Source organism: Amblyraja radiata, chromosome 17, assembly GCF_010909765.2.
Source record: "Amblyraja radiata isolate CabotCenter1 chromosome 17, sAmbRad1.1.pri, whole genome shotgun sequence".
Taxonomy (NCBI): Eukaryota; Metazoa; Chordata; class Chondrichthyes; order Rajiformes; family Rajidae; genus Amblyraja; species Amblyraja radiata.
Window position 1 is genome coordinate 24346693 of NC_045972.1, and position 72089 is coordinate 24418781.

A 72089-nucleotide genomic window follows, 5' to 3' on the forward strand; every position below is an offset into this window, starting at 1 on the left:
ATTATCCTAAGTGTGTAGAACAGTGTTAGTGTATGGGGTGACCATTGGTCGTCGCCGACTCGGTTGGCCAAAGGGCCTGTTTCTGTTCCTTTTTTAGTTTTAGAAATGCAGATTTTAGAGATAGGTCCATCGGCCCATCAAGTCCATGCCAACCATTAATTGCCCATTCACACTAGTTCCATGTTATCCCACTTTTGCATTCACTCCCTACACATTAGGGGAATTGTACAGAGGCCAATTAACCTACAAACCCACATGTCTTTGGGATGTGGGAGGAAACTGGAGCACCTGGAGGAAACCACACATGGTCACATGGAGAACGTGCAATACACATCCACACATGTCAATACATACTGTATACAGCATCCGCAATCAGGATCTGACAAGAGGCTCATGGATAAGAAAATCTTAGAGAGTTTAGGGTCAAGTGCGGGCAAATAGGAATAGCTTAGATTGTGTATCTTGGTTGGCGTTGCCAAGTTGGACCGAAGGGCATGTTTCCGTGCTCTATGACCCTGTTAGATTCATAAGTTGTAGAAGCAGAAGTAGGCTATTTCGCCATCAAGTTAATTCTGCCATTCAATCATGGCTGATCTATTTTTCTCTCTTAACCCCATTCTCCTGCCGTATCCCCATAACCCAGACACCCTCACTGATCAAGAATCTATCAATCTCTGCCTTTAAAATATCAATTCACTTAGCCTGCACACCCATCTGCTGATTTATGATAACTGGTGTCTGTTATATTTAGTTTAGTTTAGAGATACAGCGTGGCAACAGGCCCTTTGGCCCACCGAGTCCGCACCGACCAGTGATCCCCGCATACCAACACTATCGTACACACACGAGGGACAATTTACATTTTAAACCAAGCCAATTAACCTCCAAACCTGTACGTCTTTGGAGTGTGGAAGATCAATGGAAGTCCTCGGAGAAATCCCTCGTTGGTTCCTCGTAGACCAACGTCACTGAGTGAACGTTCAAGTATGCGTTTATTGTCACATGCATCAATTAAGGTACAGTGAAATTTGAGTTCAACATACAAACTCCATACAGGGAGCAGCTATAGTTAGGATCAAACCCAGGTCCCTGGCGCTGTAAGGCAGCAACTCTACTGCTGTGCCACCGTGCCGCCCTGCATTCCATATATAAATTCAGTATCCATAAAGTGGAATGGGACATCCCGTAAAAGTAAACAACATTACTCAAGGAAAGTGAGATGCTTTTACCAAACATAACAGTAGTATGATTTAAACCAAATCATCATCATCATCATCGGCGGTCACTCGAAACGAGTATGACTGTCCTCTCCTTTCTATAGGGTTGCCTACTTGTGGGGCTGCAGATGTCTGTAGAGGCCAATCCATGATCCACACACCTTGGTGCAAAGTAGGCAGTGGAGACTGGCGGTGGTTGGTAGTCGTCGAGCCCCCTTCTCTCTCTCCTTACGGTGCTGTTGCTTTGTCTCTGTGACACGGCGTAGTTCCATTTCGTGATGTCAACTCCTTCCTGCACGGATTTCCTCCAGGAGCGACTGTCCAGTGCAATGTGCTCTGAGTTGTGGAATTTCTTCAGACTGTTCTTGATGTTGACCTTGAAGTGTTTCTTTGGCCCGCCGAGGGCTCGCCGACCTTCCTTCACTTGTGAGTACAGGATTTGTTTAGGGAGACGTGTGTTGGACATGCAGATGACATGGCCAGTCCATCGAAGTTGGTGCTGCATTATTGTGGTGGTGATGCTGGTCATGTTGGCTGTAGATCAGTGCATGCTCCTTTAACATAGTGACCTCACCACTACTAACCACTCCCCATTGTCTCTTGTATAATTGTAGCTTCCCCACCTCCAGCTCGCTCTCTAGCTCCTGTGATGACCACGGACAGCTAGTGCATAGTGTGTGTAGTGCTTATAATAAAGTTATCTAGTAAAAGACTTTGTGTGACAAGCAAGTCATTTTACATGGTGTCACAGCGGTAGACTCGCGTCTCCTGTTCATCGGCTTTATTTTTATTATTTGCTTTCTCCCAGTTGTGTCCCCATCCCCCTGTTTCTATTATGTCCAACTCTTGTCGTCGTCCCGACACGCTTGTTTTTGACACGGATATCGTCCACTGCTGGACTGTCTTCCAGCTCGACTATGAACACTATATTGCAATCGCTCATCCTGATGCCACTCCTGCTGTACAGGCTCACCTGCTCCTCAACCTGGCTGGCCCGGAGGTCATGGAACATTATGCCTCGTTCGAGTTCGCCCCTGGTGAAGACCGTCGCGACCCGGTATGTATCATGGCTAAATTCACTGCCCTCTGCGATATCCCTACCAATAACATTATCGAGCGCTTTAAGTTCTTCCAAAGGCGTGAGATTCCCGGTGAGCATATAGACGCTTTCATTGCCTCTTTGCGTCATATGGCTCGGCGGTGCCCCCTTGAAACGATAATCCCGGACGAAATGATCAGGGATGTCCTGGTCAATGGTCTCCTGAACTCTAAGCTGCGTGACGAGCTCCTGACGAAGCCTGATCTAACGCTAAGGGAAGTTTTGCATGCCGCTCGCATGGCCACTGCTGTTGGCTCCGTATCTCAACCGGTGTCCCAGGACATCAACTTCACCGGTGCTGCTGGCCGCCGGCGGAACAATGGCCCGCCACGCCAGGGCACCGCCGCTGCGCCCGTTAAGGTCACCCCTCGTCGCTGCCCTAATTGCAATTTCTCTTCCCACCAATTCAACGTGTGCCCAGCGCAGGGTAAAACTTGTAATTCCTGCGGGAAGCTGAACCACTTTTCTGCGGCATGTCGATCGCGTGGGAAGCCGGTTCCTGCTCCAAGAAGGTGTCTAAACAACCTTGTGGACTCTGATAGCGCGCCTGGTTTCCAGTACCAGTCGGATGAACTCCTTGACTCTGATACGAGCTCCTCCCATGGTGATTCAACTGTGTTTTTGCTTTTGGGTGCACCTGCATTGATAACAGATCCCTCTGTATATGTTACTGTGAATGGCCACTCCTTCCCTGCGAAGGTCGATACTGGTGCTTTTGCCAATGTTATGTCTGTTCGCCTCTTCAAGCAGATAAGGTCTGGGGAGAGGGTTACTCCCGATGACTCCCGCCTTCATGCCTATGGGGGAGGTGTTCTGGTCCCTGTGGGGAAGGCCACGCTTATCTGTACAGTTCTTGAGACCTCTCGGCCCCTCACTTTTCTCCTGCTGGATTCTGAAAACGTCACCCTGCTGGGCGCCCGTGCATGCCAGGACTTTGGCTTGGTCTCTTTCCACCGCGACATCCACCTGGTGCAGGCCCCCATGGACCCCCTGAGCGAGTACCCCGACCGTTTTGATGACGTTCTGGGCAAATTGCCCTGTGCTTACAAAATCGTTGTTGACCCGGGTGTTAACCTGGTGATTAAACCGGCCCACCGCATTTCTTTTGCCATGAAGGGCCACGTGGAGTCCACACTGCGTGACATGGTGGTGACAAAACGCTGATGTTGGTGCCTTTGTCCTCCCAGCTGATGCTCAGAATCTTTCGTAAGGATCTCTGATGGTATTGTTACCAGGGCTCTCAGGTGCCTGCTGTAGGTGGTCCATGACTCTGCTTCATACAACAGGGTGGAGAGGACAACGGCTCTGTAGACCAGCAGTTTTGTTTGAGCCTTTATGTCTTGGTCTTCAAAGACTCTTTTCGTGAGTCTGGCGTAGGTTCCGCTGGCACAACTCGGGTGATGATTGACCTCAGAGTCAATACCAAACATAACAATAGTATGATTGAAACCAAATACAGTATCAACTAACTCAGAGATGACAGGTGAATCAAATCTGCCCAGCATGATTGAAGGGACGACCATATTATTGCCTCCCCAAAACTCCAGTGAAGCTGATGTAAATAATAAGATGAAGAACTATTAATTACACGGCATAAAATATTAATTCAGTAAAAATGCTGCCCGGTAATATCCACCTTGCATTTCCACAGTCAAAATAAGGTGAACTGTGGTCACTTGGTAAAGAATCTGTCTTTTCAGAGAGCATTTTATTTTTAATCCTGCGTTGAATACTGTGCTCTTAGGATGAGCATGTCAGTCAAAGAAAGAAAAGGAGACAAAAAAACGTATTAAAAATTGACGGCTTTTGTGCAGTGGAAAAGAGAATCTGCTAGCCTGCAGCTCTGTGGTAGAATGCACTTAAAGCTCAATCCAAACATCAAAAGTCAAGACTAGGAGAGAATTCATTTATTAATTCAGTAAACGTCCTTTCATGTGGAGAGGAGAGGGTTGATTAGCTGCCCCGGCTCAGCTGAAAGGATACTTTGCACAAAAAAAAAATCCTATGACTGTGCAATGAGTTAGTCATTCATCCTTGAAGAGCTGATGATGACTGTACAATGGTGGATGTTTTAGAGATATCTGGCAGGATCCATGGTCATACGATTCATGATTCATACCGAGGTCTTTCAATCGCAGGTCTGTAACGTTGAAGCTCAGTCGCAAAGAGATGGTGGGGGTGAAATGAAATGCTACCGTTGAGAGACTGTGTTTGAAAGAAGAACGTTATAAAGTATGTTTATTCCATGACGTCTTAAGCTCTGATGTAACCCCTTTGCAGGGTGCATAGGCTTATAACCGTAGCTTAAAGCTACAGCGTGGAAGGAGGCCCTTTGTCTCAACTTATCCATGCAAAATTTCCCATCAATACTAGTTCTACTTGCCCCTGTTTGACCCACATCTCTCAAACCTTGGCATAGTGGCGCAACGGTAGAGTTGCTGAATCACTTCGCCAGAGGCCCGGGTTCAAATCCAGCAATGGATGCTTTCTATACGGCGTTTGTACATTCTCCCTGAGACTGAGTGGGTTTTCTCCAAGATTTTCGGTTTCCTCCCACACTCCAAAGCCGTACAGGTTCGTGGGTTATAGAGTCATAGAGTCATAGAATAATACAGCATGGAAACAGGCCATTCAGCCCAACTTGCCCACACCAGCCAACATGTCCCAGCTTCACTAGTATCACCTGCCTACGTTTGGCCCATATCCTTCCAAACCTGTCCGATCCATATACCTGTCTAATTGTTTAGTAAATGTTGGGATAGTCCCTGCTGCAATACCTCCTCTGGCAGCTTGTTCCATACTCCTACCACCCTTTGTGTGAAAAATTTACCCTTCAGGTTCCGTTTAAATCTTTTCCCCAACACGTTAAACCTATGCCCTCTTGTCCTTGATTCACCTACACTGGGCAAGAGATTCTGTACAACTCCCCCATTTATTCCTCTCATGATTTTATACACCTCTATATGATCACCCCTCATCCTCCTATGCTCCAAGGAGTAGAATCCCAGACCACTCAACCACCTCCCCCCCCCCCTATAGCTCAGACCCTCTAGTCCTGGTAAAATCTTTGTAAATCTTCTCTGAATCCTTTCCAGCTTGACAACATCTTTCCTATAATATGGTGTCCAGAACTAAACACAATACTCTAAATAAGACCTCACCAATGTCTTATACAACTGCAATATGACCTTCCAGCTCCTATACTCAATACTCTGACTGATGAGACCCAATGTGCCAAAAGCCTTTTCGACTGCCCTATCTACCTGCGACTCCACGTCCACCTTCAGCACCTGCACTCCTAGATCCCTCTGCTCTACAACACTTCCCAGAGCCCTTCCATTCACTGTGTAGGTACTGCCAATGTTAGACTTCCCAAAATGTAACACCTTAAGTTTCTCTGTATTAAATTCCATAAACCATTACTCAGCACACATGGCCAATCAATCAAGATCATGCTGCAATGCACAACCATCTTCACTTCAGCAAAACCACCCACTTTGGTATTGTCTGCAAACTTGTTAATCTTGCCAAGTAAGTTATTATCCAAATTATTGGTATAGATGACAAATAGTAACGAGCACAGCACCGAACCCTGAGGCACACCACTAGTCACAGACCTCTGACCGATAAGCAAGCTTCCACCATCACCCTCTGCTTCCTTCCACAAAACTAATTTTCTATCCATTCATCCATCTTATAACAAATGTAAAGCACTTTGGCCAACGAGAGTTGTTTTTTTAAATGTGGTATATAAATAAATGTGACTTGACTTGATATCTCCTTGGATCCCATGCAATCTAACCTTCCAGTGCAGCCTACCATATGAAACTTTGTTGAATGCTTTGCTGAAGGTTAATTGGCTTGGTATACATGTAAAATTTTCCCTACTGTGTGTAGGAAAGTGTTAATGTGAAAAACAGTGCGGAAACAGGCCCTTTGCCCCACCGATCACCTGTACACGTTCTATCCTACACTCTAGGGACAATTTATGAAGCCAATTAACCTACAAATCTGCATATGTTTTAGATGTAGGAGGAAACCGGAGCACCCAGAGAAAACCGGGACTGGAAAGGAAAATATTAATCTGAAATGCTGGAGTCTGAAGAAGGGCTCCGACCAGAAACGTTGCCTATTCCTTTCTCCAGAGATACTGCCAGACCTGCTGAGTTTCTCCATAGAATACCTTATTTTCCATTTGGAGATGATTTGGAAAACTCGCAAAGTCTTGTCAAACATGTACTGTATCTCCAAATTAGGAAGCCTATCAAATATGGCCTGTGGAGGCTTGATTTGAGCAAATTGGCTGCTGTATTTTTCATTTTGCTGAGGTACAGTGAAAAGCTCTTATTGCATGTGAACCAGTCAATGGGAAGATTATACATGATTAGAATCAAGCCATCCACAGTGTACAATACATGATATCGGGAATAACGTTTAGTGCAAGATAAAGTCCAGTAAAGTCCGATTAAAGATAGTCCAAGGGTCTCCAATGCAATAGGAAACCAGAGCGCTCGGAGGAAACATATGCATTCACGTAGAAAACATGCAAACTCCGCACATACAGTACCCAAGGTCAGGATCGAACCCAGGTCACCGGAGTTGTGAGGCAGCAGCTCTACCAGTGAGAGAGTGACATGGCATAGCACTGCTGGGCGAGAACACCACAGGCAGAATGGCCTTTTGAGGTATGAGTGATTAAATGTCTCTCTTTATTTACCATCCTTCACACTAATTTGTTTTGGTGAATAAACAAAGGCAACATCTAACCCATAAGATGAAAAGGAAAATATTAACCTGAAAATTCTCTCATGCCTTCCTCAAAGTCTACAGAATTAAACATTCTCAGAAATTCATTGTGTAGTTGTCATAACAATTATCAAATATAATTATAGACACTCAAAGATATGTAGCTTTGATTTAATCATACGTTACAATACTGCAGTTGTATCATTGTGATGTGAGCCTTGAATGCTCCCCTGTCTTCAAAGGATTTAGCTGTCAATTTGAGCTGGAACTATGTTCAGTTGAAACAGTCAGTAATTAAATGGAGGAACAGTATGAAGAGGCTAAGTGGCTTATTGTTGGTTTAATGTTCTTATGGATTTCAACAATCCAGGAAGATAATGATAATAAATGTAAAATGCATCCTCTTCCTAACTTAATGGGGCAGAAATTCTTCATGGGTACAATTGCTTTTGGAGAACGTACGATGGAATTCAGATTTTTGCACGACCCCTTAACCTTAATTAGTTAACCACAATTGCTTCACATTGCAATCTGAAGAGAAAAAAAATCACATATAATTAATAAGAAGCTATGACTAAAGAGTAGCTTAAAGAGTTATGTTATAAAGAATATATTAAAGAGTAGTGAGTTGGTAAGGGTTGAGGAGGGGTTTCCAGGAGTAAGTACAGGGACAGTGTTTGATAGAATAGCAGTGAAATGGTAGATGTATCTCAGTCTATCACACAGACCAGACTTCCCACCATTGACTCCATCCACACTACATGCTACTTCGGAAAAACGGCCAACATAATCAAAGACTTGTCCCACCCCGGTCGTTCCTTCTTCTCCCTACTCCCATCAGGCAGAGGATACAGAAGCTTAAAAACGCGCACCACCAGTCTCAGGAACAGCTCCTTCCCTCTGTTATCAGACTCTTTCATAAGCTAGAATACTGTTCAAATCACTTCTATCCCATTGTGTATTGAACTTTGTCTATAGAACTAATTTGCTACAAAGTGCTACATTGCAGAGAACTATATTCTGCACTCTGTATCTTCCCCTTTGTTTAGTTTAGCTTTGAGATACAGTGTGGAAACAGGCCATTCGGCCCACCGAGTCCACGCCAACTATGCAGTCACAGGGAGAACGTACAAAATCCATACAGACAGCACCCGCGCTCAGGATCAAACCCAGGTCCGTGACCATGTGGGTTTTCTCTGAGTGCTCCGGTTTCCACCCACACTCCAAAGACGTACAGGTTTGTAAGTTAATTGGCGTTGGTAAATTTGTAAATTGTCCTTAATGTGTAGGATAGTGCTGGTATGCGGGGATTGCTGGTTGGCGCTGACACGGTGGGCTGAAGGGCCTGTTTCCATGCTGTATCTCTAAACTAAACTAAAGAACGCGAGAAAGGAAAAAGTAAGGGAGAAGGGTTTGGATGAAAATTGAAGGTCGGAATTAAATATCAAAGACACAAGGGCTATTTTTAGCTTTAGGAAACCCCCCCCCCCCCCCTGCATCTTTGTGTTAAGGCCTCAGAGAATTTTATTTTATTGAGATCAGCCTTCATCATGAAATTGGGCAATCACTAGAGCCATAATTTTAGTTGATGATTGTAATACCTCTCAATATAATCAATGGGAAGACTATGTAAGGAGAGATGGCATATTTAGTCTTAGCCGTTTTACACTGCCACTCAAAGTTAATGTTATCCCTTTTGACAGAAAGAAAAGCTTGACAATTTATTGTGGTAATTGGTCGCTGTCATTGAATGGCTGAATTTTATTGGTTCAAATTCCAAAGCAATAAAGCTGGCTCACACCTCGAGTTTATTTACTGTAAACATTATTCTATTGATCACTTGCATTTTGTGTAACCACAAGTTGATTCATTTTGACTTCCATTTCATCAAAATTGATGTTTACAGTGCTAATTTGTTTCCTGCTCTGGGACATCGTCCCCAAAGAAGACCTCGGACTCCATAACTGCAGTCATTGGATTATTTGTGAGCATGATTATGTTGTCAAAACGTGGTGCTTATTTGTGTTCTTTGCTCCCCATTGGATAATCTTTTATGTCTGGCTGCACACAGTATGCTTTGTGTTGGTGACTGGAAGCATGTGACAAACAGCAGCACTATCTCTTGCAGGTATAAAGAGAGTTCACCTTTAACTGAATTGAACGCTAATTCTGAAATCCTTTCATGAAACAGGCACCTGTCCCTATACCTCCTCCCTCGACTCTGTCCAGGGACCCCAACAGTCCATTTAGGTGAGGCAGAGGTTCTCTTGCACCTCCTCCAACCCTAATTTACTGTATTCGCTGTTCTAGGTGTGAACTCCTATATATAGGCTTGCCCCAGTGCATATTGGGTGATTGTTTCGCACAGTCCGCCTTGGCCTATGCAGTTTCCCAGCTCTGGCCAAGATTACAACAAATCTCAGCAAAGTGTGGATGTAGCCCTGTCCATCACACTAGCCAGCCTCCTTCCCCATCAACTCCATCTACACTTCATGTTGCTTCAGGTAAGCAGCTAATAAAATCAAGGACCAATATAATCCATCACCCTGGTCATTTCCTCTTTTCCCTTCTCCCGTCGGGCAGAAGATACAAAAGCTTGAAAGCGCGTACCAGCATTTTCAGGAACAGCTTCTTCCCCACTGTAAGCCTACCACGGAATGTAGTGTGGTCCCGCTCTTCCAACCAACCTCATCACGAACCTTGCACTTACCTCTATAACTGTAATTGTATAACACTGTAACAATATATTCTGAACTGTTTTTTTTCTTTGCAGTACCTGTTGAACTTGTGTATCACTTGATTGAACACATGTACAGGAAGGAACTGCAGATGCTGGTTTACACTGAAGATAGACACAAAGGAATAGGTGACGTTTCATAGAGAGATGAAGAAGGGTCTTGACTCAAAATGTCACCAATTCCTTTTCCCCAGAGATGCTGCCTGTCCTGCTGAGTTACTCCAGCATTTTGGGTCTGTACTCATGCATTGTATGGTTTGACTAGACAGTACTTAAACAAAACTTGTCACAATATGTTGGTACACGTGGCATTAATAAACAATGCAAAATAGAGATCATGCCAGCATTACTGCACTATCCCCATGTGTTCTCAGGTAAATGAATAGGTCCTCTTTTCCCTTTTCCCTCATATAATAGTCCAAAGTCTTAAAAGCATCCATATTGTTCTTTTCAATACCCCCAGGAGCTTCACTCTCTCTGTCCCATGGGTAAATGGTTTTCTTCTGAACCACTGTTGGATTTTTCTTTGGAGATTGCCTTTACTGAAGGCCTCTAGTTTTGCTTATCCCCACAAGCAGAAGCATTTTGTCTGCATCCACTCCAACAAAGCTCTGCTTGATCGAAAGAGTTCTAATGGGTCATCTCTCGCCTTCTTTCCTCTAGAGAAAACCTGTTTATTTATATTTTTTAATATGAATAATCTTGCATGCCTGATATAATCCTTATACATCTTCACTTCACCCTCTCCCATGGTAGTGCATCCTCCTTTATAATTGTGGACATAGCCCAGTCACCACACAAACCAGCTGCTTCTCCCACCATACGGCGGTTTGCAGGGTCACCAAAATGGAGGTGAAGTCTGCAATGAGCCATTGTGGTCAGCTGCAGCTGGGACTATAAAATGGAGCCAAAATGGTGACTCTTGCACAGAGACTCAGTGGGCTGCTCCGTACATTCTGTACTAACCAGGGGATTGTGCTTATGTATGGTGCTGGTCTTGTTGATCTGTATGCAAAAAGAGGAATTTCACTGCACCTTGGTACTCATGGTAATAAAGAAACCATTGAACCCATGGAACCATATTACTCTCTCTACACTTAACGCTGCCTCACACCATGGTCTGTCACTCTTCTCCCCTCTCCTGGTGGACAGAAGGTACAAAGGCTTGAAAGCACATACTACCAGTTTCAAGACTTTAGACTTTAATGTCACTGCGTGGAAACAGGTCATTCGGCCCATCAAGTCCACGCTGACCAGTGATCATTCTGTACACTAGCACCATCCTACACAGGAGGTACAATTTATAATTTTCAACTAAGCCAATTAACCTACAAACCTGTACATGTTTGGAGTGTGGGATGAAACCGGAGCATCCAGGGAAAACCCACACGAACAAGGGGAGAATGTACATACTCCATACGGCCAGCACCCATGGTCAGGATCAAACCCAGGTGTCTGGCACTGCAAGGCACCAACTCTACCGCTGCGCCACTGTGCCACTCTTCTCCTCTCTCCACTCAGAGAGTAAATACAAAACCTTGAAAGCACATACTGACAGATCCAAGATTTCCCCTTTTGTTGCGAATGAAAAGGTAAGTAAGAGACCCAACATGGTGGTGTAGCGAGGAGAGTGGATTCTTTAAACTTTCCAGTAAATACGACAAACTGCTTTAAGAGGGAGTCAGAGTGTCACAGCTGGTAGTGCTGCTGACTCACAATGTCAGGGACCCGGGTTCCACCCTAATTTTGTGTGTTGTCTGTGTGGAATTTGAACGTTCTCCCTGTGATCGCGTGGGTTTCCTCCGGGTGATCCGGTTTCCTCCCATAACCCAAAATGCGTGGATTTGTAATTTAGTTGGCCTCTGTAAATTACCCTCAGTGTGTAAAGTGGGATATCATAGAACTAGTGTGAACAGGTGATCAATGGTCGGCATGGGCTTGGTGGGCTGAATGACCTGCTTCAATGCTGTAAACTAAACCAAACTAAACTAAAGTTCCCAAATCATCCCAAACCAATTACTTTTTCTTTCCCCTTCTAAGTCAGCAGAGATTCAGCCTCAATCTATCTTAAGTATATTCTTATAGCCTTTAGAAGAAATAGGCTTTAGATGATTCTCATCAAACTCTTCAGAGTGAATTCTAACAGTCGAGTAGCTGTCAATAAACAGTGTCATTTTATATTCTGAGCCTGCGGGAAACTTGACGCGACAAATCTTGAAATTAATCGCAATCGTTTGGTCCACTGCGTCTGTGTGACATTTCCATTTCCCACACCAGCTATCATTACAATTTATCTGAGTGTGGCAGCCATTTTATTGTAATCAGTGACGAATTGTGGGTTGCTTTAAGCTGCTGATCTATCCCACTGTGAAATAACTTCATGCTGCCCCAGGTTCATTTCGTTTTGGGGCAGAGAATGGAACGCTTCTGCCATTTGGATGTGAATTTGAATTTAGTTTGGGCTTTAACCCCGTAGGTATCATTAGTGAAAGCAAGAATGAGCCAAACTTTGACCTATCAATTAAAAGGGAAATGCTGGAAGTGCTCAGCCACTGGTCCAAGGGGCAGTAGTCAGCACAGTAGTCAGCACACAAAGGCGTGGCACAGTGGCGCAGCGGTAGAGCTGCTGCCTTACAGCGCCTTAGATCTGGGTTCAATTGTCAGCACGGGTGCTTTCTGTACGGAGATTGTACATTCTCTGTGTGACTGTGTGGGGTTTCACCCGGAGGAAACCCACGTGATCACAGGGAGGACATTCAAACTCCACACAGACAACACCCAAGATTAGGTTCGAACACGGGTCTCTGACATTGTGAGTCAACAGCACTCTCAGCTGCGCCACTCTGCTGCCGTCTTCAAGCAGTTTGACCGTGTGCTCCGGTTTCCTCCCACGCTCCAAAGACTCGAGGGTTTGTAGGTTAATTGGCTGTGGTAAAATGATAAATTGACCCTAGTGTGTAAGTTATTGTACGGGGTAGAGCGTTGGCCAGCATGGAGTCGATGGGCTGTAGGGCCTGTTGCCACGGTGTATATCTAAAGTCTAAAATCTAAAGACTCGATGGATCCTGTGGCGTGGATCCCTGAGCAGATTGCCCAGCATGCCTGGTGAAATGCCTATTTGCCAGAACACACAAAAAAGCACCAAGATCCTGCTTGGCTGGTGGTGAGATGGGCCCTCCTTTATATGCCATTGAATTTTGCCAGGATGGAAGCTGCCATCTGGCAAGCTGCTCGTGAAAAACAAAAGGAGATTAGTGGGCAAAATCTCCTATTAGTGGGCCCATATAGGAGATTAGTGGGCACAATTAGGGCACATGGTATTGGGGATAGAGTGCTGACATGGATAGAAAATTGGTTGGCAGACAGGAAACAAAGAGAAGGGATTAACGGCTCCCTTTCAGAATGGCAGGCAGTGACAAGTGGGGTACCACAAGGCTCGGTGCTGGGACCGCAGCTATTTACAATATACATCAATGATTTGGATGAAGGGATTCAAAGTAACATCAGCAAATTTGCAGATGACACAATGCTGGGTGGCAGTGTGAACTGTGAGGAGGATGCTATGAGAATGCCGGGTGACTTGGACAGGTTGGGTGAGTGGGAATTTGCATGACAGATGCAGTTTATTGTGGATAAATGTGAGGTTATTCACTTTGGTAGCAAAAACAGGAAGGCAGATTATTATCTAAATGGTATCAAGTTGGTAAAAGGGGAAGGACAACAGGATCTGGGGGGTCCTTGTTCATCAGCCAATGAAAGTAAGCATGCAGGTACAGCAGGCAGTGAAGAAAGCGAATGGCATGTTGGCCTTCATAACAAGAGGAGTTGAATACAGGAGCAAAGAGGTCCTTCTGCAGTTATACAGGGCCCTAGTTAGACCACACCTGTTGTGTGCAGTTTTGATCCCCTAATTTGAGGAAGGACATTCTTGCTATTGAGGGAGTGCAGCGTAGGTTACATTTCCGGGATGGTGGGATTGTCATATGCTGAGAGAATGGAGCGGCTGGACTGGTATACTCTGGAATTTAGAAAGATGAGAGGGGATCTTATTGAAACAAAAAAGATTATTAAGGGTTTTGACATGTTATAGGCAGGAAACATGTTCCAGATGTTTGGGGAGTCCAGAACCAGGGGGCACAGTTTAAGAATAAGGGGTAAGCCATTTAGAACAGAGATGAGGAAACACTTTTTCACACAGAGAGTTGTAAGTCTCGAAGGGCCGAATGGCCTACTCCTGCACCTATTGTCTATTGTCTAAAATATTTCCTTTCGATCAATCCTTGTTCCAGGCTTACACTGGCCCTATCCCCAAACTCTAAATCCAAGGTATAGCCAGGGGCACTCACATGGGCCCCAGCTACATCTGCCTCTTTGTAGGGTATGTTGAACAATCCCTGTTCCAGGCACACACTGGCCCTATCCCTAAACTCTATCTCATAGACCTCCCTATTTCCTTTCCTATATCAGTGTCAAAACTGCAAAAAAAAAATTGTACCAGTGCTTGTAATGTTATTACAAGTAGGAATTAAAATCTTATGTCAATTCTGGAAATATTAACAGAACCTAGCATTAAAAATAAGTCCCTCCATCGAGAGCAAACAGAAAAACAGTTATCAGACTGGAGTAATTGAAATGCAAGGCATAGTCTACTCAAGATTCATTCATTCTTACCAAAACCTTGTAACTGGAACTGCTGAACTCCCTTGATTCTCCCACCCTCCCACACAGGCAGTGAAAATGTAACTTCTAAACTTTGTTATCATTTAACCATTAGCTGGTGATTTATCTCAATTTCTCTCCTAACCTTTCTGCCCCTTGTGCACTAGGACGTGGGTATGAATCTTCACCCATGCCCCTCAATAAATAACGCAAAGTCCAACTGCATCAGATCGTCTTATTTTGGCTACTGGACACATGACTGTTTTGTACAAACAAAGCTGAGATACACGTACAAAATCACGAGAGGAGTAGATCGGGTGGAGGCACCTAGTCTCTTGCCCAGAGTAGGGTAATCGAGAGCCAGAAGACATAGGTTTAACTGGTGTGGGGGGAAAGATTTAATAGGAACATGAGTTCCCCTTTCCATTTCCTTACTGACTTTCTGTTCTGGGTCTCCTCCATGGCCAGAGTGAGGCACACACAAACTCGAGGAACAGCACCTCATATTCTGCTTGAAGGTAGACAAAAATGCTGGAGAAACTCAGTGGGTGAGGCAGCATCTATGGAGCGAAAGAAATATTTTGGGTCGAGAAACTTCTTCAGGGCATAGAGAAACAAGGAACTGCAGATGGTGGCTTATGAAAAAGGACACAGATTGCTGGAGTAACTCAGCCAGTCAGGAAGCATATCCATAGAACATGGAAAGGTAATGTTTTGGGTTGGGACAGCATCTGTGGAGAATGTCGACCAGCATCTGCAGTTCCATGTTTCTACCCACACACACAAATATACTCCAGTTCGAAGAAGGGTCTTGACCTGAAAAGGTGCCTATTTCCTTCGCTCCATAGATGCTGCCTCACCCGCTGAGTTTCTCCAGCATTTTTGTCTACCTCTGATTTTCCAGCATCTGCAGTTCCTTCTTAATCATATTCTGCTAGGGTAGCTTATACTCCTATGGGTATTAAAACTCCATATTCAGGTAAATAACCTACAAAGCTAACGCCCACTCCCATCCCCCTCCACCCCTTTTTCTCCCCCTCAGTTCCCTTTGCCCCAACTGTATGTACACTCTTTCTCCCTCCCAGCCCCACCCCCCTTATGTCCTTAACCCAAACTTGGTGTCTTTCCATCTTTGGGCTTTGTCCAATCAGCTGCCTATGAACCTCTCCCCTCCATCCCCTCCCCCGCCCTTGCCTGTGTCCACCTATCACTTGCAAGGTTTAACTTGCCCCCTCCTCTCTTCCAGCTTTTTCCCACCACTACAAAATGTCAGAAGAAGGGTCCCATCCTAAAATGTTGCTTATCAATGTTCTCCTGAGATGATGCCTGACCCATTAAGTTGTGCCAGTACTTTTGTGTTTTTTTTGTTGTAATGCCATTCAGATTGGGGAAACAAAGAATCTGACCATCTATGAGACTCATTCATACCTCCTTTCATTTTGAGCTATCCTGGAGATTGTTCCCAATCTGTGCCAGGGTTTCATTTATCTTTGTTGATTCTGGTATATGTTTTGTCTCATTGGGAACTTGGGTAGCTTAGTACTAGATATTGGACATATAGTGCTGGAGTAACTCAGTGGGTCGCCATGGTGGCACAGTTTTTTTAATTTTTTTTAAATTTTTTTTAATCAAAAAATGTATTCAATTATTAAAAATAATATTTACATTACAATAAAACAAGCCAGGACCCACCACCATAATACAATACAAACATGTATCCATAATAAACTACTATACAACTATGATACAATCCTTATTGAGGATACATTCAACACCCTGCGGAGCCCAGCAGTCCCGGAACTCCCTCAGGGTGCCCGCAGACAGGGCGTATTCCCTTTCTAATCCCACCCGGGCACGGACGTAACCCCGGAAAAGGGGCAGGCAGCTGGCTCGGGTAGAGCCCTCCACCGTCTGGCGCCGTGACTCGCGGATGGCCCAGCTTGGCCAGGCCCAGGAGCAACCCAACCAGGACATCTTCAGCCCTACCCTCTCCCCTACGCACAGGGTGTCCAAAGATGAGGATGGTGGGTGAAAAATGCAGCCAGAAGGCAAGGAGCAGCCCCTTTAGATATTCAAACAGTGGCTGCAGCGCCATGGTGGCACAGTGGTAGAATTACTGTACTACAATGCCAAAGACCTGGATTAGATCCTGTCCAAGGGTGCTGTCTATACAGTTTGCACATTCTCCCTGTGACCGCATGGGTTTTGTCTGGGTTCTCAGGTTTCCACCCACACTACAAAGACGTAAACGTTTGTACGTTAATTGGCTGCTGTAAGTTGTAGATTGTCGTAGGATAGTGTTAGTGTACAGAGTGATTGCTGGTCGGCGTGGACTCTGTGGGCCGAAGGGCCTATTTCCGTGTTATTTCCCTAAAGTCTAAAGTCTAGAGTAGAGGGTCGGAAATAATCTTTGGAGAACACGGATAGGTGACATTTTGGGATGGGAAACTTCTTCAAACTGTAGAAGGGTTCCAGCCCGAAACATCAACTGTCCATGTAGAGTCTGAAGAAGGGACCCAACCTGAAATGTCACCTCTCCATGCTCCTCAGAGAAGCTGCCTGACCCGTTGTGTTATACAAAACCCTATAAAAGAATTATCTGATTTTAGGAACCTCTTCTACTGAATTTGGCGCTCCTGATGTGGCCTCCTTTACATCGGCGAGATCAAGCATCTCTTTTTTTTAAACCAGCAACTGCGGTTCCTTGTTTCCACACTAGATATTGGGATGTGTAATGACAAGCAACAATCTTCTACACGTTGTGCCTATACATCAGCCAATCTGTTTTAAAAGCCGCACAATTATCAACAGTCACAGAATAATACAGTACAAAGGCAGGCCAGTTTGCCCATTGCATCAGTATTAGCTGTTTGAAAGAATACGTAATTATTCCCTTTATCTTTTGAATATTTTTCCACAACCTTGCAAATATTTCCTTTTCAAGAATTTATCAATATCCTTTCGAAAGTCATGATTGAATCTGGCTCCATTGCCTTTTGAGACAGATAACAATTTGTGTTAAAAAATAAATTCTCCTCATCAAGGATCTTTACTGATCAGTGTGTGTGTATTGTAAGTGGTAGAATCGGGAGAGAATTAACAGCGAAGGTGGATGCAAAATGCTGGTGTAACTTAGTGGGACAGGTAGTATCTCTAGAGAGAAGGAAGGGTCTCGATTCGAAACGTCACCCATTCCTTCTCTTCAGAGATTCTGCCTATCCCGCTTAGTTGCTCCAACATTTTGTGTCTATCTTTGGTGTAAACCAGCATCTGCAGTTCCTTCCTACACGGAGAATGAACAGGATTTTCAGAAAAGTGCCAAAAAAAAGTTTATTGTGGAATAGCGTAAATGGTGGCTGATGATGGGCTTGTTTCTGTGCTGTGTCTCTCTGTGACTCCATGACTCAAAGCAGATTTTTTCCCCACATTTATTGGTCCACTCTCCTCTTACAAAGGAAGACAGACAAATTAATCTGCTTCCACTTTTCGCCTGGAGTATATTTGTGTGTGTGGGTAGAAACACGGAACTGCAGATGCTGGTTCACAAAAAATGGCAGAAAGTGCTGGAGTATCTCAGCACGTCAAGCTGCATCTCTTGAGAACATGGATAGGTGATGTTTCGGGTCAAGTCCCTTCTTCGGAAGGATATATAACTAGCTTTTATGATCTTCGGACCCATGGCTAGTGCCTTCACGATCCATAGGCCCTACGTGGGCTCCTTCAAAGTGCTGGAGTTACTCAGCGGGTCAGACAGCATCTCTGGATAGCAGATGTTTCGTGTCGGGACCCATCTTCACACTGAAACATCACCAATCCATGTTCTCCAGAGATGCTGTCCTGACCCGAAATGTCACCAATTGACATTCTACACAGATGCTGTCCCAACCCAAAACATTACCTTTCCATGTTCTACAGAAATGCTTCCTGACTGGCTGATTTACTCCAGCACTCTGTGTTCTTTTTCATAAGCCACCATCTGCAGTTCCTTGTTTCTCTACACCCGGGCTCCTTTAAGATATTTATTTTGTTACTTGTCTCATTGACTTTCACTCGAATGTGTCGTCACTCTTTCCCTGATAACGCTGCCATGAAATGCCTCAAGACAGTTATAGGCTTTTACGTTTATTTATTCATGGGATTGGGCACTGCAAACAGGGCAAGAATTCATTGCTCATCTCTAATCGCCCTTGAGAAAGCGATGAAGCGCTGACGAGACGCCTTGTTGAACCACTGCTGTTCAACTGGTCGGCGTGACATTATTGGAAAGTTGCTGATTCAGAGGATCAGGGTCTGGGCTCCTCACACCCCACTGGACGAGGATATGTGAAGGGTAAACATGCCAGCACATCTTCTCCAGACTGTGCCTTTCTCATTCATGCAGTGAGTGGGTGAATTTGAAAAACGCTCTCCAAGCAAATCCTTAGCCACCTTTAAAGATGGTCTGCAGAAATCAATGTCAATCCATAGAGTGTCAAGCTGTGACAATCTGCTCTTAGCACTGTCTGTATTAATTGTGCTCTGAGGTTACTGATTTTTAGCAGGAACCACAGGGCTTACACATATATATGAAACTAATATACATATAATATACATCCATATAGCTAGAATACATAATGTGCATTAAATGCCTACGTGACGGAAATATAAATTTATTAGGCCGTCTTCGAGCTGTGGCGACGTCCGGGCAGCGGCACGACTCGGCGCTCCGGTGAAGGCGGACGGCGCGGGGCTGAGACACTCCCGTGCGGGCGGCACGGCTCCGCTTTGGATGCTCTCCCTGTGAGCGCCTGTGTCACCGCTGAATTCGCTCCGTGGGGGCATCCCTGTGCGGGGCTGAGACCCTGCCGTGTGGGTTGCCTGGCTACGCGAGGCACTCCGTTGAGGCGGTCCGGCTCCCGCTGGAAGTTCTCCCGTGGGGGCACCCATTCGGGCTGAGACGCTGCCGTGTGGGCCCCGGTGCGGGGCGGAGACGGTGCTCCGGCCGGCTGAGGCGGCGTTTCTGGCGGCGGACGACCTGGATCCGGGGCTCCGGCCCCGGGCCAGTGGATGACAATGTCCGGGAGCTCGCAGGGTCACAGGCTGGTGCCTGTTTTCCCGGAGCTCCCGTTGCAACAGCTGCGTCCGCTGGACTGGAGGGCGGCAGCTTCGACCACCCCCGGGCCGCGGAGCTTGAACCGCGGGACTGATACCATCGCCCGGTGGGGTATCGCCTCAGCGCAGAGGGAGAAGAGGAGGGAAGAGACAGTAACCCTAAGACTTTTGCCTCCATCACAGTGAGGAGGTGTTTGGTGAACTCACTGTGGTGGATGTTAATTTGTGTTTATTGTGTGTTGTTATTATTACAGGTATGGCTGCAGGCAACAGCATTTCATTCAGACCGAAAGGTCTGAATGACAATAAAGGAAATCTAATCTAATCTAATCTAATTAGGTGCTTTCATAAACCAATTCATATAGATTCCAGCATAAACCATTTGAATAAATTTATACTCTTTATTTGCCGAGCTTTATCAAAAAAATGTTGACGCAGAATTTAGTTCTGATGACCTGTTCTGGGAGCATAGTGGTGCAACGGTGGAGTTGTGGCTTCACAGCATCAGAGTCCTGGGTTCAATCCTGACTACGGGTGCTGTCTGTACGTGGGTTTTGTATGTTCTCCTTGTGAGTGCGTAGATTTTCTCCAGGTGCTCCGGTTTCTTCCCACACTCCAAAGGCATTGAATCCTTTATTTGTCATTCAGACCTTTTGGTCTGAACGAAATGTCGTTGCTTGCAGCCATACATGTAATAACAAACAACACACAGTAAACACAAATTAACATCCACCACAGTGAGTTCACCAAGCACCTCCTCACTGTGATGGAGGCAAAAGTCTTAGGGTTACTGTCTCTTCCCTCCTCTTCTCCCTCTGCGCTGAGGCGATACCCCACCGGGCGATGGTAAGTCAGTCCCGGTGGGGACTGCAGGTTTGTAGGTTAATTGCCTTCTGAAGATTGTAAATTGACCCTAGTGTGTAGGATAGTGCTAGCGTACGGGGTGATCGTTGGTCGGCACGATGAAATGACGGACGTTGTCTGTCTCATTATAATCTGGCATTAGCAGACATTGTAATAAGTGTGGCCACATTAATAAATGCAGAGTCAGTTTATATTTCAGGGCTTGCTAACTGGGCAAAGGAGTTTTTTTCTCCAGAAACTATGGCAAATCATGTAGAATTTTGCAGCACGGTAATTGGACTTTTGAGTAAATAGCTCCTTGTTTGTGTTCATTCACAACGTGAGCCTGCTGCCACTCCCTTTCATCTCAATCGGCTTATTGGCGTTCATCAGTCAGAGTATTGAGTATAGAATATAGACACAATAAGTTGGAGTAACCTCTCAACTTCGATACTCAATATGTGGAGAAAAGGTATAGGCCTTGACCCGAAATGTCACCTATTCCTTTTCTCCAGAGATGCTACCTGAACCGCAGACACTCCAGCTTTTTGTGTCTATCTTTGGTTTAAATCAGCATCTGCAGTTCCTTCCTACACATATTATCGAAGTTACAGTTGTATAAGACATTGATGAGGCCACATTTATTTGATTCAACTTTATTGTCATTGTGCAGAGTACAAGTACAGTGACAACGAAATGCAGTTAGCATCTAACCAGAAGTGCAAAAACAGTGCATGTAGTGGAATGATATCTAAGAAAGTGCAGTAGAGCAGCATAGGCAGTAAGAATAGTATATATACAGTAGTCTATAGATAAGGGTACACTATAGGTGGGGAAATATGTGTACAGTGGGACATTGTAGTATGGATACACTGGGTGGGATAAATGCCATATAGACAGAAGTATTAGTGCAGTAAGCAATAAGTACGTTGTGGATGGATATATACAGTATCCAGTGGTTCCCAACCTTTTTTTGGCCATGCCCCACCTAATCACCTCTAAAATCCTGATGCCCCCCCCACCCCCCTATATTTTAGCATGAGCAGACAAAGAAATAATTCTCAGAAAATGGAATTTACTCAAAATAACATCTGAAACATAAACTACATATGTTTACCTGATGCCCCCCTTAAAAATCAAATTGCCCCCCTGTGGGGCGTACGCCCCACGTTGGGAACCACTGGTATAAACAGAGGTAGAATATATATATATACAGTAGCAATAGTGGAATGTTCGAGTACTGTATTCAGTTTGGTCACCATGTTATATGAAACATGATGTCAAGCATGGAAGATTTCAGAGAAAAATTACCAGGATATTGCCAAGACTTGAAAGCCTGAGATAGAGGGAGACCTTGAGCAGGCTAGGGCAATATACCTTGGAGCATAAGAGGATAAGGTGTGATCTTATAGAGGTGTACAAAATCATGATACGAATAGATGAGGTAAACACACAGAGTATTTTGCCTAGAGTAGGGGAATCGAGAACCAGAGGACATAGGGTTGGGGGGGGGGGGGGGGGGGGTGATTTAATGGGAACCTGAGTTCAGTTTTTTTTAGTTTAGAGATACAACGAGGAAACAGACCCTTCAGCCCACCGAGTCAGCACTGACCAGCAATTCCCACACATTAACTCTATCCTACACCCACTTTTTACATTTATACTAAGCCAATTAACCAACAAACCTGTAAGTCTTTGGAGTATGGGAGGAAACCGAAAGTCCATGTGAAAACCCACGCCATCACAGGGAGAACGTACAAACTCCATACAGACAGCGCCCATAGTCGGGATCGAACCTGGGTCTCTGGCGCCATAAGTGCTTTACGGCCGCAGATCTACTACTGCGCCACCATGCTGCCCTGAGGGGTAACTTTTTTACACAAAGGGCGGTGGGTGTATGGAACGAGCATCCGGAGGAGGTAGTTGAGGTAGATACTATGGCAACATTTAAGAAATATTTAGACAGGTACATGGATAGGACATGTTTAGAAGGATAAGGGCCAGGCAGGTGGGACAAGTGTAGATGGGGCATATTGGTCGCCATGGGCAAGTTGGACAGTATAGCCTATTTTCACACTGTATTATTCTATGACTATCACTCTATAACACACCTTTCTTTCCCTTTCCCCCACATTCATTTATCCCCCAACCTTTTAATGTTCTAAAAGATTCTATTATTCACCTCAGCCACACTTTCAAGTCATCGTCAAACAGCAAGGAAACTGGCCCTTCAGCCCAACTTGTCTGTAAGGCAGCAGTTCTACCAGCTGCCTTTTAACCAATGATAATCCATTCTCTTAACACAAAAGCCACTGTGAGCCATCATTTGTCTCTTTATATTCCAGAATTTCTGCGTTTGTCGCAACTCAATTGTGTGTGTGCGTGTGCTTTGTTATCTGAACTCCAGCGACAATTATATTTTTTTAATGACAGGCAAGGAACTAATTAGTAATTTCACAACTCTTGCCTGAATTTAAGCTTCTGTGTGGGTAATTAGTTATAAACGGCACAATTTGTTTGAATTGCCTGAAATAGATTTACTTCATAGCTAACTCTCACTCCAGCTGAGCCATCTTTGTCAGGAAGTCATCAACATATTAATTTTCATCTCTGACATGCATGTAGAATTAGTTTGTAAACGGCAGTGGAGGTTCATACTCTTGGATTGTGTCTCAACGAGCAGGCTTCATTGGAAAGCAAATAAATGATTGAATAAAAAAAAAAGTCAGCTATGAAACATGCTTGCGTGAAGAATGGAAGACCTTCATGTCTTTCCATCAGGGAAATATCATCCAGGGTTACCTCATGACCGACCCTCTGTCTCCTGTCAAATACAGACATCTATCCACCATTCTGAGCATGGGAACATCTGTGGTATTAACTTAATTCAAAAATAATTTTAATCAAGAATGTTTGATAATCAGAAGGTAAATATGGAAAGAAAAATAGGGATATTTATGACTGACAACCGTTTATTTTGAAAGAGGCTGCCTGACCCAGTGATTTATTACAGCATTTTGTGTCTATCTTCGGGGTTGTACCTGCAGCTACAGTTCCTTCCCACACAATTGATTATCTTAGTTTAGTTTGTCACGAAGTACAGTGAAAAACTTTTTGTTGCGTGCTTTCCAGTCAAAGAAAAGACTGTAGATGATTACAATCAAGCCAACTGCAGTGTTCAGATAAAGGATAAAGGGTACAACCATTAGTGTAAGATAGAGTCCAATTAAAGATAGGTCAAATGTTTCAAATGAGGTAGATGGGAGGTCAGGACTGCAGTCTAGCTGGTGGGAGGAAAGTGTCGCTGAATCTGGAGGTATGCGTTTTCAAACTTCTGAACTTCTTGCCTCATGGAGGACAGGAGAAGATGGCCTGACTGGGGTGAGACTGGTCCTTGAATATGCTGGTGGCCTTGCCGAGTCAGCATGAAGTGTAGATGGTCAATGGAGGGGAGGATAGTTTGTGTGATTGTCTTGGCTATGTCCGCAATTCTCTGCAATTTCTTGTGGTTTTGGCTGGAGCTGTTCCCAAACCATGCTGTGATGCATCCCGATAAAATACTTTCTACGGCACATCAGTTGATGTTGATGAGAGTTGTTGGGGATATGCCCAACATTTTAAGGAAGTAGAGGGATTGATGTACTTTCTTGGCCATAACTTCAATGTGGCTAATAGAGAATGATGAAAAGGAAAGAATTATGCCTGAATTAAGAGGTATCAGCTACAGGAGAGGTTCGACAGTCGTGGATTGTTTTTCCTGTTATGTCGGTGGTTGAGGGGAGACCTGATAGAAACATATAAAATTCTAAGAAGCATAGACAGGGGAGACAGTCGGAACCTTTTTTTCCCCAGGGTGGAAATACCAAATACAAAAAGGCATAGTTTGTAAGGGGAGAAAGGGCAACAGGGATGAGGGGCAAGCTTTTTGGTAATAGTGGTGCTTGTAAACTTTTGGATAGGCACTTGGATATGCAGGGAATGGAATGGCATGCATTATGTGCAGGCAGATCCGAAGTGGCCTGTTCTATGTTCTACATTCTATGATATACCCAACAAAATGTAATGGTCGTATCTATTGAGGAATTATGTGAATTTAATAGTGAGCTGGAGCCTGGAATCAAACCAAATGGTTTCAGTATCATGTGCAGAAAAGAATGGGCACCTTTGTTTAGTTTAGAGATATAGTGTGGAAACGGGCTATTTGGCCCACCGAGTCTGTACCGACCATCGATCCCCCTTTCACTCATTCCATGTTACTACAAGCGGAAATCTGATTGAAAGCCATAATCATAGCCATAGAAAGCCATAGATGCACAATAATAGATGCCTGGAAATTACAACAGGCTGATCCATCATTCAAATGTTTGGATGTTTATTAAGACTTTTTATAAATGTATGAGAAACTTTGCACTTATTACTCCAAACTTGCATTTTTTCCATAATTAATTTTACACATAATGCATTAGCACAAAAGTGCTAAATCACCAATTAAACCAATTACCATTTGACAGAACTTACTAAGTGATCTCACTGATTAATTAATGTGTCAATTTTTGTTTATAGCAAGATATATTTGAGGTAGGTTTAACCCTTGCGTTGCTGCATACAGTATAATTGATGCAGTAAAGTTTACTGAAGAGCTCAATAACTTTCAGACAGTTCTGCGCAGCTATGGGATTGGTGTTGTCCATCCCAATGTCATCTTCAATGGTAATCTTTAGTCAGTACAATCTTTTGACTTTAGAGATACAACTCGGAAACAGGCCCTTCCGTCCACAGAGTCCATGCTGAGCAGTGATCACCCCGTACACTGGCACTATCCTAAACACTAGGGACAATTTATAATTTTTACCAAAGCCAATTAACCTACAAACCCATACAACTTTGGAGTGTGGGTGGAAACTGGGAGCACCGGGAAGAAACCCACACAGGGAGAAAGTGCAAATTCCATATGGACAGCACCCACCATACTCAGGATAAAATCCATCTCTCCGGTGCTTTAAGGCAGCAGCTCTACCACTATGCCACTGTGCCTCAATGCTCTTCTTCTTTTGAAATGTCAGTTTAGTTTATTGTCACATGTCCCGAGGTACAGTGAAAAGCTTTTGTGGCATGCTAACCAGCCAGCAGAAAGACAATGTACATCAATCTTTAAACACAACACCAGTAACTACTGAGATCTAATAAGAGAACTGAGATCAGAGTTGAGAGTTTAGTGAAACCGTGAGGAAACAGGCCCTTCAGTCCACTGAGTGCCCTTGAACCATGCTCTGGTTTCCACCCACATCCCAAAGACGGAGGGTTTGTACGTTAATTGGCCTCTGTAAATTCCCCCTTGTGTGCAGGGAGTAAATGGGAACGGGTGATCGATGGTTGGCCTGGACTCAGTGGGCTGAAGGGACTATTTCCATGCCGTATCTCTAAACTAAACTAATTTGTCAATCCTGTCACTTTTCAATGGAAGCATATTTCTGGCATTTAATGCCACAACTGCTCATGGGTCAAATAATCCATCTTATTATCCAGACAAATGAGTGACATTGCACATTATAGAACATAGAACATAGAACAGCACAGCACAAGAACCGGCCCTTTGGCTCATAATGTTTGAGCTCAACATGATGCCTAGCTGAACTCATCTCATCTGCTTGCAAATGACTAGTATCCCTCTATTCCCTACACTTCCATGTGCCTATACAGAAGCCTATTAAATGCCATTATCGTATTTGCCTCCACCTCTATCCCTGGCAATGTGTCCCAGGCCCCCACCATCTACTATGCAAAAAAACCTGCCCCCGCACATCTCCATCAAACCTTCAAGTGCGCTCTCATAATTTTGTCTGCATTAAAGGAAGTGCCAGACCACCAGTTACCAGAAAACCGGTGGTGGACCTGTACAATTTTATACAATGTTTAATGAGATATTACACTGATGGTGCCTAAAATGAAAAACCTCTGGACTCTGTTGAGGAGAGCATCATGATCTCCTGATCTCTCAGCCCCATTCTTCCCCGATACAACAGCATTCGCATCTGAGTTATTTTATTGTTGTTTATGTAATGTTGCTTGCAGAGAACGGGCACAAGAGTAACATACATTTGGAAGGCAATTTTAATTTAGTAAATTGTGCCGAGGTACTTTACAAGGGTGTTATTGGATGAATTCGACTCTGAGTCTGAGATCAAGTCAAGTTTATTGCCATACGCATAAATACAGCGAGATATAAGGTGCAATAAAAATCTTGCTTGCAGCAGCTTCACAGGCAGATTCATTTAGACAAAAACACAAAAACCTAAATTGTACATAAATTACACATACAACTCTCCAAGACCATGTAAAAATAGTAAGATTAAACGAGAACTTACCAGTTTGAAGTTTGATCTTTATTTTATGAGGAGTAACGTTGAGGGATTACGTGAAGACCCCGTCCAGTACGCATGCGTGTCAATCTTCAAAGCAGCAGTGTGAAATCACTGATAACAGTTATTGAACTGAACATAGAAAGATAAGAGAACCATACCAGTTGAACTTTATGATAGAGGGCTGGGAGCGGAGGGCACGTAATCCCTCAACGTTACTCCTCATAAAATAAAGATCAAACTTCAAACTGGTAAGTTCTCGTTTAATCTTACTATTTTACTTCGGAGTCACGTGAGTGACTACGTGAAGATTTTAAAGCTCTGTGATTTCATGCCGTGGAACCGAGTCCAGGCGTCATACACTGCATCAGTAGGCCAATGATGAGTGAACATTAAGAATGCATTCAGACATGATATAGACATGTTGATGCTATTAATGAATAATAGTGGCAATAGTAATCTCCCTCAACCTGGAGGAAGTATGAACCATACCTAACATAGAGTTGGCAAATACCCCATATCTGGCAATAGGTTTATTCTGAATATTTGGACAGATCAATAGTTTGACCATCCTGCAACCGCTAGGATGTGGTCCATCCCTGCTGCTGAGGTATAGCGGTCCTGGTGGAATGAGACTCAATGTCAATGTACACTCCTGTATATGCCAGACCCATATAACCATCTGGAGAAGGTTCGTAGTGATTCCTTCTAACAAGATTTTATGTAACTAATAATATTGCTGTCAGTCTATAAGGCTCTTAGGAACCTTGACATACTGGTGTAAATGCGTGTTCACACGCAACCCAAGGTCCATGGGATATGCAACATCTAGTTTGGTCTTGTGTCCCTGTCTAATCTGCTTGATTAATCATAAACAAAACATGTTATTATAGCCCGCAGATATGATCAACCTATCCAGTGTTGCAATGACTGGACCCGTAGCACTGTATTCAGTGCCATGGCGTAATCACTAGTACGTGAGTATGACCATGGACAGGGATGTTGCTGGTGCCTATCGGTGAAGTGACGTAGTACAATGTTAACAACCCATATCTCTGCGTCCCTAAGCCTGGGAGGTTTTAAGCTGACGATACCTTCATATTCTGGATATCAGAGGGTGAGACCGGACAGAGTGGTTTATGTACTCCTCAGCCAATGATGAGGAGGTACTTAAAGCACAGTAATGGAATAGTAACTTAATGTTATAATCCCATAAAACGGAATTTTAATGTGTCAGTCATCCGTGCCGAGTTAAACGTAAGGAAGCATAAACAATGCTTCCCATCTCCTATGCAGATTGCTGCTATTTGGTGCTATCCCTGCAATCTGTAGTGAGCACTCTTAACGCTTATGGTTTGACAACCCGAGCCGCAGAAACGATCTCTCAGAGTCTGTAAGTCTATGAATTGATTATATCATGCAGAGGATGGTTTCAACATCACAACTGAACCAGCATCTTTTTATCCGGAATTAACCATGTAAGGTTTTATGTTCATTCTTCGCCTCAGCAGGAGCCATAGGTATATAACCCAGGCAGGCACTATGAAAACCCGGAAGCGGGAATCTTGCTGAATTTTGCAAGACCCGTCAATTGAGGCCAAATGGGGGAAGACATAAAAGAACATTCCTTCCTAGTGTAGCGAGAATGCACCCTTCGCCACTGTATGCCTCGTTCACTGTTGATTGAAACTGGATGCAACAACTCAATAGTTAGTGTTCTATCAATCCATATTGTCATTAAATACTTTGTGATCACACATTCATTCTGTGTTGTCATTGATTTTGCATAATAATACACCAGTGCTAAATGCGGTTTGGTAAAACTATCACCGGATACTTTGATTTGATTGTACCTTTGTGATTAACATATACCACCACGAAAGTGTATCACCTTGGACTTGTGCATGCCGATATATGCATATCCACACACCCTATAATGCACAGAATGCACCTGGTGTCCATTGGCAGTTGATACCATGACTGAACACTTGATAACTCATACTAGTCCCATCTGCCTCCGTAACTAGAGATGGTATTAGTAAATTACCCATCTTTGGGCAATAGCATCAGTTTGGAAATGACTGAAGATTTACGGATAAGAGGTTTTAGTGGAGCAAAGCTGTCCATCATTGTGACTTTGATTGTTTCAGCTAAAAATAGCAGAGGTCTAATTTTTTGTCTCAGAGCTGATCCCAGACCAATAAATGGATGATTGTATCCCAATAATCAATAGTTTCAGTTGGTATCAACTTAATTTAAATTTAACTGCATGGGTGAGAACCAATTCCTCAAATATAGCTATGTGGCTGATAAGGCTAATTTAGTAAAATACAGTATGTTCAATATCATCCAGATTGGCCATGCTACTTATTTGTTAGCTCTGTGCAACCGAAGCACTGATAGTAGTGAATTGGTAAATAATCTGGAAACTGGAGTTAGCCCATTTTGTAATGCTGCTGAGTGTATTGTTGCCTCATCCAGTTAAATTTCAAATATCTTCAACCCTGTGAGCGGAAATGATCACATGGAAGTTATTCAGAAAAGTCTATACTGCACATGCGGGTTGAGGCTGTTGACAATGATCAGTCCACATCCCATTCTTGTGAGCCTTGTCTTGGAAGGCAACTCCAACCATACCTGTGTGCAGTATAAACTAATCTAGTGTTATCCCAAACCAGTGTAAATATTCAAACCAGTTTAATATTACCAACTTGTATCCGTGACAGGAGACATCATCGATGTGGTTTCATACCTTTATCCGAATGGGAGGACTTATGCAACCCGACCCAGGGGCTGCCTCAAACATGTGTGCATGATTTTACATCTGCTCCTGGGAGGTAGAGGAGCTCGAGTACGAGGTTGGCGCATCTTCCAGGAAGGCCGTTCTGGGCTGTGGCCTAAAAAAGACCTTTGTCCTGGTTGTACGGCCTTCAAGTTTTCACCAGCTTCAGTTCATCGTGGGTGCGTAGGGGTGCTGCCGTCGAAGATGTGAGGTCTTGCGTGATGATGTGGCCTTCCTGAACCCGACGGCCACTCGTCGAGCTCCTGCTGCTGGTAGTGTTGTTCCTGCACCCCCTGCACACTTGTGGCTTCTTCAGCCAAACCCCTGACTTCAGAGTCAGCCCAGAAGTGACTCCTAATGCTCCCCTCTGTCGAGGGAGATGCATTATGCAGCCCTCAATAAGATGCTGCCATGGACGTCCCAGGACCCCCTGGTGACTAGACTCCATATACCGGAGCATGTCACATAGGAGCTTCAGATCCATCAACCGCTCCATGCGGGATATGCGATCACAGTTGCTCCCGCCGGCGGTGAGTCTTCACAGCCCGACTCGTCCTAGTCTTCGGCCTGTCCGACTTCTGCTTGGCCTTCCCACCAGTCTGAGGTGTCGATTCCGACTGTGCAGGTGCCAGGTCGGAGACTGCTGATCAATAGCGATCCAGGTGCAGTCTACAGCTGCTGACTGCCCGCAATTCCGCGGTCCTCCGCAGTCAGTCTGGATGCGGTCCATTCCTGTAACATATTCTCACAAAATAGCACAAAACGACCTTCGAGTAAGGAATTTACCTGCATGTCCTTTCTAAACCTTCTGTTGCGGGGCAACGCTCCTCCCGAGCCTGGTCTCGTGGTCGTGGTTTGTTACGGCTGGGGTTCCTCTGTGGTCCTTGTAGAAACACTTCCATTGCGGGTTATTTCTCCCCCGAGCTTTTTCTCCGCGGTCCCTTATAACAGGGCTTCTCCACGGTGTTCTCCAGTCGGGCTTTCTTTCCCCGCACCAATATGAAGCCGTTGGCACCACCGCCAGCGGCTCGAAGGCGAATCCACCGCCGTCCGCTCCCCGCTTCCCGCGGTCTCCCGAGCGGGTACTCCACCAATATGAATTCTACTGCCAGCGGCTCAAAGGTGAATCCACCGTCGCTCGCTACCCGCATTCCGCGGTTCCGAGCGCCTAGGTCCGTGGGCCGGATTCCCCGTGACCGAGGTTCCCTGAAGTTCGAGACTGGGGTTTCCCCTCTGTCCCGACTTTGCCTCGGACTTTTAGCAGGACCTCTAAGTAGAGGTTCCTGCAAGAAGATTTAACCTGAAAGTTAAAAAAAAAACTTACCTCAGGTCTGTTGCTGGCAGGAGAAACACGTTAACCCTGCCAGTCGCCACGCAATGCGATAGACGATATGACACGCATGCGTACTGGACAGGGTCTTCACGTAGTCACTCACGTGACTCCGAAGTAAAATAAACAAAACTTTAGAGGAAAGCACAATTAGATTAAAAAAGCAAATCCATGGTAATGCAAGAGATGGTCCGTGGTGTTCCATAGCTGAGGTAGGATTAGGTTTGTGTGGGTTGGTTCAAGATGATTCTAGGAATTGGTAAATACTTCCAGTCTTTTTCCCTGGGTAGAGGATTCTAAAACTAGAGGGCATAGGCTTAAGGCTGATGATGATTGTAGAAAAGTGAAACATAGAAATATAGAAAATAGGTGCAGGAGTAGGCCATTCAGGTGGGAGAAGGTTTCTCTACCTCCTGCCCAACGATAGCACTGAGAAGAGGCACGATCCTTGATCATAGTATTTTTTTAGTTTGGAGATACAGAGCAAGCCCTTCAGCCCACCGAGTCTGCGCCGACTAACGATCCCCATGCACTAGCACTATCCTACACACTAGGGACAATTCACAATGTTACCGAAGCCAATTAACCTAGAAACCTGTAAGTCTTTGGAGTGTGGGAGGGAAAACTGAGATCCCGGAGAAAACCCACGAAGGTCACGGGGAGAACATACAAACTCCATACAGACAGCACGCATAGTCAGGATCGAACTCAGGTCTCTGGCGCTGTTGGGCAGCAACTCCACCGCTGCGCCACTGTGCTACCTTCTTGAAGCAGTGCCTCAAGATTAGCCTAGTCAGGTATTGTGATCTATCGCAATTGTGCATTATGAAGCTGCACATGTCCAATATTCCTGCTCTTTCTTTACTCATATACTTGAGAAGAAATTGAACAGAATGTTTGTTGACAGAAATTAATGGAACGTGAAACTCTGTGTGAGCTTCATTTGCCCCCTAACATCTTAACCAGAGTAACTTGGACATTGTTGTCATTTTTATTCGGAACTCAGTCGCTAACATGCTAAATCTAATATTGTTACTTAGGTATCAGTAATATAAGGTGATACGTGCAGCTGTGACTATTTTGACACAGCTTTTGATGTTGAGTCATAAGGTCTCAGATCAAATCCGACTGAAATTTAATTGCAAAGACATTAGTGGATTCACAGAGGAAGCATGATTCTACTGGAGGTGCTGCTCTAGTTTGCGATACAGTGAGCAAACAGGCCCTTCGGCCCACCGAGTCTGCACCGATCGGCAATCCACATACACTATTTCTGTCCTACACACATTAAAGATAATTTACAATTTTTACCGAAGCCAATTAACCTACAAACCTGCATGTCTTTGGAGTGTGAGGGGAAACCGGAGTACCCGCGGAAAATCCATGCGGTCACAGGCAGAACGTACAAACTTCGTACAGAGCGCACTCATAGTCAGGATCGAACCTGGATCTCTGGCACTGCAAGGCAGCAACTCTATCAATGTGCCACTGTGCCGCCAACTTATTGGAAGAAAAGTTAAACTGGGGGAAGTCTGACATGAGGAAGATTTACTTGTTTATAGAGTCAGAGAGTCAGAGGGCTGCACAGCACGGAAACAGCCCATCATATCATCATGTTCATACTGATCAAGTTAGCATGCTGGACTACTCCCATTTGCCTGTTTTTTGGCCCTTATCCCCTCTTAAATCTCTTCTCTCTCACCTTAGGCCTATGCCCTCTAGTTTTAGTACCCTCTATTCTGAGAAAAAGACTACAAGGGTTCACCAAATCCACCGTTCAATGGTACTTTATTTTCATATGTACCTAGGTGCAGTGAAATCTCTTTTCTGTGAAATCTCTTGACTATAGTAAGACATTAAATGTTTTACTATACCTAAGCACAATCATACCTAAGCACAATAAGATCCATGGAACTTCATTTTAAGCGACTGGCTTCTTTTCTTGTCAAAGAGTCATATAGTCATACAGCGTGGAAACAGGCCCTTCGGGCCAACATGCCCCAGCTACACTCGTCCCACCTGCCTGTGTTCGGCCCATATCCCTCCAAGCCTGTCCTATCCATGTACCTATCTAACTGTTTCTTAAACATTGGGATAGTCCATGCCCCAACTACCTTCTCTGGCGGTTTGTTCCATACACCTACCACCCTTTGTGTGAAAAAGTGACCTCTCAGATTCCTATTAAATCTTTACATCTTCACCGAATTCTATGTATTTTGGTCCTCAATTCACCTACTCTGGGCAAGAGACTTTGTGCATCTACTTGATCTATTCCTCTCATGTTTTTATAAGAGTAAATTATATCCCACTAATGACAACATCTCAACACCTAGAAGGTTCCCAACCTGGAACATCGCGTATCCATTCCCTCCACAGATGCTGCCTGACCCATTGTGCTTAGCTCAAGATTCCAGCTTCTGCAGTTCCTTGTATCTAGACAGTTATCCTGCCATACTCACTGAGGATCTTATGTATATCAATAAGTTCACCTCTTATTCTTCTAAACTCCTCTGAATACTCATCTAACCAGTTATGCCTCTCTTAGTAGGACAACCCTCTCATCTCAGGGATGAGCTTGACGGATCTCTTTCGAAATTTTGCCTATGCCACTGAATTATTTTGTAGTTTAGTTTAGTTTAAGTTTAGAAATGCAGTGCGGAAGCAGGCCGTTCGTCCCACCGAGTCCACGCCGACCAGCGATCCCCATAGATAAGCGCTATCCTACAATTTACAATTATCACCGGGTGGCGCCACAATGGCAGTCTCGCCAACAGTCTGTCTGTCCTATCATCTTTTTTTTTGTTACTTTTAGTGTGTTTGAAAAGTTTGTGTTAATGTTCTCTGGTTTGTTTTATGTGGTGGTTGGGGGAGAGTGTCGGGGGAAACATTTTTTCAATCTCTTCCTTGTCCGAGATGCGATTGTTTTCCGGGTCGTATATCTCTGGTCACTCTTCAGCCTAACATCGTGGAGCTGGTGGCCTTGCTCAGGACTGACTTTGAGCCCCACCGCTGGACGTGCACTTACCATCGGAGCCGATTCCTTGCCTGGGATCGACGCTCCAACCGCGGCCTGCGGACTTTAAATACAAGGGCTCACAGTCTCGGGAGAGACCGAGTCGGGAGCTCCAAAGTTGCAGAAGTTTTCGACCAGCCCTGACCCGGGATCCGATCGCCCTGCGCGAAGGAGCTGAGATCCCCCCAATGCAGGAGCTTGCTCGCCCCGACATGGAGGCCCACCGCCGGTTACAGGAGTCAAGATCATCCCACAAACGGAGGGCTTGAGGCCCCCCGACCGCGGGAGAACAAAGAAGGGAAGCGATTGAACTTTTTTTTGCCTTCCATCACAGTGAGGAATATGGAGGAGTCACTGTGGTGGATGTTCATGTTAAAATGTATTTTGTGTGTTCTGTTGCTTTTTATTAGTATGACTGTATGGCAAATTAAATTCCTCGTATGTTGCAAAACATACTTGGCTAATAAAGTATGATTATGATTAAAGTATGATTATGATTTTACTGAAGCCAATTAATTTAAAGCCTATACGTCTTGAAGTGTGGGAAGAATCTGGAGCATCCAGGGAAAACCCATGCGGTCACGGGGAGAGTGTACAAACTCCATACAGATAGCACCCATGATCAGGTTCAAACCAGGTCTCCAGTGCTGTAAGGCAGCAACTCTACAACCTTGCTGAACCGTGTAGATTAGGGGACCAAAATTATGCACAGCACACCAGGTGTGGCCTCACCAACACCTCGTACAAACATGTATTGACACCGGAACAATTAAATCCATACTTGCAGCAGCATAACAGGCCTGTAAATGCAAAGCACATAGATAATATATACTCAACAAAAATTCAGTAAATTAGTAATCACAATACTAATGTAGAAAATGAAAAGTCCTTCGTGCAACTAAAGACTGCCATTGTAAGTTCACAGTTGAGGTTAGTGTTTAGTTTAGTTTAGAGAAACAACATGGAAACAGGCCCTTCAGCCCATCCAGTCTGCACTGACCATAATCACCTGTACATTTGTTTTATCCTACACAGTAGTGACATTGTGCCCAATGTAAAGCAGCAACTCTTCTGCTGCGCCACTGTGCTGCCCTCTTGCCTAAAATCTTAAATTTGTGCCTCCTGGGTTATGCATCGTGCAGTTATAGGAACCTGAGGGGTAACATTTTCACACAATGGGTGGTGGGTGTATGGAACAAGCTGTTGGAGGAGGTTGTTGAGGCGGGTACAATCACAATATTTAACAAAACATTTTGACAGGTTTGACTTTAACTTGACTGATCAGTTCACAGACAATTAGCGCACGCCACGAGCTGAAGGTGCGTCTTTCAAATGGACTATAAACTGAAGCCACCTGGTACCTATCCAAATGTTTTTTATATGTTGTTATTGCACCTGCCTCACCTACTTCCTCTGGCAACTCATTTCATATACCTACCACTTTCTGTGTGAAAAAGTTGTCCCTCAGTTTCCTATTAAATTTTCCTCCTCTAAATTGAAATTGTGTTCTTGATTTCTCTATCCTGGAGAAAAGACCATGTGCATTCATGCTTTCTATCCTCCTCATGATCTTAAATCCTCCGTAAGATCACTCTTCAGCACCTGAGGTTCAAAGGAACAAAGTCCAGGCCATCCCAACCTCTCCCTATAACTGATACCCTCCAGCCAACCTTCTCTGCACTCTCTCCCACTTACGTGAACACACACACCAGGTTAATTGTCCCTGTAATTTATGCAGGAAGTTGATGAGAAAGTGGGATAACATAGGTCTGTTGTGAACGGGTGATCGATGTTTGGCGAGGACTTGGTGGGCTGAAGGGCCTGTTTCTATGCTGTATTTGTAAATGATCCTGACCTCATGTGCTGTCAAGGTGGAGTTTGCATGTTCTCCCTGAGACCACCAGGGTTTCCTTCAGGTGCTCCTGTTTCCTCCCACATCCCAAAGACGTGCAGGTTTGTAGGTTAATTGTCCCAGTAAATGATCCCTCGTGTGCAGGGAGTAGATGAGAAATTGGGATAACATAGGACTAGTGTGAATGGCATATCGCTGGTCGTCGTGGACTCGGTGGGCTGAAGGGCCTGCTTCCATTCTGTATCTTTAAACTTCAACTTAAACTTATTGTTGCTTGTGTGAGTTTGCTGTATTTTGTACAACAGTCACACTGCTTCCAATTGTTTCACGTTATTTTATGTCTGTATGGATGTAGATTTTCTACAGATTATCTAAATGCTAACACATTGCTAATTGTAGGAAATCTCAAGTATGTGCTACTCAGCATCCATCACCTGCTAAGTTTCTTGTTGCGGTAAAGCAATTTAGAAAGCCCATAGGTTGTGAAATGTGTTATTAAGTACATTTCCTTCCACTTATTTCATTTCATTTTCAGCCCCTGCTTTGTCATGCACAGTGAAGATTGTTTTTCATCATGATTTTACAATGAGAAAATTATATTGAAGCAAAAGGGAATCGTGGTTAGCTTATAGTTATGCAAGTTGCAATGCTCCAAATAAAATCTCGCAATATAAAGCCTTTCATTATTTCTAATTATCTGTCATGGTGATACCTCCATTTGCATACCATTTAACAGGATACATTAGCAGTTATGACAAGCACCTGCAATTGGATTGCTTTGTCTAACTGGTGTCGAAGATTGTAGCAAAATATTGTCATGGTGGTGGGAAGTCAGAAAATGTAACATTGGAGGGCTGTACTGCTCAATCTGTTAATACTGGGAGGCTAAGAGATTGTAGACTTCGGTTAGTATCAACAGATCCTAACCCCAAAATAGATCTGATTATCTAATGACTTGAAAGTACCATTGTTCCTGGGAGGTATTTCAACTAGCATAGCTTTAAGATAATCATGAGTTACTTTGGCTTAATATACAGTAAATTTGTTTGGTTCAATATAATGTGGCAGACACTACCTGGTCCATCACAGGTACTGACTACCCCACCATCAATGGGATTTATAGGAGGCATAGTGGTGCAGCGGTAGAGTTGCTGCCTAACAGCGCCAGAGACCCGGGTATGATCCTGACTATGGGTGTTGCCTGTACGGAGTTTGTACATCTCCCTGTGACCACGTGGCTTTACTCTGTGCGCTCTGGTTTCCTCCCACATTCCAAAGACGTGCAGATTTGTAGGTTAATTACCTTCTGTAAATTGTCTCTAGTGTGTGGGATGGAACTAGCCCACAGGTAATCGCTGGTCAGCATGGATTTGGTGGCCAAAGGGTCTGTATCCATGCTGTATCTCTAAAATTAAAACAAAAAAACAAAGCACCGTTGTTTCTATGTGGCATTTCACTCAGCATAGCTTTCAGATAATCACCATTCCCTTTGGCTTAATATAATGTTTTTTGGTTTAATATAATATGTAGACACTGCCTAGTTCATCACTGGTACTGACCACCTCACCATCAATGGAATCTATAAGAGGCGCACCCTCCTCATCAAAAACCCACACCACCCTGCCCAATCTCTCATTTCATGTCCACCTTCGGGAAGAACGTATCGGAGTCTGAAAACCATGACTTCCAGGTTTAAGAATAGCTTCTTCCCACCAACCATCAGGTCCTTGAACACTGCACAACACAGGAGCATCACGGTGGCGCAGCGGCAGAGTTGCTGCTTTACAGTGCTGGAGACCCTGGTTCGATCCTGACAATGGGTTCTGACTGTACGGAGTTTGTATGTTCTACCAGTGACCGCGTGGGCTTTCTCCGGATGCTCTGGTTTCCTCCCACATTCTTTTTTTTTTTTTTTTAATTTATTTATTAGAAGTAGACATATTATAAAATGTAGTTACATATTATAGTAAAAAAAAAACTTTTCATTTACATCAGTCATACATTATTAAAATTTTTCCATTATCAATTACTTCTGCTTCTAGTATTTTTATTTTTTATAGAAAGCGAGAAAAAGAGAGGGTAGAAAGTTACAAATAAAAAAGAAAGCAAAAAAACAAAACAAAAAACAACACAACAGAAAAACAAGGGAGGTGGAATGGGTTACCTGTAATACATCAATGGAGATAGGTTCGTAGGTTATAAAGTATAAAGTATAGTTTTTCATCTGTTCCTGAGTTCAAGTTTCAGCTGGGTCCTCGTGCTGTGCCATTCTATCCCTTCAGATAGTTAATGAATGGAGCCCAAATGTTATGGAAAAGATCTTGTTTGTCCATTAAGACAAGTCTAATTCTTTCTAAGTATAGGGTCTCCGACATTTCCGTAATCCACATTTTAATTGTGGGGGTTCCTCCCACATTCTAAGAATGTGCAGGTTTGTAGGTTAATTGGCTTCTGTAAATTTTCCCTGGTGTGTAGTGCAAGTGTACGGGGTGATTGCAGGTCGGTGTGGACTCAGTGAGAAGAAGGGCCTGTTTCCACGCTGTATCTCTAAACTAAACTAAACTAAACTAAACTAAACTAAACTAAACTAAACTAAACTAAACTAAACTAAACTAAACTAAACTCAAAGGAATATAGGGGAAAAATAAACTTTTATTGATAATGGAGATCAGGAATTCATTGCCTACAATGATGATAGAACAGAAATGTGGTTACTCTGCAGGTAAAGTGTTTGTCTCACACCTCCACCAACCCCCAGTGCTCTCTGTGTAGTCATAGACAAAGAAGGCCACAATGGGGTAGAGGTGAATCAGTACTCTAGCTTATGGACTGTTCAGAAGCCTGATTATTGAAGGAATTAAGCTGTTTCTGAGTCTTGCAGTGCGCGCTTTCAAACGTCTGTACCTTCTGCACGACAGAAATGGGGAGAATGACAGTAATGATGGTGTAATGAGAGTATTGGACTATTAAATCCTGTACTATTTTTACATTTGAATATTCACAAGTCCCCTGAATCTGATCCATCTGATCATCTGAGCCTTTTGGTCAGGTGGCAGTCTTGTAGACTACTCCAAAATTATTCTAATCTTGTAGCTGCTTCTGTGATTGCCTTCATTGAGGCTACTGTTGAATGTGCAAAGGGAATTGGAGTTCTTGTCTTAAAACATTCCCCCTAATCTGTCTCTGCCTTGATTGAAGGGTACATACTGGCCAGGACACTGAAAAGATCTCTGCTTAGAATTGGTGCCATGGGATCGTTCCTCTACCAGCTCTCGTGTTGAACATGGTACCACTGTTAGGATCATGGGGCTGAACTGACAGCCGCAGATGTTCATGTTAAGTGATATATCCAAGGAATGAAAATGAAATATAAAACCGTTAATCAAACTGAGCAACTGAACATGCTAACCCCAACCCATGCACCAGCAAAGCTGGGCTTCCCACCAGCTTTCTCGAATACATTAGCAGTGCAAAGATTTAATCAGTAAAATCCCTGGTTCAAACCCAGTGCAAATAATTTAAGAAAAAAAGCACAGTGATAAGTTTTAAAGGGAAGACAAGAAATAAGCTCAATAAATGAAAATATTTCCACATCAGGAGACCAAAGAACACATTGGTCTCCTTAAATCATTCCAGCAGAAATGTATTTTCACCTTGTTGTAACATGACAAGTGAAAACATGCACTTGAAATATTCCTGCTGGGTTTTTTTGCTTTTGTAATGCATATCCATAAAAAATCTCAGCATGAGTCACATTATTACAGAAATACGTACAATCCTATGCTGACATTTTGGTGCAATACTGAGGGAAAAGCCATCTTCGAGATGAGACAATTCAGAGGCATCATTTGTCTATCTATGTGGATTTCAAAGTTTCAACAACACTGTTATAGAGTCATTGAAAAGTTTTGCATGGAAACAGGCTCTTTGGCCAAACATGCCCACACCAATCAACATGTCCCATCTACACTAGTCCCACCTGTCTACGCTTGGCCAATATCCCTCTAAACTCGTCCTATCCATGTACCTGTCTGAATAGTTCTTAAATGTTATGATGGTACCTGCCTCAACTTTTTCCTCCGGCAGCTTGCTTCATTCAACCAACAACTTTGTGTAAAATAGTTACCCCTCAGGTTCCTATCAAATCTTTCCCCCCTTACCTATGTCCTCTGGTTCCTAATTCCCCTACTCTGGCCAAGAGATCTGTGCATATACCCAATCTATTCCTCTCATGATTTTGTACAACTCTGTAAGATCACCCCTCATGTTTCTGTGTTCCAAGGAATAGAGTCCGAACCTGCTCAACCTTCACCTATAGCTCAGCTCCTTGAGTCCTGGCAATTTCTTCGTAAATCTTCTCTGCACCATTTCCAGCTTGACAACATCTTTCCTATAACATGGTGTCCAAAACTGAACATAACACTCTAAATGTGGCCTCGCCAATGTCTTCTCAAATTGCAACTTGACCTCCCAACCTCTATACTCAATACTTTGACTGATGAAGGCCAATGTGCTGAAAGCCTTTTTTGACCATCCTATCTGCTTGTTCCAAAGTAGATCTAGGAGTTCTCCCTGCTGTTTGATTGATAATGGTGCCTCCATTGTTTTTTGAGGTTATAACTAGTAGAATAATTAAGAACACAAAGTGCTGGAGTAACTCAGCAGGTCTTGCAGGTCAGGTAAATATTGATTTTTGTTCAGTAATCTGCAACGGTTAAAAAAAAAATTGTTTCTATACTATTCAATAATATTGTCTGTGTTGGCTTGGTCGCAATTAAACTAAAATAATAGTTCAATGTAAAAAATCAATAGAACCATATTTGTGAATCATTTATAAATGTAAATTAAAGAAGAGAGCATCGGAGGTTGAGGAGAAACCTGATAGAAGGATATAAAAATCACCCCAACAGCTTGAATCCTTTATAAATTACCCCTTAGAGTGTAGGGAGTGGGTACAAAAGTGGGATAGCCTAGAACTTGTGTGAATGGGTCATCGATGGTTGGCGTGGGCTCAGTGGGCTGAAGGACTTGTTTCCATGCTGTATTTCTCAATCAATCAATCAATCAATCAATCAATCAATCAATCAATCAATCACCCTAATCCAGATGAGTTTAGTTTAGTTCAGAGATACAATGCGGAAATAGGCCCTTCGGCCCACAGAGTCTGTGCCGTCCAGTGATCCTTGCACACTAACATTATCCTACACACACGAGGGACAATTTATAGTTTTACCAAGCCAATTAGCCTACAAACCTGCACATCTTTTGAGCATGGGAGGAAACCAAAGCTCACACAGGTCACGGGGAGAACGCACAAATTGCATGGAGAGAGCACCCATAGTCTGGATCGAATCTGGGTCTCTGGCGCTGTAAGGCAGCAATTCTACCGCTGCGCCACCGTGCCATCTCCTCAGATCCCCACATCAATTCAGATCTCAATATGAATGAGTGGTTTTGGTTAATGCTGACAGCAACCGGTTTAAACTACTGACTGACAATGCAGTAACAGTTTATTGTATGGAAGCTCGAGAGGAGAAAAGCCTTTGTTTATTTTGAATAGTTTCTGAAGTATATAGGTCTGATCCAGCGCTAGGAGAACATGCTGTCGCTAAGAGCAACTACGGGAAAAGTTGCTGTTGAGAGGCATCGCCGTTCTTTGAATGAAGCAACTGGCATATTTTCCTTGCACTCAATCCGGACAAACCATGTTAAGCATACATCAACGTCTTCCAGTCTTGCAAAAATTCTATTAAAACTCACTTGGCAGGAGACTGCATTTGTTAGAAATGACGTGCTTTCATCTCTGGAAGCCGAATTCAAGTCTAGTCTCGACAGTTGGGATGAAAGAATCCTTCACTATGACAATGGTCTGAAGGGAAATGAGCTTGATGGCTCTCTGAACTCATATCTTACAGAGTATGAGACCAAAGCTAAACAGGCCCAGTGGATCGGTACTAACCAGGATTAGACTAGAGCCGCACACAGAGAGCTCAGGAGGACAGCCAGCCCCAGAATGGAAGTGATGGGCTCCAAATGGGCTTCATGTCATAGTTGTATAAGACATTAGAGAGGTCACACTTCCCTATTTTCAAGTTTTGTGTTTTGAGTTTTGGTCACCTTGTTACGTAAAAAATGTTGTCAAGCTGGATAGGGCGCAGAGAGGTTTTACGAGGATGTTGCCAAGATAGGAAGGTCTGAGCTACAAGGAGAGGTTGAGCAGGCTGGGACTTTATTCCTTAGAGCGCAGGAGAGTGGGACTAGTGTAAATGGAATATGTTGGTTGGTTTGGGCAATTTAAGCCAAAGGGCCTGTGTATGACTATGACTCTATAAGAGGAGACAGAGAAAGAACCATTTTTTCATGCATATTCATTGAATGCGTTGTCACATTGAAACTAAAAGTATTCTTCACAAATATCTGGAGCGTAACTCTCCTAAGAATTTACATTCCGTTCCCTTGTGCAGTGCTCCAGCTTCAAGTCAACAGGATACCTGGAGGGCAATTCTTAAGACTCGAGAGATCAATATTGCTCTTAATATTGAATATATTCGGTCATGATATGAGGAACAATGCATTGCTCAGGTCTATAAAGGTGCCTGTTCCTTTGAGATTCAGTCGCTTTGAAAACCACCATTAAAAGGACATTTAGGAAATCCAGTGTATGCAGAGAAATCCTACCATATGCATTAGACTGTGACAGACTTAAGAAGTTATTTAATGCCAGATTTGCACAATGCAATAATGCTATTTTTTTTTTCCTTGCAAGAAATGCTTTATCTTTGTAGCTTAAAACCTCCTGCCAATTTAAAAATAGACCACTTCATGGTAAAATGCATATATGAAACAAGTTAAATGCTGATTTTGTGAAATTAGCGTGAGAGGCATTAATAATAAGAACATTAATGCATTCTGAAACAGTTCCTCTGTCATCTTTTGGTCAGAAGCGTTATCAATTGAAAAGCAAGCAGAATAGATGTTATTCACTGGGTAGGCAATTTCAGGCAAACACATTAAGGCATTTTTTTGATAATTCATTATAGTGTGATAGCCACAAAGTCATGCAGTAGGCCCTTCAGCCCACTGAGTCAATACTGACCCACATTCCTTTTCTCCACAAATTCTGCTGACAATTCCACAAACATTCCCCAGCTTCTACTTAGCTACACATTTTACAATGGCCCATAAACCCACCAACCCACACAGTTTTAGGATGAGATATAGTTTTGCGACAAGATTAAGACAGAACTGCTTCCCTATGATCAAGCATTTGCTTGGAATATTTTACACTTCAAGCATCAAATTCCTAGGCGTGCATATTTCTGAAAAACTCTCTTGGACCCAGCACATGGATGCAATTGTAAAGAAAGCACATCAACGCCTCTACTTCCTATCTGTGTGAAAACATTTTTCACACAGAGAGTGGTGAGTCTCTGGAATTCTCTGCCACAGAAGGTAGTTGAGGCCAGTTCATTGGCTATATTTAAGAGGGAGTTAGATGTGGCCCTTGTGGCTAAAGGGATCAGGGGGTATGGAGAGAAGGCAGGTACGGGATACTGAGTTGGATGATCAGCCATGATCATATTGAATGGCGGTGCAGGCTCGAAGGGCCGAATGGCTTACTCCTGCACCTAATTTCTATGTTTCTATGTATCAAACCTGAAAATTGTGGTCAGGTTTCAAAGCACTCCCATTAAGTGCCCCTCACCCCTCTCCCTCTCCTCCCCCTCCTTCTCCCATCCATCCCTCTCTCCCCCACCCCCTTACTTCTCTACCCCACCCCTTCCCTCTCTACCCCCACCCCTTCCCCCCTACCCCTCTGACCCTCTTCCACCACTCCCCCTCCCCGTCTCCCCCTCCCTCCCCACTTCCACTCCTCTCACCCCCCTCCCCCTCCCACTCTCCCTCCCCACGCTTTCCCCTCTCCCCTCATCATCAGAGACCCACACCGCCCTGGCCACACATTCATTTCACCCCTGCCATCGGGAAGAATGTACAGGAGCCTGAAAACTGTATCATCCAGGTTCAGTAATAGCCACTTCCCCACAGCCATTAAACACTATTTTACTTCGGAGCCACGTGAGTGACTATGTGAAGAACCCCACCAGGACGCATGCGTGTCCGCCGCAGCAGTAAGTTTGAAACCGCGACCTGCTTGTCCACAAGTGCTGCGAGTGAAGCTGGCTGGGGAGGACCGCAAAGTTGCGGGAGCCAGCAGCAGCTGAAGGCACAAGCCCCGTAAGTGGGATCAGCTGTGCCGACTTTTGGTCCGCGCCGGCCAGAACACCACGGCCGGGCGGGAGACTATTCAGAATGGGGCCGTCGACTTTAACAAGTCGAAACGGCAGGAGGCGGAGTGGAACGACGTTGCCCCGTAGCGACAGTTTAAACCTGGACCTCTAGGTAAGTGGAACTGCGGTCTTTATTCTCCCCATACTGTTTCACAGGTGGGGAAACATGGAGAGCTGTGCAAACAACGGCAGGCGGCACAGAAATCACCCGTAAGGGAACAGCTGTGCCCGACTTCGCTCCCGCACCGGCCAGATAAAACACCATGGCTGGGTGGGAGACTATACAGAACGGAGCCGTTGGCTTTGACAAGTCAAAACGGCAGGAGGAAGGGTGGAAGGACGTTCCCCCATAACGGCAAGTTTTAAGCCTGGACCTGCAGGTAAGTGATACTGCGGTCTTTATTGTTCCCATACTGTTCTACAGGTGGGGGAAACATGCACAAGGCAAAGAAGTCAACCAGAGCTGCGACAAAGCTGGCGGGGGAAGACCGCGGAGTTGCGGACGCCAGCAGTGGCCGGGGGCACAGGAATCACCCTTAAGAGAACAGCTGTGCCCGTCTTCGCCCCCGCACCGGCCAGATTAAACACTGCGTTTGGGCAGGAAGGCAAGAAGAACACCAAAAGAGTCGTTGACTGATGAGTCCGACTTTGAACAGCCGCGAGCGGCCAGCGACTGTGAGCGCTGGAGCCGGTTTGAGCGGCTTATGGAGCAAAAGCTCCAACATGACAGACTCCGGGAGATGGAGTCTAGTCACCGTGGGGATATAAAAAACACCCACAGCTGCACCTTACGTAGGGCTGCACAGTGCATCTCCCTCGTCAGATTGGAGTACTGGGGGGTCAATTCTGGGCTGACCCTGAAGAGAGGTTTTGACGAACAAAACTACAAGTGTGCAGGGGGTGCAGGAAGGCAAAATCTACTGGTCATGGTGTCCAAATACATACAGCCAGACCACGATGGACACCACTGCAAAAATACTTGAGAACAGGAAACTGCGTATCCCTGAATGTTCCAGTCGTGGAAATAGCATCTGGAAACATGTCGGAGCAGGACTTAGGAAAGCCCTGGGGCTCATAAAGGCGACAACATTAAGGATCTCCTACAGCCCAAGACAGCACCCTTATGCACCCACCAGCAGAACAAGAGAAGCTGGTGAATGCTCAAAGGCCGGGCATACAGGACAGCGGTCTTTTAGACCATAGCCCAGACTGGCCTTCCTGGAAGATGCGCAAACCCCCAACCCAAAAACAAACCCAGACACCGGCGCCTCAACCTCCACGAGGACCACACAGAAGAAGCAAACTTCCACTGGTAACAACGGAGGTAGGTGGGTCTGGTCCCTTACAAATTATAGGAAGAGTGGATAATACACACATTGGTGGGAGATTACACTCTTTTGGATACATGGTGTTTATTAACTACAGACACTTATATCCTAAGCAGTATCCAGGGATATACCATTGAATTGTGCAAAAGGGGTAATGGGTAAACCCAACACGATTGGCTGGAATTTGTGTCTTATATCTTTACCAAAAATAAAATAGATGGTGACAGTCGCATCATCATAGAATTGACCAAATTGAATACATTGTACTATATATTCAGTACAAAATGGGAACTGGTAACTGCTAAAGAACTGATTTCCAAAGGCTACTCCATGGCTAGCATCGACCTAAAAGATGCTTACTATTCAGTGCCTACACGGACTGATTACAAACGTTATTTTTAAAAACTTCAACTGGATGGGGCAGCTCTGGCAGTATAGTGCTCTACCAAATACATAATCATATGATCATACTAATTGTGGGCATAACTTTGGAGTTGGCCAAACTAGCTGTAACAGCCACCATACAATTGGATGAAAACTGGGGTTATCATCCATCCAGTTAAATCTAAACTAACGCCTACCAACATAATGGATTATTTGGGGTTCACTATTGACAGCTCACATGTCGGTGACTTTACCAAAGGACAAGGCTACAGTCTTAACTGAGGCCTGCAACAACCCCACTGACATCAGTGAACCGTCTATCAGATTGGTAGCAAGGGTAATTGGCATATAGTGTCTGCCTTTCCAGCCACACAATTTGGACCTTTGTATTACCAAAAATCTACAAAGGGCAAAAATACAAGCACTCAAAGTTAATACTGGTCATTTCGACAGACCAATAAGCCACCAATCAAAGCTCATGGAATTAAAATGGTGGAGGGATAACATTCGGCATTGTTCCAACCCTATCGTTATCAGCAAACCCTTAGTGGTGCTACAAACTGATGCCAGTGCGCTTGGTTGGGGTACTACCAATTTCCATCTCCATCTGTGGAGGTAGATGAAAGGCACAGGAGGCATCATTATCACAGACACTGGGCATAAACTACCTGGAAATGAGGGGTGCGTTCTATGGCCTAAAGTCATATTGCTCTGCGATAAATCACCAGCATGTTAGACTACAGAGTGACAATCTGACTAATACAATTTGGTAATGGTGTATCCAGAGAAATATTTGAATATCAGCTGCTTACCTACCAGGTAACCCAAAATTCAGTGACAGACATCAGGTCACGCAAATTCAATAAAATAAGACTTAATCACCAGTTACCAAACTGTGTTTCTTGGGAACCATACCCTGGGACAGCAGGGACAGATGCTTTTCGCTGCATTGAGTGGGCAATTGTTTATCTATGCATTCCCTCCTTTTCTGCATCATCAGTCGGGTATTACGATAAATACAACAAGACTCAGCGTCTGTTAATTGGTAGTGCCAATTGGCCTACTTAACCATGGTTCCCTGTGATACTCGACATGGGTTTTAACCATGTATCACCATCCTGAAACAACCAGATTATTGGTTCATCCCGTAACAGGGGAACCCATCCATGTCAAATACAACAGACCTATCAATTTGTAGAGTGTAAAGAAACCTCTACTGCAACTGGGACTGGCGGACCGAACATTGAACATTATCTCAGTGGGCCACAGACAGTCCACCAACAAACTATATCTGGTATACATCAGGAAATGGGAGATATATTGTCACAGAAACAACATCACCTACAGTTCGATGAACATAACGTCTGTTCTGGAATTCCTGGCAGGCCTCCATTATGATGAGGGGCTCAGTTACAGTGCCATTAACTGCGCCAGAAGTGCCCTTTCAACATATCTATGGCGAGGATCAGAGCGTCATTCTGTTGGGGCTCACCCCTGGTAAACAAACTTATGAGGGGGATTTTTAATATCAATCCCCCAAGAACCAGGTACTCTCTAAAATGGGATATGAGTATTGCCCTAACCTTGCTAAGGAATTGGTCTCCAGCAACAGCTCTGTCCCTGCAAAGACTGACGCACAAAACAGTCATGCTGATGGCTTTGGTCACGGCACTAAGGGTACAGTCATACATAAGTTAAGGCTGGACTATATGACTTCTTCAACAGGAATATAACGTTTCATATTAAGAATTAGTCAAACAGAACAGACCGGGATCATCAGGCCTCAAAATAGAATTTAGGGATTACCCTACAGATATCGTCTCTGTATAATAAGACAATTATTGTTATATATGGAGAACACCAAAAACATCTGAGGCTATGAGATGGCACTACTAATCAGCCACAAATAACCCACAAAAAAGTGTCGGTTCAAACTATTTCCAGATGGCTGAAACAGGTTTTAACAACAGCTGTGGTGGATACTAACATATTCAAATCTTATTCCACCAGGGCTGCAGCTACATCGGCAGCTATGGAGTTGGATGTACCAATGAACCAAATCCTCGAGACAGCAGGATGGATCAGGGGAAAATGTTCCAACTATTCTACCACAAACCAGTAGTTAAACTGGAACTTTGCAGAGTCAATTTTAAGTTCTGTAATATAATTTCACCCATAAATAGGGGCTATAATTTGTTGTTAACAATTTATCATGGATTTCAATGTTGGATTCATGTCTAAACATGTTAACACAATTCCTCCCACAGTCAATTAAGGCAGATGTGATGCATGGACTCGTTTTCATGGCATGAAATCACAGAGCTTTGAAATCTTCACGTAGTCACTCACGTGACTCCGAAGTAAAATAGTAAGATTAAACGAGAACTTACCAGTTCGAAGTTTGATCATTATTTTATGAGGAGTACGTTGAGGGAATACGTGCCCTCCGCTCCCACCCTTGATCATATACTCAACTGGTATTTTCTTCTCTAATCTTACTATGTTCAGTCATTACAGTTATCTGTGATTTCACACCGCTGCTTTGAAGAATGACACGCATGCGTCCTGGCGGGGTTCTTCACGTAATCCCTCATCGTAACTCCTCATAAAATAATGATCAAACTTCGAACTGGTAAGTTCTCGTTTAATCTTACTATTAAACACTATAACCTCAAATCAGATCTGAACTACATGGACTGTTATTGTTATTGTTACACTATTAATGTTTGTTTGTTTATTATGTGTACATATGCATGTGTGTGTGCATACACACACTGAACTTTTTTTTTCTCAATTATTATATTGTTTACAATGTACTATGTATACATATTCTGTTGTGCTGCTGCAAGTAAGAATGTCATTGTTCTATCTGGGACATAGGACAATAAAGCACTCTTGACTCTTGACAGTCTTGACACTATTGCAGGAAAAAATATTGTTAAGCAGGAAAGGGTGCAGAGAAGAAGTACGAATAAAATGCCCGAACATTAGAGGATTAGATCGAGTAAATGCCCAGTCCTTTACTCAGAGTAGATGAATCAATAATCAGAGGACATTGGTTTTAAGGTGAAAGGGGGAAGATTTAAGTGGAACCTAAGTGGCCACATTTTCACACAGAGGGTGTTGAATATATTGAGCTAGCTTCCAGAGCAAGTAGTTGAGGTAGGTACAATCGCAACATTTAAGAGAAATTTCAACAGGTGCATGGATAGGAAAGGTTTAGAAGCATACTAGACTAAGTGGGACCAGTCGGGTCCCATGTTCACATGGGAGGGCTGGTCCCCCGATGCAATATTCCACTTCTCCACCAATTCCAATACTGGTGGCCAGTGGGGGGGGGGCATTCTGGAGTGCTGGTATGGGTTCTTGGGGTGGCAGCTCATTCCCTCAAGCCTGATCTGCTGGCAGCTCACTCATGGCTGGTGAGCTGGCAGTTGACTCATGACTATTCCTTGAAATTCCATTTCAAGCAAGGTGCAAGGCCACCAAATTCAAATCCACATTCCTACCATTTCAAACAGGATGCAAGGCCACCAAATTCAAGTGCAGTTTCTTACCACTATGAGCAGGATGCAAGTCACCATTTGCAGTAAGTAGTGCCTATCAACTTCAAGCCAAATCACCCAAGCCACCATTTGCAGTAAGTAGAGCCTTTCAACCTCATGCCACCATTTGCAGTAAGTAGTGCCTTTCAACTTCAAGCCAAAGCACCCAAGCCACCATTTGCAGTAAGTAGTGCGTTTCAACTTCAAGCCAAAGCTCCCAAGCCATCATATGCAGTAAGTAGTGCCTTTCAACTTCAAACCAAAGCTCTCAAGCCACCATATGCAGTAAGTAGTGCCTTTCAACTTCAAGCCAAAGCACCCAAAACCATTTGCAGGCAGTGCCTTTTTACTTCAAACAAACCATATTTTCATTTTCAAACCACATTAAGGAGACTCACTGTCAAGTCTTCTAATATTTTTGTGCAGATTCCCCGCTTGAAAGGGATCTGATTCATCCACCCCGAAATGATGAACTGGATTTCACTCAATGACCAAACACTTCTTTTCCATTTTTTTTCCCCCTTTTTATTTTGGCAGATTCAGCAATTAATTTACAGTTCCACTTGATTTATTGCTTCAGCCATTACTTTGAAGGCGTTTGGATGTTGTAGGTCTTAAGGTATTTAACAGTTTAGTCTTTTAGCAGTTGAAAACCGGCTGCCAATCGGGTGCTGTAGATAATCAGTCCTGCATGCCTTTGCTGGCGATCGCGGCAGTTTTTAGGACAGTCTCTTAGATTATACTGTTCAAGTTTTAGCCGCAAGTCAACTTCTCTCGCGGGCCTGTCCGCTTTCTGTTCACGGTCGGGCTGACTCTGATCCCGACCGGGCTTTCTCTGTTTTCTCCCCCCACCGGGTTGACTGTTCCCGGTTGGGCTGAAGACTCAGCCTCTGTCGGTGGCTCGCTGGACCTGTCCGTGGCCTACACGGTACTAGGCCCTCACCTGACGTCTGTGGCTGCTGCTTGGGCTTGGCTGTGGGCTGCACAGCCCTGGATACATTCCAGGTAAGCTGACACCGTGCTTGGTGACCCTTACTGCCCCTGCTTGTTTTCCTAGCTCTTCCCTGAGCTATTGCTTCCCGTTCCTACCTTTTTCTTTTTGGCGCCAATTCAAAACCATTTGGCTTGGTGCTGTTCCACTTGTTTCCAAATACTACTTCTATTTTTAACTTTTGTTTTCGATTCTTCTTGCTGGCCTTGTTCTTATCTTCGTTCTTTTATCCGCGTCGCCAATTGTTGTGTATTCGGATGCTTTGAACAGTCTTGAATAAAGGCTCGGACACGGGAGGAATCATACAAGCTTCTTTACTGCAGGACGCCACCTCCAGTCTTCCCCTGCTCATGCGTACTTGCCCAAGACATCACAAGACACCAATTACTTATTCTAATTATCCCATACCTAACACTCCTCCCCCTTTAACTTGGAGGCAGGTAATAACATTTCTATTACATACATAATACTCCTCCCCTTTTAAGTCCATTTCACCTGTATGGTATATGCTCTTTTCCTACTATTGTGCGCTTGTGATTTTAATTTAGCATTAGTCCTTTCATTTCAGTTTGACTTGACACCTCCCACTCGATCTTCCAATGGAACCACTTGGGAGATCGATGCTTTAAAGTCAAACTTTGAAGTCTAGGTTTGAACTTGGTCTTCTGATGCATTGCTGTCTTGTTCTTCTACTGGAAATAAGACAACCAGCCGCCTAACAGCCCTGTGAACAATCGTGGCTTGGATCCTCTCCTTCCCCTGAGTGGAATGCCTTGCCCTTCCTTTCAAAGCCTTTGTCAGAGGAATGAAGTAACTTGGAAGATCCATACATTAACGTCTCTCACGATGCCTTTGCGGTCTGGATTGGAGCTGACGACTCTGCCCAGCTTGAATTGCCCCCTCAGTGCATTTTGGTCACTTAACCAGACAATGTCTCTGGCAGTGACATTTCTCTGAGTGGTGTGCCACTTGCTCCTTATAAACAAGTTAGGACCAGCGAGTTAGCTCCAGCTCTTCCAAAACTTGTTCACCTCTGACTGCATTGTTCTAAGTCTTTTGTAGGGGTAGCTGTAAAAGTCAAAAGTCTTGATGTCTCCGCACTGAGACGCTCGGCCAAGCAGAAGAGTATTTGGTGTGATGTACTGAACGCAGTCTTCCCGGCTTTGTATCCTGGCGTCGATTGGACGTTCATTTGACAGGTTGGCTGCCATGTAAAGAGCTGTCTGAAACTCACTATAACTAAGTGATGATTCATTTCCAAAACTTTGCAGCGCTCTCTTCACAACACGCACAGCAGCTTCCGCAGCGCCATTTCTGTGTGGAGAATCAGCAGGATGGATTTTCCACATCCACTCTGTTCCGTTTTTAGCTGCGTTCTCCTCCAAAGCTGCTCTGTCCAGGTTGTCCAAAAATCTATATAGTTCCTCTAAGACTGGTTTTGCGCCAATAAAATTGGTGCCTGGATCTGACCAGATCTTCTTGGGGTGCCCACGGATTGCTGTGAATCTTTGATAAGCCATCAGAAACCCTTCACTTGATAAGGTGTTGACTAACTCTGTGTGGATGGCTCTGCTGGCCATACAGCAGAAGACAACTCCCCAGACTTGAGTTTTACCCTCTTCTTGACGTCATCGTGTACGTGGTAGGGTCCAAAGAGGTCTACTGTTGTAAACTCAAAAGGAGCAGCAGGTTCAGTTCTTTCAGGCGGCAGATCACTCATTACTTGTTGACATTTCTTTGCCTTTGCTTTCTTGCAGATTATGCAGTGATCAACGACTTTTTGAGCAATTCTCCTTCCTTTTATGACCAAAGCCTTTCTTCTCATTTTAAGCAAGGTCCCAGCCACTCCGTCATGACTCTCCCTGTGAGCCTCCCGAGCTAGCAGCATGGACACCCAGGCATCAACGGGCAGGATGGGAACAGCAACTTTTCAAAGCTCTGCACTCTGCCACCACAAACCATCAGCCCAGAATCTTGGTCTTTATAGGCTACCAGTCGATCTGTTGTGGTGCTTGGGAAAGTTGTGCCCAATTGCGCAGCACAAAAGATGTCTTTTAGAGCATTTTCTCGTTCTCTTACTGTAATGACTCCTGTCAAAGAGATGGCCTCCCACTTTGGATTGTTTAGGGCTTTGTTCTTGCCAAGAAACCTCTTCGCTGCTCTCCAAATCCATGCGACTGTCTTGATCAGTCGAGTTAGAATGCTGAACCGCTTGACATCAACAAGGTTCTGAATAGCTGACCCTGCAGGTGGTCTCCTTGGGTTTGTTGGTTCCGGTTCTTGTTTCTCTACTTTGGCTCTTGATAGTGCTGCAACAAAAGCTTTCTTCTGTAACTTGTTGATGTTCTCTCTGGCAGTGGCAGCCGGTTCTTTAGCTGATTTTATTGGCCACTCACTCACAGGCAACACCAGGAACTTCGGTCCATTTTGCCACTCCGAATACTGATCAAGGTCTTGAGGGCTGGCACCTCTGGTGATTACATCAGCGATGTTTTGTGGGCCAGGAATCCACCGCCAGTCCTGAATGTTGGTGCTTGTTTGAATCTCTCCAATCCGATTGGCGAAGAATGTCTGAAATCCGTAGCTTTCTCGCTGTATTGCACCAAGGATTGTTTGGCTATCCACAAGATGATACCACTTCTCCACTTGAATTCGACTGTGTAGCTCGAAATACTTCCTTAAGTGCGAACACTGCTCCGCACATCTCTGCTTTAACAGCGTCTCCTCTGTGGTCCAAGGGAGTTAACTTGGCCTTGGATTCCACAAGTCTGACAATTGAGCCATGGTCTGAATCCCATCTCAGGTACATCACCGCCCCGTAGGTGTGCTCACTTCCGTCAGAAAAGGTGATTCCCAAGGGTTCAGTTGCGGAGCAATAGGGAGTCAGTGCCCTGACGAACTTGACTTTTCCAAGTTGTACATACTCTTCAAAGAGCTTAATTGCATCCTCCCTGAGTCCATCTGAGAGTGCCATGTCCCATGTGTCTCTGACCGAACAGCTTCCCTCTTTTGCTTCTTGGAAAGCTCTGCGTACTAGAATCGCTCCCTTTTGCTTAACAGGAGCCACTATGCCGATGGGGTCATATAGCCCTGCTACCTGGCTGAGAAGCTCTCTTCTTGTTAGGGGATTTGGCGTCTGAGTTTTGATTTGCTCTTGTAGAAGGCCTTGACCAAGCCGCATCTTTTTCTTTCTCTTGGAGAAATTGATTCCCACCATAACGTGGAGCATGTCCTCTTCAACAATGTAGCCCAGACCAAGTGCCTTGTTATCATCATCGTGCATTTGGTTTGGTAGGATCATGGTCTTTGTTTTGCTTTCTTTAAAGCATCACTGTCCTCCTTCCTCCCACTTTGGCCAGACAGAACCCAAGGCTTGAGCTCAAACCCACCAGCTTTCAGGATTCGTTCCACATTTGCTGTGATGATTCTCAACTGGTCGAGGCTGTTGTGAGATGTGAGGATGTCGTCAACATAGCTGTCTTTCTGGAGTACTTGCTGCTCATCCTTGAGGTGGGTAAAAGAAGGAAGATTAGCAGTCTCACGCATTGCCAACTGTGCAATGCACCCCGCAGGTTTGTCTCCGATGTTCACTCTTGTGATAGCATACTCTCCCAGCTCCTCATCCTCGGAATCTCGCCAGAGGAATCTGTGTAAGTGTACTTCACGGTCCTCCAACCAGACTGAGTTATACATCTTCTTTATGTCTCCCAGAGCAGCATAGATTCCGCCTCTGAATCTGAGGAGGACGGCGCGAATTTGGTTGAAGACGTCTGGACCTTTCATCAGCAAATCATTTAAGCTGACACCATTGCACTTTTGCCCACTGGTCTCACTGGGGTCGTGACAGAGTGGGGGTTTGGAGCAATAAGGTGACTCACATACCACACTGGTCCCTTCCAGTTTGCAATCATGTCTTCGGACAATTTGATTGCAGCCTTTCGGTCCACCATGTCGTGCACCTGAGCTGCGTAGGCACTTTTCCATTCAGGTTATCTGGATAGCTGCCTCTCCGTCCTGAGAAATGTGGCTTCCACTGTCCTTTTATTATTTGGTAGAGAAGCTGGGTCTTCCAACCAAGGATAGCTAGCATGCCAATGTGGGTCTTTACTGTGACGGTCTCCTGTTACGTAGGTGAGGCCTTCCCTTACCACTTCGAGCTCTCTCTTTTCAGCAAGAGTAATTTCTTTTCCGCCTGGCTGGCAGTTTCCACAGCGGCAACCCCCGCACTTTGGCTCGCATGCTGCTCCAATGCTATCCCACTTCCACCAATCCAAGAAGTCCCGATTGGCGGTTGATGTACGTGACTTCTGGACTTTGACGGCGACCTGTCCGTTTGGTGAAAGTTCCTCAGGGACTGCGTCAGTGAGCTCCTCATACTTTAAAGCAGCTGCTCTCATTGATCTTGCAAAGTGTGTTTTGGACATGTGGGCTGACATGGTAAGCTCCTCAAACAGCTCAGGATGACAACCTCCAACAGTCTTTCCCAGTGGTCCATCCCACAGAATGAGATCTCCAACAGTTTTAATCCTCTGAGGCGCTAGCTGACCTTCCCTATGGCTTATGAGCAAATGTATCTCTTTTGGTCTCCCAAGTTCCTCAAGTGGGACGTCTGGAAAGAACTTTTGCAGCTGCTGTGGTGTCACATGTTTGTGAACATCTGCAATGCTGTCCAATCCATAACAAACTAACTGGTGCGACTTGAGTGTGCCCTTGGGAGTCTTCACTCGGATCTTTAAAAGGTAGCGCCTCGTCTCTACGTGGACCTTCATCCCCCCAACTCCATGGACATAAGCGTGATGTCTTCACTCATAAGGTTCAGTCTACTCGCAACCTTGTGAGTTATGTAGTTGGTATCTGAAGCCAAGTCAATTAATGTCCCAACCTTTTGTCCAGCATTTGCTACGACCTCCAGAAGCATCATAATCACTGGATGCTCTTGCAGTCCACCTTCCTTTAGGAGGCTTGGCTGATGCTTTGCAGTGTTGAAGGCTCTTGATGCAGTGTTGGAGAACACACCTCGGCATTGTTTTGCCAACTCTGGTGGAAGTTTGCTGAAAAACTCCTCTTGGTCCACTGTATATTTCTTCTTGCCTTTATCTTCCTCTGGACCAAATTTACTCCTTCTCTGATCCACACTGCTTTTCCTCATCTCATAATTGGGGCACAGATAAAAATGATGCTCAGGAGTCTGTTCATCCTTGCAGCTTTGATTTTTACACAGATATGCAGGTTTGCAGTATGAACCATCATCATGAACTTCAAGACACTTTTTGCATGCTCCCAACTTCTTTACTGCAGCTCTTTTCTCTGTCAGCTTTAGCCCTCGAAACTGCTTGCAGAAGTACAGCTTCCTTTCATGCTTTACGTCCCCACAGACTATACAACTTGTGTGGTCATTTCCTGACTTGGTAGACTTGGTTCTGGCATGTCTTGGTTCAGTCCGAGTTTCCTTTCTACTCGGCTCCTCGTCCCTCAGTTGCTCGAGCTGTTCGTATATGCTCTCCTGCTCTTTGAGAAATGACAAGAGACTGTCAAACCGTTTCTCTGGTGCCACAGCATTCCTCTTGTCAGCTACATAAACCAGCCATTCCTTTTTGAGGGTTTCTGGAAGCTTGGTTTCAATTGATTTTGTCATCAGTGGATTTTTAATAGCGCCTGTGTCTCCGAGATCGCTCAAGTCCTTAAGCGCCTTTTCCACAGCTTGAATTAATTCCACTATTTTACGTGGCTGATGTCCTCTGACAGGTGGTATTCTCTGAAGCTCCTCCACTATCTCAATAGCAATAACTGTTTGATTTCCTAACCGGTTCTCTAGGACACGAAATATATCATCTGCAGTGTTATAACTTGTGAGGCGGAGGTCTCTTATAATTTTGTCCTCCAGACTGTCCAGCAATTGAACCTTCTTCACCTCATTTGATCCAGTGGGTTCACCTTGCTTTTGCAGTGCTTCCCAATCCTTCCTCCATCTATAAAAGTCACGCTTGTTTCCAGTAAACTTAGGAAGGGCCGTGGGTCTCAGCCTGATGGCTGGTGAAGGATAATTGAAAGCATTCGCCGCTTGTGCTAATCCTTCAGCGTCCTTCTTTATTCTTGCCTGTATGAAGTCAGCCTTCCTGGAAACCAGCTTGGGGACTAGTAGCTCGAGTGTTCTTAGGTGTTTCTGGAAGCTCTCTTGCTCATCCAGAGGGACCCAACGTTTCCACCGACTGTACGTCTCCTTTGCAGTCTCTACCAGTTTCTGCAGGTGGTTAAGCATGAATTCATATGCTTCTTGGTTGCTATTTGATGGTGCGGTGGCAGCAGCAAGTTCACATGCACCATCTGCTGTCTGTAGTGAGGTGGATAATTCAACATTTCCAAAGTTTGCCCATAGAGTGTCCTGGATGAGCCCTTTGACCTCTTTTAGTTTCGACTCACACTCCTTTGCAGTCTTTGCCAGGTCGGCTTTTTGCTGTTCAGTTAACACAGTTTCCTCATCTGCGTCCAGCTCCGCCTCCAGCTCTGCAATGAGTCCAGCCTTCCATGACTTTTTCGGCCTCCTGCATGAGTTTGTTGAAATTGTTCCTGAGCTCCTCTTCAGACATTTCTTTATGGTTCCTAATGATGCTGTTAACAAGGCGAGAGAATGCCCGTTTTGCTGTTGTCCTCTCCACCTTGAGCTGCTCAGCTGACTTTCCAGTAACTTCATCAGCCATGATTTATCTTGACTTAACTGTCTCTTTTCCAGGTTTCCAGATCTCCTGGTCACAGCGGTTTTTCACTGTCAAGTCTTCTAATGTTTTTGTGCAGATTCCCCGCTTGAAAGGGATCTGATTCATCCACCCCGAAATGATGAACTGGATTTCACTCAATGACCAAACACTTCTTTTCCATTTTTTTTTGCCCTTTTTATTTTGGCAGATTCAGCAATTAATTTACAGTTCCACTTGATTTATTGCTTCAGCCATTACTTTGAAGGCATTTGGATGTTGTAGGTCTTAAGGTATTTAACAGTTTAGTCTTTTAGCAGTTGAAAACCGGCTGCCAATCGGGTGCTGTAGATAATCAGTCCTGCATGCCTTTGCTGGCGATCGCTGCAGTTTTTAGGACAGTCTCTTAGATTATACTGTTCAAGTTTTAGCCGCAAGTCAACTTCTCTCGCGGGCCTGTCCGCTTTTCTGTTCACGGTCGGGCTGACTCTGATCCCGACCGGGCTTTCTCTGTTTTCTCCCCCCACCGGGTTGACTGTTCCCGGTTGGGCTGAAGACTCAGCCTCTGTCGGTGGCTCTCTGGACCTGTCCGTGGCCTACACGGTACTAGGCCCTCACCTGACGTCTGTGGCTGCTACTGGGGCTGGCCGTGGGCTACACGGTCCTCTTGTCGGTGGCTTCTCTGGACCTGTCCGTGGCCTTCACGGTACTAGGCCCCCACCCGACGTCTGTGGCTGCTGCTTGGGCTTGGCTGTGGGCTGCACAGCCCTGGATACATTCCAGGTAAGCTGACACCGTGCTTGGTGACCCTTACTGCCCCTGCTTGTTTTCCTAGCTCTTCCCTGAGCTATTGCTTCCCGTTCCTACCTTTTTCTTTTTGGCGCCAATTCAAAACCATTTGGCTTGGTGCTGTTCCACTTGTTTCCAAATACTACTTCTATTTTTAACTTTTGTTTTCGATTCTTCATGCTGGCCTTGTTCTTATCTTCGTTCTTTTATCCTCGTCGCCAATTGTTGTGTATTCGGATGCTTTGAACTATCTTGAATAAAGGCTCGGACACGGGAGGAATCATACAAGCTTCTTTACTGCAGGACGCCACCTCCAGTCTTCCCCTGCTCATGCGTACTTGCCCAAGACATCACAAGACACCAATTACTTATTCTAATTATCCCATACCTAACACTCCTCCCCCTTTAACTCGGAGGCAGGTAATAACATTTCTATTACATACATAATACTCCTCCCCTTTTAAGTCCATTTCACCTGTATGGTATATGCTCTTTTCCTACTATTGTGTGCTTGTGATTTTAATTTAGCATTGGTCCTTTCATTACAGTTTGACTTGACACTCACAGTTGTGTAGACATTTGTTCAGTGTTATTCAGAGCTCAGAGAGACGTGACCCTTGGCTTAATCCATCTTGCAGAGACTGAATGAGGCACACCACTTCCTGGTTTTATAGTCCCTCCCCCTCCCTCCAGCAGGGGCAGCAGAGATAAAGCACCCAAGCAGCCATTTGCAGTAAGTAGTGCCTTTCAACTTCAAGCCAAAGCTCCCAAGCCACCATATGTAGTAAGTAGTGCTTTTCAACTTCAAGCCAAAGCTCCCAAGCCACCATTTGCAGTAAGTAGTGCCTTTCAACTTCATGCCACCATTTGCAGTAAGTAGTGCCTTTCAACCTCAAGCCAAAGCACCCAAGCCACCATTTACAGTAAGTAGTGCCTTTCAACTTCCAGCCAAAGCACCCAAGCCACCATTTGCAGTAAGTAGTGCCTTTCAACTTCAAGCCAAAGCACCCAAGTCACCGTTTGCAGTAAGTAGTGCCTTTCAACTTCAAGCCAAATCACCCAAGCCACCATTTGCAGTAAACATTTCTATTACATACATAATACTCCTCCCCTTTTAAGTCCATTTCACCTGTATGGTATATGCTGTTCCACACTAGTCTCACTGGGGTCGTGACAGAGTGGGGGTTTGGAGCAATAAGGTGACTCACATACCACACTGGTCCCTTCCAGTTTGCAATCATGTCTTCGGACAATTTGATTGCAGCCTTTCGGTCCACCATGTCGTGCACCTGAGCTGTGTAGGCACTTTTCCATTCAGGTTCTCTGGATAGCTGCCTCTCCGTCCTGTAAGTAGTGCATTTCAACTTCAAGCCAAATACTCAAGCCACCATTTGCAGTAAATAGTGCCTTTCAACCTCAAGCCAAAGCACCCGCCACCATTTGAAGTAAGTTGTGCCTTTCAGCTTCTAGCCAAAGCTCCCAAGCCACCATTTGCAGTAAGTAGTGCCTTTCAACTTCAAACCAAAGCTCCCAAGCCACCATTTGCAGTAAGTAGTGCCTTCAAACTTCATGCCACCATTTGCAGTAAGTAGTGCCTTTCAATTTCAAGCCAATACACCCACACCACCATTTGCAGTGCCTTTCAACTTCAAGCCAAAGCACCCAAGCCACCATTTACAGTAAGTAGTGCCTTTCAACTTCAAGCAAAGCACCCAAGCCACCATTTGCAGTAAGTAGTGCCTTTCAACTTAAAGCCAAAATACCCAAGCCACCATTTGCAGTGTAATGCCTTTCAACTTCAAGCCAAATCACCCAAGCCACCATTTGCAGTAAGCAGTGCCTTTCAACTTCAAGCCAAAGAACCCAAGCCAAAGAACCCAAGCCACCATTTGCAGTAAGTAGTTCCTTTCAACTTCAAGCTAAAGCACCCAAGCCACCATGTGCAGTAAGTAGTGCTTCAACTTCAAGCAAAACACCCAAGCCACCATTTGCAGTAAGTAGTGCCTTTCAACTTCAAGCCAAAGCTCCCGCCACCATTTGCAGTAAGTAGTGCCTTTCAACTTCAAGCCAAAGGACCCAAGCCACCATTTACAGTAAGTAGTGCCTTTCAACCTAAAGCCAAAGGACCCAAGCCACCATTTGCAGTAAGTAGTGTCTTTCAACTTCAAGCCAAAGCATCCAAACAACCATTTGCAGGCAGTGCCTTTTTACTTCAAACAAACCATATTTTCATTTTCAAACCACATTAAGGGGACTCACAGTTGTGTAGACGTTTGTTCAGTGTTATTCAGAGCTCAGAGAGACGTGACCCTTGGCTTCATCCATCTTGCAGAGACTAAGTGAGGCACACCACTTCCTGGTTTTATAGTCCCTCCCCCTCCCTCCAGCAGGGGCAGCAGAGAGAATGGTGATTTAAAAAAAAACATTAATATCTCTCTGATTTGTCATCGATGGAAAAAATCCCCCGCACCCGTAAGGCGGAGTGGGGCTCTAAGCTACGTGGCCAAAAATGACGGCCGTAGGTGGCGGCGTTCTGTCGCAAATCGCAGCACAGTGGGCCAAAAGCGGTCAAGATCAGAGTTTTAGTAATATAGATGGGCCAAACTCGGTCGGCTCGAATGAGAGTGTTATAGAGTCTAAAATCATGATTTTAGAGTGTTTAAAATTGTGATAGGAATAGATCGGGTAGAGACTTTTGTCCAGTGTTGGAGAATTGAGGAACAGAGAACATAGGTTCAAGGTGAAGTGGAAAAGATTGCATAGGAATCTGAGGGGTACCTTTTTCACACAAAGGGTGGTGGGTGTATATAACAAGCTGCCAATGGAGGTAGTTGAGGCTGGTACTATCCCAACATTTAAGAAACAGTTTGACGGGTACATGAATAGGACAGGTTTGGAGGGATATGGACCAAGCGCAGGCAGGTGGGACTAGTGTAGCTGGGACATGTTGGTGGGTGTGGGCAAGTTGTGCCGAAGGGCCTGTTTTCCTGCTGCATGTCTCGATGAATCTACATTGCCCATAACCTAAAGCGTTATATTATTGGAGATAGACAGAAAAAGCTGGAGTAACATAGCGGGACAGGCAGCATCTCTGGAGAGAAGGAATGGGTAACATTTTGGTTGAGACCCTTCCTCAAACTGGTTAGGAATAAGGGAGATTAGAAATATAGACAGGGATGTGGAGAGATAAAGAACAATTAATGAATATATGCCAAAAAATAACGATGATAAAGAAAACAGGCCATTGTAAGCTATTTATACAGTGAACATGAGAAGCTAGTGTGACTTGGGTGGGGGTGGAATAGAGAGAGGGAATGCCGGGGCTACCTGAAGTGAGAGAAATCAATATTCATACCACTGGGCTGCAAGCTGCCCAAGCAAAATATAAGATGCTGTTCCTCCTATTTGCATTTAGCCTCACTCTGACAATGGAGGGGTACTAGGACAGAACGGTCTGCGTAGGAATGGGAAGGAGAATTAAAGTGTCCAGCAACCGGGAGATCAGGTTGGTTCAGGAGGGCTGAGTGAAGGTGTACCACAAAACGATCGCCCAGTCTGCATTTCGTCTCGCCGATGAATAAGAGTCCACATATTGAACGATGGATACTGTAGATGAGGTTGGAGGAGGTGCAAGTGAACCTCTGCCTAACCTGAAAGGACTGCCGGGGTCCCTGGACAGTGGCAAGGGAGAAGGTATAGCAACAAGTGATGCATCTTCTGCGGTTGAAGGGGAAGGTACCTGGGGAGGGGGTGGCTTGGATGGGAAGGGATGTGTTACCCCGGGAATGGTCTCTGCGGAAGGCAGAAAGGGATGGTGATGGGAAAATGTGGCTAGTGGTGGGATCCCCTTTGAGGTGGCCTAAATTTCGGAGGATTATGTATTGGTATTGATGCCATCTGCTGGATGAGTGAAATGCAAAGGTGTTTTCGCCCACTGATTAGCACACAGTTGTTGACGAGTTGCCCAAGAGACTGCAGATGCTGGAATCTAGAGCAAAGGAAATAAACCCTGTTACCACACTGTACAATTCCATGGCTCTATGAATCTATGTCCTCTTGTAATTGATTCCCCTACTCTGAGTAAAATACTTTGTGCATTTACCCAATCTATTACTTCTAAAGAATCATATTAACAGCGTGCATTCACCGTACCTATTTATCTCATGATCTTGTACACCTCTATAGGATCACCACTCATCCTCCCGTGCTCCAATGAATAGAGTCCTAGTCTGCTCAACCTCTTCCTATAGCTCAAGCCCTCGAGTCCTGGCAACATCCTAGTCAAATGTGTAGGAAGGAACTTCAGATGCTGATTTACATGAAAGATAGACACTAAATGCTGGAGTAACTCAACGGGTCAGGCAGCACCTCTGGAGAAAAGGAATAGGTGATGTTTCGGGTCATGCTTCTTTAGTCTTTTCAGTCCGTTACATTCCCTTTCTCCATCCCTCTTCCACCCTAGTCTTCCTGCGAGTTTCACTGTTCCTATTACTTCATTATTGTGGGCTCCACTTTTCCTGGGTCATCGGTGCCAGCTCTAATTTGTTCTGCACCTTTTCATACCTCTAGTTACTCTTTCCCTTGACTCTCAGTCTGAAGAAGGGTCTTGACACGAACGTCACCTACCCCTATTCTCCAGAGATGGTGCCTGACCTGCAGAGTTACTAAAGCATTTTGTGCCTAACATTCTTGTAAATCTTCTCTGCACTCATACCAGACCAACAACATATTTCCCCAACTGTGATCCCTCTCTAATTGGAGATCTGTGTGATCCTCGCTCACTGTTCCCTCTCTAGATCTCTCCATAAAAGGAGATGTGTATGATCTTCTCTCACTATGATGTCTCTCTAACAGGACCCTTTATCACTGCTCCCCCTATACAATCACCCCTTCTCTCTAACAAGACTGTGTGAGACCTTGCGCTCGTATGTTTCTACCTTGTACTGAAGAAGAAATGAACCATGCAGCCAGAGTGATGTTTCTTTAGGGATTCAAAAGTAATGTTACATGACAAAGAACAGTTCTTAGGAGACATTTGCCCAAGGACACTTCTGTGTACTTACAGACCAGTTAGTCTAACATCGGTAGTGGGGAAACTGCTAGAGTCAGTTATTAAAGATGGGATAGCAGCACATTTGGAAAGTGGTAAAATCATTGGACAAAGTCAGCTTGGATTTACAAAAGGTAAATCATGTCTGACGAATCTTATAGAATTTTTCGAGGATGTAACTAGTAGCGTGGATAGGGGAGAACCAGTGGATGTGGTGTATCTGGACTTCCAGAAGGCTTTCGACAAGGTCCCACATAAGAGATTAGTTTACAAACTTAAAGCACACGGCATTGGGGGTTCAGTATTGATGTGGATAGAGAACTGGCTGGCAAACAGGAAGCAAAGAGTAGGAGTAAACGGGTCCTTTTCACAATGGCAGGCAATGACTAGTGGGGTACCGCAAGGCTCAGTGCTGGGACCCCAGCTATTTACAATATATATTAATGATCTGGATGAGGGAATTGAAGGCAATATCTCCAAGTTTGTGGATGACACTAAGCTGGGGGGCAGTGTTAGCTGTGAGGAGGATGCTAGGAGACTGCAAGGTGACTTGGATAGGCTGGGTGAGTGGGCAAATGTTTGGCAGATGCAGTATAATGTGGATAAATGTGAGGTTATCCATTTTGGTGGCAAAAACAGGAAAGCAGACTATTATCTAAATGGTGGCCGACTAGGAAAAGGGGAGATGCAGCGAGAACTGGGTGTCATGGTACACCAGTCATTGAAAGTGGGCATGCAGGTGCAGCAGGCAGTGAAGAAAGCGAATGGTATGTTAGCTTTCATAGCAAAAGGATTTGAGTATATGAGCAGGGAGGTTCTACTGCAGTTGTACAGGGTCTTGGTGAGACCACACCTGGAGTATTGCGTGCAGTTTTGGTCTCCAAATCTGAGGAAGGACATTATTGCCATAGAGGGAGTGCAGAGAAGGTTCACCAGACTGATTCCTGGGATGTCAGGACTGTCTTATGAAGAAAGACTGGATAGACTTGGTTTATACTCTCTAGAATTTAGGAGATTGAGAGGGGATCTTATAGAAACTTACAAAATTCTTAAGGGGTTGGACAGGCTAGATGCAGGAAGATTGCTCCCGATGTTGGGGAAGTCCAGGACAAGGGGTCACAGCTTAAGGATAAGGGGGAAATCCTTTAAAACCGAGATGAGAAGAACTTTTTTCACACAGAGAGTGGTGAATCTCTGGAACTCCCTGCCACAGAGGGTAGTCGAGGCCAGTTTATTGGCTATATTTAAGAGGGAGTTAGATGTGGCCCTTGTGGCTAAGGGGATCAGAGGGTATGGAGAGAAGGCAGGTACGGGATACTGAGTTGGATGATCAGCCATGATCATATTGAATGGCGGTGCAGGCTCGAAGGGCCGAATGGCCTACTCCTGCACCTAATTTCTATGTTTCTATGTTTCTATGTTGCTTGTCATGTAGGTTGCTAGAAGGTTAGTTTATTGGCCTGGAATAAACAAACAGCTGAAGAACATCATGAAAGAATGCTAACAAATGTCAAGTGCTTCACAAGATTCAACCATCTATTTCTCTCAGCCTTTGTTGATAATAAAAGCTTGGTTGCCAATACATGTGGATTTTCAATGTACTTTTATAGGAAACATGTTCATAATTGTGGTAGGCACAAAGTCTAAGTGGATTGAAACAGTTCCCATGGCTACTTTGTAGACACAAGGATCTGCAGAGGTGGCTTCACAAAAAGGACACAAAGTGCTGGAGTAACTCAGCAGGTCAGGCAACATCTGTGGAGAACATAAGTCTGAGGAAGGGATCCTACCCGGAATGTCACCTATCCATTTTCTCCGGAAATGCTGCCTGACCCACTCTCCAATACGTTGTGTCCTCTGGCTACCATGATAATCAGAAAGCCACCTTGTACATGGCCTACCAGAGATAAGAGCACATACACACACAAACACATACACATACATACACATGTATACACATATAGACATATCACATGCACGCACACACTTACATACACATGCACATGCATGCACACTCACACACTCACACTAACACACACACACACACAATCATTTGAAAGTCTCAGCTTATGAAATATATGCAAAATGCTGGAGTTACTGTGGGTAAGGCAGCACCTCTGAAGAACATGGATAGATGACGTTTCTACAGATTGTAATTGGGCGGGGGGGGTGGGGGGGATGAGCTGGAAGAGAGAGATGGGGATTAGTAAAAGCCTGGCAACTTTCCACATGTGTTGTAAGGCATGGAGACTCCACTCCACTTCAGCCAAAACCAGGTGATCTCCTAGATGAGAAAACAAGCAGATAAAATATTTACCATTTGGGGTGAAAATATAAAATCTAAGAAATCCTTCTCTGGTGCCATAAACTGATTGCAGCTGCTACCCAATGTACTTTATGCCGCATTTAGTCCTTGCACATTCATTACATGAGATCTGGGTACTTTGCGTTTGCTAACCCTAGCAGATTTGTCAACAGATGGATGCATTTAAGACTTCGCTGCCAGGATATTACAGTTCCATCTGGCGAGGCAGTGGTGCTGCAGGTAGTGCAGCTGTCCCCCATTACAGTGACCCAGGTTTGATGCTGACCTCCGATCTTGTCTGTGTGGGGCTTACATGTTTTCCCTGTGACTGCACATATTCTCCCCCATGTTCTAAAAACACTCTGGCTGGTAGGTTGACTGGCCAGTGTAAATTTCCTCAGATGCAGATGAAAGGTGGGTATTTCCATTGAGTTTGTCTGAAGAAGGGTCTCGACACAAAATGTCACCCATTCCTTCTCTCCAGAGATGCTGCTTGGCCCACTGAGTTACTCCATCTTTTAGCTTTGGTTTAAACCAGCATCTGCAGTTCCTTCTTACACATTCAGAGAGTTCAGGTTTAGTTTAGAGGTACAGCAGGGGTGGCACCGTGGCACAACAGTAGAGTTGCAGCCTTTCAGCGCCAGAGACCCAGGTTCGATCCTGACTACAGGTGCTGTCCGTGCGGAGTTTGTACATTCTCCCTTTGACCATGTGGATTTTCTCCAGGTGCTCTGGTTTCCTCCCGCATTCCAAAGAAGTTAGGGTTTGTAGGTTAATTGGCTTCTGTAAATTGTGCATAGAGTGTAGCATAGAGCTAGTGTATGGGGTGATTGCTGGTCGGCGAGGACTCGGTGGGCTGAAGGACTTGTTTCACCACTGTATCTCTAAAGCCTAAACTTCCCTATACATGTCTTTTAAATCAGTCAGCTCAGATTCATGTCCATCTGTGCAGACGTGTCCAGAGGTTCTGCTTGTCGACAGCTTTCAATAGTAAAAACAAATCAAAGAAAGAAGGGTTTAGATTCTTACAGAGCTGTTCCTGACAGCGCACAGGACCACACAAACAAATAAACACTTCTGAAGTATAGTCACTCAAAGTAATCTGGGGTTGCAAGGTTGTCAATTTGAACAAAACAAGCTAAAAAGCAATAGACGACAACACAGTTTGCTTTCAGTGGTTTTAGTGGGGAGATAAATATTGCAGAAGAGTGGTGGGTGCTTGGAACACATTGCCAGGAGTGGTCGTGGAGGAAGAGTGACATTTTTGGGAACGTGAACCACTTCCCATATCTCGGGAATCCCGAGAATTCCCGACGGATCGCGGCAGCAGGTCTGGCTTGCCCGCTGTGGAACCAGGAAACATGACTGGAATAGGAGCCTCGTCCGACGCTCATCTCCTGCTTGCCCTTGAAGACTGGCAACCAGAAGGTGGAGGAAGTCAGCGACGGCAGCAGACGCTGGACAAAGGGCCGGTATGAAGGAACCGGGGTTTTACCTTGAGCGTCTATGTTGGGATGATGAGTGTCAACAGTGATACGAAGATCATACTGCTGCTGGCACCAATGTGGATTCTGAAACCACTGCCACTACATTGCTCACATGCTTGGATGAGAAACGACAAGAACGTTGGATTGAGACGGCTAAATCGATCGACTTCACCCACACGAGGCATAAAGCATGGCACACATTCAACCGCCTGACCGGCAGAGCTACATCCAAGCATAGACTGAAGAATGGCGTCCCACAGGGATCCATCTTGGCTCCGCTGCTTTCCAACGTGTACATCTTTGACCTCCCAGAGACCATCGCTGGAAAATATGGGTTTGTGGGAATATGGGAAAATATGGGGATGAGACACAAAGAGTGGAAGACAAATGAAAGCTCCTTGAGTCAAGACATGGGGACTTTGGCAGTATATCTACGACAATGGAGTCTAAAGCTGAGCGAAGGGATCTGAAGGCAAGCAGCAACTCTGGCACTATCTCGTCGTGCCATGGACCCAGATCACCTCCTCCATCAGGCTATCACCAGAGAGCAGAGAGCAGAGGTCACCCCGACTGAAGTTCCGTCACCCCTTCGCTCCACTTGGAAAACAACTCCTAGCATCCATCCAGCCAACAGAGACAGAAGCACACTGGATAGCCACAAAGTGGTCAGAGGAGTGGAAGGCAACCTTATCTCCATTACACAGCTACATCTCTTCACCAGAGAAAAGCTGTCCAGGGTCTGACCTCCCCAGAAGAGCATGGGTGAAGCTCAACAGACTTCATACTGGAGTTTGGTGTTTCAACACCAGCATGTGGAGATGGGGACTCTGCCAGTGCCCAGCCTGTGAATGTGGAGCAGAACAACAGACAGCCAACCATGTCATCTCTGGGTGCCCGCTCTACCACCCACCAAATGGAGCTCAGGGCCTGGCAGACATTGACGCAGATACAACAACCTGGCTGCTCAACACCCGGCTTGAGATCTAACTATTCCTTTGGTTTATGTTTCATTCGCAAGAAGAAGAAGAAGAAGAAGAAGAAGGTCGGCTGTGGAAGACAACACTGGGGCACATGGCTGAATGTGGCCAGGCGAAGATAAAGACGATGGCTTGCTGACGATCTTGATGAATCGATGACCGCAACAGGCCTTTATGACCAGCTGCAACTGGCACTGTGAAATGGCGCCACAACCTGGACACATTAGGCTATTTCTATGCATTCAGTACTTAATGGGGTATGGTACTTGTGTATGGCAATAATCTTATTGATCTATATGCAAAATAATAATTTCACTGTATCTTGGTACACATGAGAACCATCGAACCATTGAGTCAGATCTGTGAAGGTGCAGTTTAATGATCTTCAGTATAGATGGTGGTGGAAGCAGATACAATGGTGGCATTTTATTATCTGATGCCTGAGATACTCGGCAAGTCAGGCTGCATCTGTGGAGAGAGAAACAGGTTTAATGGCTCAATGTCCTTTGAACATATGTATCTGTTGTCACGTGTCCTCACCATTTTCTGCTTTTATTTGGGTTAAAAGGATTTTAAGATGAATGCATCAAACAAAAATATAGTTAGCAGTCTAAGAATTGGATATTCTCCAAATTCCCAAATTTTCATGTTTCAAATGAAAGAATTTACAGTAAGTGGTAAAAACATTTTGTAGTATAACGATACAGTGGGGGAAAGCCCTTCGGCCCACCGAATCCATGCCGTCCAAATATCACCCATTCACACTAGTTCTATCCCACACATTAGGGACAATTTACAGAAGCCAATTAACCTGCAAAGCTGCTCGTCTTTGGAGAGTGGGAGGAAATGGGAGCACCCGGAGAAAACCCATGCAGTCACAGGGCGAACATAAAACTCTGAAAAGACAGCAGCTGAGATACATTGAGGAAAAAATACAGTTAACAGTCTGAAAATTGGATATTCCCTTATTTCTGCAACCTTTGACCATGTTTCAAGCGAAATAATTTAAATGGTAAATCCAATTTGTTCAGTTTACGAGTAAACTGTATTCATACAAGTCATACAGAACCCTGACGCAAAAGTTAGTTGAGTGTTAATTAACCAAGCTTTCATGTTGTGTCCCAAATGACTGGAAAACAAATAAGCAAATCATTAACCTATGTCACCGGATGATAAGTACCTTCCTAACAGTGTGTTGTGAGTTTCTTGGTCCCAAGTTCTCCAGAGGAATTATAGGGAGTGAACCTTACTTTAGTGTTATGAACCAAATGGAAATAAAAAGATTGAAACACGACATGGGAGATCAGTCAGGTGTTTCATGAGAAAAACATACATTTTATTTCCACTCTCAAAGGCTCAGCATTCAAGACTCTAAACTATTTTGCTGGCTCGCACTCTAATATCCAAATCAGTTCAATTGGGTTCAAAACCTACTCCATGCATCTAGGCATGTAATCTGACCCTTCAATACAATTTGGACACAAAGTGTTGGAGTAACTCAACAGGTCAGGCAGCATCTTTGGAGAAAATGGATAGGTGATGTTTCGGGTCTAGACACTTCTTCAGACTGATTGTAATGGTCTGAGGAAAGGTCCGCACCTGAAACGTCACATCTATTTTCTCCAGAAATGCTGCCTGACCCAATTGAGGTACTCTAGCATTTTGAGTGTATATTTGGTATAAACCAGCATCTGCAGTTCTTTTGTATTACATTGTGTACGTGTAAATCATTCTACGTCCTCTATTTAAGTAAAAAAGATGGCCTGTGGATGGTCTCTGTTATACTACGGTGATTATTGGCATTATTACATGGATGAACACATCCCAACAACAATTGTTTTGCTTCATCACAACACCAGAGGCATTTGGCATCAGATGGCATTACCACAGATGTCTGGCTCATGGTGAATTGCATTAGAATCAGTTGGTCCATATGTTGATGAGCATTGTGGGCAGGACCAACCCATTCAAGTAATTTAACAAGGAATTTAATACAAATCGCATTAAACATACGTACACTCACATAGGATGGTGCAAATAAATTTCCAAAGCATATTTTAAAATGGTCACCAGTATGCTGGAATTAACTAGCTCCTAAAATAAGGAAATATGTGCAGGAAGGAACTGCAGATGCTGGTTTATACCGAAGATAGACATAAAGTGCTGGAGTTAGCGGGTTAGGCAATATCTCTGGAAAAAAAGGATGGGTGACGTTTTGGGTCGGAACCCTTCTTCAGACAGAAAGTAAATGGAACAAGGGGTAACCAATGGTAGGAAAAGGCCAGAACAAATCAGGGCCGTCAATGGATGACCCAAGGAAGGGTGGAGCCCATAATGGCCCATTGTTGGCTGGAGAAGAAATGATAACAAAGGGATGCAGGGAAACGAACTGTGGAAATATGTGTTCAATTGGGCAATGTTCTCAACGTAGTAATTGTAAGGGGACGAAAGACTTTAGCAAGGCCTTTCACAGGGACCCACCTGGTAGGTTAGGTAACATGGAATCCAGGGTGAGATTGCTGATTGGATTTAATCGGCTTGATGGTAGGTGTCAGGTTGTTGTGAAGAGTTGTCTTTTAATTTGAACGTCAGCGACCAACGGTGTGCCTTAAGGATTAGTGCTGGGTTATCACTTGATCGTCATCTAGATTAAGGTTTCGGATGAGTATGTAATTGGTATGGTTAATAGGTTTATGAATGGCACCAACATTGGTGGTATAATGGGCAGTAAGGAATGTTATCTAAGAACACAGCAGGATCTAGATTTTTTTTAAAGGCACAAAGTGCTGGAGTAACTCAGCACGTCAGATGGCATTGCTGGAAAACCTGGCCATGTTAATTTATTCCAGCACTTTGTGTTATTTTGTATAGCAACACCTGCAGTTCCTCGTGCCTTCATGACCTAGATTAACTGGGAAAGTAGGCGAAGGAAGAGCAAGTGGACAAATATAGTTTAGTTTAAGAAGGAACTGCAGATGCTGGAAAATCGAAGGTACACAAAATGCTGGAGAAACTCAGCGGGTGCAGCAGCATCTATAGTTTAGTTTAGCTTTGTTAGTTTAGTTTAGAGATACAGCACAGAAACAGGCCCTTTGGCCCACCGAGTACACGCCGACCAGTGATCCCCGTACATTAACACTATCCTACACACACTAGGGACAATTTTTATTAAATTATACCAAGCCAATTAACCCTCAAACTTGTACGCCTTTTGAGTGTGGGAGGAAACCAGAGATCCCAGAGAAAACCCACGCAGGTCAAGAGGAGAAAGTACAAACTCAGTTCAGATAGCACCCATAGACAAGAAGAAACACAGGTCTCTGGCACAGTAAGGCAGGAGCTCTACCACAGTGCCACTGTGCTGCCCTGTTGAAATTGTGGATGATCACATTGAATAGTGGTGCTGGCTCAAAGGACCGAATGGTCTACTCCTGCACCAATTGTCTATGTATCTATGAAACATAGATAAAAAGATGTTCATGTGTATGGATTAATTCTGTATTCCCTGGAAAATAAAGGGGTGTTTTATTTGAGATACGTATTTATTGTCATCAACATTATTTCGCCTCCAGCCTTTGTTGGTTATTCCAATCATCTGCCAATAAACCCTCCCCCACACTCACTTGTATCCACCTATCACTTGTTAGGCTGTGTGCTCCCCCTACCTCCCTTTTTCAGCTTTATCTCCCTCTACTACAATCAGTCTGAAGAAAGGGCCTGACTCGAAAGGTTGTCTGTCCAATCCATCCGCAGGTGCTGCCTGACCCACTGAGTTCCTCGTGCACTTTGTGTTTTGTTCAAAATTCCAGAATCTGCTGGTACTTGCGTCTCCAGATTAATTCATAAGGCGGATGCAGGGAGCATGATTCCTAGGCTCGGTAGATGAAGCAATTAAATAGAATCGGGTTTTTTGCAATCTTTATTTCTCTGTCCCAAAAACATATATTGAGATGTTTAGTTTAGAGATACAGAGGGGAAACAGGCCCTTGGGCCCACCAAGGTCCATGCTGACGATCGATCACTCATACACCAGCTTTGCCCTACACACTGGGGACAATTTTCAGAAGTCAATTATCCCACAAATCTGTACATCTTTAGGATGTGGGAGAAAGCCGGAGCACCGGGAGAAAATCTACGCAGGTCACTACGGGAATGTACAAACCACTTACAGAGAGCACCCATGGTCAGGATCGAACCTGGGTCTCTCTAAGGCAGCAACTCTATCTCTGCGCCACGGGCCGTGCCTGATTCTATTAATTAAATAGAATCAGACTGTTTATCTTTATCTCCCTGTCGGAAAAAATATATATATTGTGGTGAGATCAGCATAAATCTTCAGTATAGAAACAGATAGATTTTTGACACATAAGGGACCAAGGTTTATGCATCGTGTAATGGGCCGAATGGGTTAGTTCCATTCCCATGTCACGTTGTTTATTATGGGAATTAAGTTCCCTAGGCTGATGGACAGCTTTTCTATGTATAGCCAACTCTTCACTCATATTTGCCATCAAATATTGAAAAG